At 54.3% G+C, this 70,754-nt stretch overlaps 1 long non-coding RNA gene across 1 annotated transcript; it reads right to left on the bottom strand.

Annotated features, from left to right (window-relative positions):
• Positions 1 to 39,523: 39,523 nt before the first annotated feature.
• On the bottom strand, positions 39,524 to 58,826 carry LOC129503616 (uncharacterized). Its single transcript, XR_008663216.1, has 3 exons — positions 58,629 to 58,826; positions 53,606 to 54,224; positions 39,524 to 39,778 (listed from the first exon to the last, which is right to left on the bottom strand). It is a non-coding gene; the product is annotated as an uncharacterized LOC129503616 (long non-coding RNA).
• Positions 58,827 to 70,754: the final 11,928 nt, after the last annotated feature.

Consider the following 70,754-nt stretch of genomic DNA (forward strand, 5'->3'; position numbering starts at 1 on the left):
ATCCTGCCCTGGGCTGATGGCGGCGCTAAACCACTGAGCCACCCAGGCTTCCCAGGTTTTAAATAAATCAGTGGGGAACTTGGTGGGTCTGAGGCCAGGCAGAGGGGCTGGGGAACCCAGGGATGGCCAGGGACTGAGCCCCTCAGCAGGCCTGGGGCCACTAGGAGGCACTGGGATGGCTTTCCTGGGGGAGGGGGCAGGGGGAACTCATGGCTTCACTCTCCCCAGCTGGTGGCTGGAGCAGATCCCTAGGGAGCCCCTCAGATCTGAGGGCAGTGGGCAGCCCTGGTGCCTGGAGGCTGAGCTACTGGGAGACTGCCCAGCACAGCCCCCTCTGGATATAGGCTGGAGAGGGAATGAGCATCCTCCTCCCCTTCCTGCACATAGGCTCCTGGGTCAGATCCCTGGGAAATGAGAGGGGGTAAGGCCGCTCCCTGAGGGTGAGTTAGGCAGTCAGGGTGAGGGGGTGAGGCCCCCCCATCAGTACTTTGAGGTATGAAATCATGAGAACACTCCAACGCAGAGGGATGGCAACAGTTCCGACTAGGTGTCATCGGTGGGTTGGTTTTTGGTTGACTCCATCATCCACCCCCTCACTTGCTCATTTAACACATGAAGGGCACCTACCCTGTGGTTTGGGGTATAAAGCTGAGCACACAGATGCAGGGCCTACCCTCAGGGGACCAACAGGCCAGGGGACACACTGGACACGCTCACTATCCCCGCCAATAGGCCACAAAGGAGAGGTGCAGGCTGCTGCAGAACTGGCCCCCCACCCCCAGTTCCCTGGAGGTCACAGCTGCTTTCTCTGGGGGCTGGCCCGCCCATGAGGGGTGAGTAGGGGACTTCTGAGAGGCTGAGGCCAAACACAGCCTCAGCTTCCACATTTGTAAAGTGGGGTACCGCAGGCTCGGGGAACCTCCGTGATGCCATCAAACCAAAGAAAAGCTACTTGGGGGACACCTGTGTGGCTCAGTTGGTTGTGTCTGCCTTCAGCTCAGGTCATGATCCCGGGGTCCTGGGATCAAGCCCCACATCAGGCTCCCTGTTCAGCGGGGAGCCTGCTTCTCCCTCTGCCTGTCGCTCTGCCTACTTCTGCTTGTGCTCTCTCTCTGTCAAATAAATAAAATCTTAAAAAAAAAAAGAAAAAAAGAAAAGAAAAGGAACTTTGTCCTTTAAGAAATCCCTACTGAGGGCAGCCCGGGTGGCTCAGCGGTTTAGCGCTGCCTTCAGCCCAGGGCCTGATCCTGGAGACCCAGGATCAAGTCCCATGTCGGGTTTCCTGCATGGAGCCTGCTTCTCTCTCTCTCTCTCTCTCTCTCTCATGAATAAATAAATTAAAAAAGAAATCCCTGCTGATTCCTCTGTCAATTCCTCAAATGGGGAGGAGACCTGTGAAGGCCGGGAGGTGCAATCCTACCTGGGGATCAGTGATCTATTCCCAGGACCCCAATAGACCAAGGTCAAAGGCAGAATTCGAGGCTGTCAGACCCCTGACAAGCATGTAGTCAGGCCACCTGGCCTTCTGTGGGTCCCCTGGTCCAGAGTCCTCTCCTCCCATCATCTCCTGACTTAACCCCAGGCCAGGGCCCCCTCACCTGCGGGGTCTCATCCATTCCTCTCAATCCCCCAAGGGAGGACTGCAGCCAGAAAGGTCAGAGTTCTACAGCGCCCAAAGTCTCCTCTTGGGCTGTGGGGATCATTCTTGCTTGAGCACTAAATCCCTCCAAGACACACACACCACCCACCCCAAATGCGGAGCCTCCATAAAGCCCCTTATTAAGAAATTGGTCAATTTCCTGCTAATTAAAATAAATACTATGCCACATTAAAGGCCAATTAATTTTCGGAGCTGCCAAGGAACTAGGGCCTGGAAAATATGTACACCCCCCCTCAGAAAAGGGCAGGGCCTATGGGGTTGGGGGGGGTAGGAAGCCAGGACCAGTGGTGACCCGTGACCAGGCTGGCAGCAGGGGCTGCTGGGCGGGGCTTCCCAGTCCAAGGAACCCCCCACAGCTCTAGATTGTATTTCTCCCAGGAAGCACTGGACCAGAGACCAAGTCTCCTGAGCCAAACCTGCAATCAAAAAGCAAGCACTTTCTCCATAACAGGCACCCTTAGTTTCTGAAAAAGATGGAGTTCTGGGATTGTGGTCACCAGGTCCTGCACCCCTAAGTTATCTCACTGGCCCCCACAGAAGCCCTTGGAGGGAGGTGCCCTTGTTCTTCCTTTTCCGCAGAGGATTTTACCACAGCCTAAACTGGCAGAGTAGTTGCTATGTCCACATGAGAACACATCTCATCACTTGTGTTTGTTCAAGGCGAGGCTGACCTGCTCCTGCATCATAAGAAATCTCCCGTTCACTGAGAGTTCTGCACATGCCAAGAGGCCTACTAGGCACCATACAGTTGTCATCTCACTGAATCCTCACCAGGGTACGAGGCTGAGAGGTTAGGTAACATGCCCAAGGTCACACAGCCTGCCCATAGCTTAGCCATGGCAATCTGCTGTCTTTAAGGTCCAAGTTTTTCCATTTCCTCAAGGTCAAATCCAAGGTCGATGGGTCTTCTCCTCTCCTGGCAGGGCAGCAAGCTAAAGAAAAGAACACTGGGTTCACCACATGACCTTGAACACAGCCCTTTCTCTCCTGGGGTCTCAGCTTTCTCATCTGCCAAATGAAAGGGCTGAACGCAACAACCCCCTGCACCCTATTCAACTGGAGCATCCTGCAGGGACCCTTGGTCTGGGGCAGATGGCTGGGAGCAGAGCATCCAGCCGGACTGTAGTAATAGCCGCCCCTCTGCCCGGACAGGGAGACCTGGTTGCCTCCCAGCGAGCATCCAGAAGAAGCCCAGTGAGAGCAGTGGGGACAGGGGCCCAGGCAGGGCTGATCCCAGAGCACCCCATCCCTGGCTGTCTCCATGCTGCAGACTGCTCACCAGGCCGAGACAGCGACATCCTCTCTGACCCCAGCAGCTCCTGTAGGATCCGGGAACCTGCTGCCCACCTACACCCTCCTCTCTGCTCCTCACCCAATCCCTGAGATCAACACTCTGCCCAGGCCAGGAGTAGAAGGCAGGGGAGGCCTGCCAGGGAAGGGCAAGGAGAAGTCAGGGGCTGGGGAGAGCAGATGGCGGGGGGGGGGGGGGGCAGAGCCCCCATGTCTCCCCCTCCTGCTGAGCTCTAACTTAGAAACCCCAGCATTTCACAGAAGCTTCTCCCTTGGGAATCATCAGAGAAGCACTGAGGCATCCTGTTTCTCCTTGATAAGGAAGGAGAGTGGGAGTGGTCTGCTGTTTGCTGTGAAGCTCACTGCTTGGGGGAGGAGGCTCCAATCATCCAGTCCCCTCTGAGGAGCACCTACTGTATGACAGGCACAGTGCTGGGCACCCAGGACTGGAGAAGGGATCGGCCATGGCTTTCGTGCCTGAGAAGTCACCCTGAAGTAGGAGGATCAGACAAGGAGGGAAACACGGACTCTACCCCAGGAACTGCCACTTGGCTTTGTGTGCACAGAACTCCGGACAGCTGTCAGAGGTGTCAAGCAACTTGTCCATGAGGTCCTATGGGTGGGGCTGACAGGCCGACTGGGGTTCAAGTGCTCAAGGTCTTTTGCAACGTGCTGTCAAGTTTAGAGGCAATAGTAGTAACCGTAACAGTAGCTGCCCCACTGCTGAACGGTTACCGTGTGTCCAGCACCCACCGTGCTTAGCCTGCCTCAGGCCCTGAGGCTCCCCGAACCTGCCAACAATCCCAGGAGGTGGGTGCTGCTAACCATCCCCATCGATGGATGAGGAACAGAGGCCCAGAGAAGCTGCTGGCGGTCACACAGCTGACAGGGCCAGGCTGGTGCTCGGACTCTGGCTCCTAACTCTCACCCAGCAGCGTGCGCTACCTCTAAGGAGTGTGAATTTCTGAGAGCCATGAGGAATTTTTAAGGGGGGTGGGTAGCATGGTCTCAGTGCCCTGAACCCCTAAGTCAGGCTCGTGGAGACTTGGCACGTCTGCTTCCTGGGTCCACTTCCCAGCCTCGATCTGTTCTCCTTTCTCCTTCTGCTCTTCGCTCAACACCAAGGTTTGGCCTGAGTCTTCTGCCCCAGCCCGCTGTCCTAGGGCTGTGGGGGGCCCTCAATTCCAGGGCTTTGGTCAGGGCATCCACCGGTTCCACTGGTCAGGGGTCTCAGCCCCTCCGGCCCTTCCTGGGGACCCCGTGTTGTCCACTCTCTTCCCTCTTGCCTGCCGTGCTCCAGGACAGCATCAAGGGGGTGTGCCTGGGATGCGACCTCCCGCTGGAGCTGAGCAGCCCTCCGGCGCCAGCAGAGGTGGCCTTTCCTTGGGGTGCTGCCCCTTTATACTTCCTCTCCCAGCCTCCAGCTGCCTCAGCATTGTAGGCATCACAAGACAGCAGATGTGGGAGACCCTGCAGCATGTCCATTCTCCAACCACCCCATTGTGCAGATGGAGCAGCTGAGGCCCAAACATGGACAGTCTGCAGAGCAGCTGGGCACCAGGCTTTCCTGCACTCTTGCCACAGCTCCAAGATCCTGGTCTTTCATCCTGTTCCCCCACCCCGGCCCTGCCCCTGCCCCTGCCCCCAGGGCCACATGTTTACCGAGCACTGTGTGTTTTTTTGCACAGGGCGTATCACACTTGGTCCTCACGTAAGGTCAGAGGATGGTGGGTTAAAATAGGAAGTCTGGGGGATCCTTGGGTGGCACAGCGGTTTAGCGCCTGCCTTTGGCCCAGGGCATGATCCTGGAGACCTGGGATCGAATCCCACGTTGGGATCCCGGTGCATGGAGCCTGCTTCTCCCTCTGCCTGTGTCTCTGCCTCTCTCTCTCTCTCTCTCTGTGACTATCATAAATAAATAAAAATTAAAAAAAATAGGAAGTCTGGACTCTCCTGCTGTAGCTCCTTCTACCCCTAAAAATACAGAGTCCCACGATGTCAGCATCTGAGCCTCACAAAGTGGTAAAAAGAGGCAGGCAGTAGGGGATCGATGACCTGCCCAAGTTCATGTAACAGGCCAGCCACAGTCACCAAGGGTCTCCTGTCTGTGGTCCTTCCTGTTATTCAGTGTTAAGACCAGAAAAAGCATTCTCCAGTGCTCCCCTTCCTGTGTTCGTGGCAGACATTACTAATTGATCTCAGGCTCTCTCAGCCCAGATGCAGCCTCGGAATCCTTCTCAACACAGGTTTCTCACTAGAGCCTTAACCCATGGAGAGTTGGTGATCAAGGTGACACACCTGTTCATCATCCTTCCCAGACTTCAGGATCTAATCTGATTTCGTTCCTGGCTGGGGGCCCAGCACATGGCATAGATCACAGTAATCAACATTTGTTGACGGGGGAGGGAACAAATGGTGACCACTGAATGGATGGCATGGCCCAAAGCCAGTCACTCTAGACCTGTTTCCTCTGTAGTAACAACATGACGACGACAACAACAACAGTAATGTCCCAATCGCTGAGGCTTCCCAGGTCCTCCAAGGCACTTCAGCCGAGGTGAAGGATCACTCTGGGAGGTCGTGTCCCCAGGGCCACATCTGAGGCCACCACCATGTGACACAGTCAGGACCAGACCCTGCCTGCTGGCCCAGTTCTCTGTGCCTGACCCTGTCTCAGCTCATTGTTTATCATCTGACCAGTTGGAGTGGATCTAGTCCTGAACTGGAGACACCGCGGGTGTTGAGGGCAGATCCTATGGACTAGGGCAGCAGTGGGTTGATTAGGAGCTTCCTCACCCTACTTGAAATTTTAGAATCGCAGAAGAGGGGAGACCACAATGCACCCCTTTCTGTGTCCACTGGCCCAGAGGAGGTCGCCGAGAGAGCTCAGCTGAGGTGGGTCTGCACAGCCCAGTCTCAGAGCCCCCAAGATGTCCTCTCTCCGGGCATCCTGTGAATGCAGAGTTGGTTGTTTATTTAATGCCTTCTTTAGAATGAGAAGCCCTTGGAGTGAGGGACCCTGAGCACCTAAGTTAAGATTTGGGTCAAAATGGGTACTCAATAAATACTGGATGATGGGATGGAAGGGAAGGAGGATTAAGTCATGAATACATGGATGGATGGATGGATGGATGGATGGATGGATGGATGGATGGATGAGTGATGGGTGACTGTCCCCTGCACTGGGAGGCATCCAGTGACCCACGCAGGGAGGAACAGAGGATTGACTCTGAGGTGTGAGCAGGCAGGTCACCCCAAGGCTCCTTCCCCCCTCCCTAGCATTTTTTTTTTCCTCCCTAGCATTTTCATTAGGACCCATCTGCTGCACCTGGCCCCCTGGCCCCCGCCCCTGAAAGATACAGACGCCTCTGCTGACTTTATTAAGGACCTATTAACCCAGTGTCTTTCAGACCTGGGTTATGGAAGCCAGCCCTGGGCAGGGCTAATGATGCTATCACTGCAGACCTTGGTTTAGAGCCCCAGAGGGGCTCCAGTGGGGAGGGCTAGGAACCTAGGGTTACAGCGAGGGCTTTAGAGCCACACAGGTCTGCCTGCTTTAATCCTAGCTCCTCTGCTAATTGGCTGTGTGGCCTTGGGCCACTCGCCTGCCTTCTCGGAGTTGCCGCTTCCTCACGTGTAAAGTGGGCCAGTGATGTGCTTGTTTGAGAATTCAGTGAGCTAATGCATTGTATCCCTCGGCACAAACACTTGCTATCACCAGTAACATCCTGAGAACCCTCTGGAGCCAGGCAGGGCGGAGGACTCACCCACATCAGCCACCTGACCCCTTTGGGATAGGCAGGTGCTGTAACCCTCCCTAATTTATGGATGAGCAAACTGAGAATAACAGGGAGATTAAGTCACGCAGCCACACAGCCGGGAGGTGACAGGGCCAGGATTCAAATGTACGCAGTGGACATCACAACTGGGCAATTTCCTCCCTGGCTACTGAGCAGGAACAAAGCCTGGGCTGGGTGGGTGGGGCTGGAGGGGCACCTCTTCCACCTCCAGTGGCCCCTCTAGCGCCTTGAGGTGACAGCACAGCAGAGCAGAGGGAGAGCTGGGATAATAACAGAGATTTACAGTTTCCAGCGCAATTAACTGCACCATCTGGATGCCACACGTCCACCTGGGTGTGTTAGGAACCCCAACCCTTCGGCAGAAGTGGCAGGAAGGGATGGGAGGGGGTGGGGGAGCTCTCACACACTGCCAGGTTGCCAGCAGAGTCCGTGTGGGGCCCACCTGGCTCCCCTCAAGCCCCCCACATACCCCTGAGGGGATCTCGTGCTAAGGGAGCTGGGTCCCTGCCAGTTTCAGAAGAGTCCAGAATGGCTGAACCCAAGGATACGAATGCAGAGGGGGCTGTGGCCTGAGCCAGGAAGAGGTCAGAGGAGGAGCAGTAAGAGTGACAGTAACACAAACACGATGCTTGCTTTCAGGAGTGCATGACGGTCCAGGACTCAACCACCTTGTGTTCTGTGCCACGTTCCAGCCTTGTGATCCCCAGCAAGTGGCTTTGCCTGTCTGAGGACCTGTCCTCTCATCTGTGAAATCAGGAGCATCGTGGTACAGATCATGGCTGTCCTCACGAGGGCTGTTTTGAAGGCTAAATTGGATAAGGAAATGTACAGACCCCAGTGAGGTGCCTGGTGCAGAGTAATTCGGGGGTTACTGTGATTATCATCCCAAAGATGGACCTGCCCTAGGACAGAGCCAAGCCCAGAGTCTCAGGGCTCCAAGGTGGCAGTCCTGGGTCACACCAGGGAGACTGGACAGCCCCTTCCAGCTCCAACAGTAGTGCCATGTTCTGAGTACGGACTCTGCGCCAGTTGCTGCTAAGAACATTTATGCATCACCTTGAGGGATGATCACAATGTGGGAGGCGGGCATTGCACTGTCCCTACTATCCAGATGCTCAGGCTTCAGTGGGGCCTGAGCTGGGATTCGTCCCCAGGATAGTCTGGTCCTGAAGCCCTGGTTCTCAGCACCAGCTACTGCCTGCCCTTGGACAGAGGTGGGGTCTTCTCTTTACTGTCGCAACTGCTCCCAGCTCCCTTTTAACTACGTCTTCGTTTCCTTCTAGAAGGAGAGGGTTAATAACGATCCCAAGTAGGCATGGTGGACCTGACATCGTCTGGATGTTAGAAGCTTCTCCTTCAGGGGATCCTCTGGCACATGTGGAAAGGGGGCCAGAGGAGGGAAGAAGGAACATCATCCCATGACCACCCCCCACGTTCTTTCCTTGGTTCTGTGGAGGCCAAGTGGCCAGAATCCCATGGCCAGCACAAGGCCACCACACAGGGGACCAGGCTGGCTGGGGATGCGGGAGGGGTGCAGAGAGAAGAGCTGGAGGAGGTTTGAAGCAGTGGTTCCCCCTTCCTCACACACTGGCTCCCTACATTCTCATCTGGTCAGCCTGGACAACGCAAGTCTGAGTCCATCCCATACAAAAACAAAAGTGTTATCATTTCCATTAGAGAAAACCCCAGAGACATGAGCTGCTCTGCTTGCCTTCCCTCTTGGCCAGTGTGGCCAGGGCAGGGGCCAGGAAAATGAAAGCTGTCCTGCCCAGCCCAGGGGAGAGAGGTCCCAAAGTCCTTGGCCGGGGCCCTCTCCCGGGCCATACCCTGGGGAGCAGCCCAGAGGGCCTGACGCCCACTTACACCCCCCTGCCTGCAAGGAGCAGTGCCAGATGGGGAGGCTCCGGCTCCTGGCCTCTGCCCCAGCTCCGCAGGCCCCGTGACCTGTCCTCCTGGGACCCCCTGGCCTGTCCATCTGAGGTGACCCTTCCCCCTTCCCCGCAGAAACCCAGACCTCTGACCCTTATTAAAAACAAACCAAACAAAATCTGGAAAGAAAAAAACCCTCCACAAACAGCCTCGGAGATGATCGTGTGTCTGCCCAACACACACACATACACACACGCACGCCCCAGCTTCAGACGTGCGCGGCTGCAGCCAGGCTTTCACGTAAACAAGTTGCTGGAAAGTGCTTTTGTTTATGAAACATTTAGGTTTCCCTCAACTTCCTTGGGGGGAGGGGGTGGGCTGGTTCCTCGTTTTCTGGCCACCGGGGAGCGGAGAGGGAGCCCGGGGTTTGGCGGGGTTTCATCTCTGCCGGTTGGGATCTGGGGGAGGGCAGGCGAAGGGAAGGCGCAGGAAACCCGGGAGGGGGGCCCCGTCCCCGCAGGAGGTCAGGCTCCGCGGGGTCGCGGTGGGCCGGGGCTCCCCTCGGCGGCCCCCGCACGCGGCCCGGCGCTCGGAAAACACGGGGGACGCCGGCCGGTGCGTCCCTGCCCCCTGGGCTCCCGCCTCCAGCGCCGCGAAACCGACGACTAGGCCGGGAACAAAGGCGGGCAACACAGTTTTGCTTTTTTTCCTTTTTCTCCGCCCCCCCCACCCCGCACCCTAGCGTGCGGCGGGGCAGCTCCCGGGGCCGGGCGGCGCCTGGGCCGCGGCGGGTGCCTCCGAGACGCCCGCGCGGGGCAGGGCCCGGGGCGCATGCGCGGGCCCGGGCGCAGGAGGCCGCGGCCGCCCGCGCAGCCTCGCTCGCGCCGGTCTCCGTGGCAACGGGCTCGCGGGGGGAGGGGCCGGGCGGCGTGGGCTGCGGCGGCTGCTATTTCTGCCGCTTCCTGTTCCTCGCGGCCACGTCGCCATGGCAACGGTGTTACTCACCGCGGCCGCTTCCCGGCTCGGCGGGCGCGCGTGACCCCGGCCGCCCGCGCCCCCTCGTCTCTCACTTGCGCTGCCGCCGCTCCCCCCGCTCCCCCCAGCCCCAGCCCCGCCCGGCGGCGTTCTCTTCCGGCACCGCGGTCCACCCGGCGCGCCCCGGCGCCCCGTCCTTCCCCCTGCTCCCCGCCCCTCTCCGCCGGTGCCCGCGGCCCGGGAGGGAGGGCGGAGGGAGGCGGCAGATTGATGGGGGACGCTTATTAAAAAACATTGTAACCGTTTCCGTTTTTATTACGTTGACAAGGGAGCGTTATTTACTGTTATTGTTTGCCGAGCGGGCCGCGCCGGAGCGCGGGCGGCCTCCCGGGAGCTCACCCTTCGGGCGGGCCGGGGGAAGGCGCGGGGGGGCGGGGCGGCGGGCCGGCGAGGGGGCGCCCCGAGCAGACGCGGCCCCGGGGGTCCCGCCCCCCGCCCCTTCCCCGGTCAGCCCGGCCGACCCCCGCGGCGGGGCGCGTGTGCGCGGGCAGGGACCGCAGAGGCCGGGTGACTCGTGCTGGAGAAAGGCAACAAAAAATAAAAAAAGGAACGGATGACTTCATTCTCGGGAAGGCTCGGTCCTACGTGGACCAATTTCCTGGGGACTGTGGTGGAACAGCTCCGCTGCCGTTGGAAGCACTTAACACCGAACCAGATAAAGACCAGAAAATTCTCAGCCTTGCCCGAGCCGAGCAAGGGCAGGGTTGGTGGTGCGGAAGCCCTGGGCGTGCAGGGAGGAGGTTCGCATTCCTGCACCCCCGCTGGGGCTTGGCTTCCCCACACCGCCCCGCCTCCCCCACTTATGCAGAGGCCGGTACCCTGAGAGGGTGAGCAACTGTCCCAAGGTCACACAGCCCCTGTTGGTTTTGCCTGAGATACCTGCAGGGACAGAACCCGTTAGAGGCTGGGCAACGAAAGCCAGTAGCTGGACTGGGAGCCTTGGAATCGGGTGAGGCTCAGCTGGAGGCCTAGCAAGGGAAGATTAACTCGGCAGGTCTAAGCTCTGGCTGGCCTGGCTCCTGCTTACCCCACTGGAGCCTTCAGCTGGGGGGGGTTGCAGGGAGGTGTGTCCACAGGGATCCGATGGGCCTGAAGGATGCCCCCACCCCCCAAGCCCCTGCTGGGATGCTAATCTCATCCTGCTAATTAAAGTTTGCAATTCTGTCCCTAACTCAACTCCCCACTCTTGAACATTATTAGCTGAAAGGCAAACAATTGCTGCTCCAGACCAGAGCCAGAGGAAAAAGGGCCTCTGGAGTTCACATTATAAAAAGGATTTTTAAAAAGATGTTTATACTTCTAAACAAATGACTGCTAATGAACAGGCCGGGTTTTGGAAACTGAATTTTCAGAGGCCCTCCCCCTAATCCGTTTTGTGTTTTTATCCCCCTTCCAAGGACGGGAGGCTTGGGATTTGGTCACCACAGCCTCTCCTGGTCTCTTGGCCTTAGATGATCAACCAGGGCTTTTCCAGAGCCGGTTTCGCCTCTCCAGACTCTCTGGAGTCTAAAGCGACAAGCGGCTAAGGCCTCTGGGTCTGGGGCGCCACGGCAAGATAAAGTTATCTTCAGCTCTGTTCCCAGCATCCACCAGCTCTGGGCTGCGGAGCCCTCCCTGAATGCATGAAGCAAAAGTCTTGGGCTCCGAGAAGAGTACCCCACACCCCCACCCCTGTCCTGCCCCAGTACTTTGCTGCCAGCTCCCTGATACGGGAAGGCAGCACCACCCTCCACTCCTCCCCCTGGGCTGGCCTTCTAATCACAGCTTATCTCTGGTCACTGGTTTAGAGTTTAGCTGATGTGAGATTCCCGCCCCCGCCGCTCCCCCTTCCCCCCCCACCAGGCAGTGTTTGAATAGGACTGAGATGACAGATGACACCCCAGTATCATCCAGAGCTAGGAAGACCTTGGAGATTATGCAGACCAAACACTCCTGCTTCCCTATTTTACAGTTGGGCAAACTGAGGCCAGAGAGGGCAAGAGACCTGAACAGATCTGCCAGTGGGTAGAGGCGTGACCTGGACCTAGACCCTGGCACCTTGCCTTCCATTAGGGTGCTCACTGCACCACTCTGATCCTTCTGTGGAATTATCTGTAGGATCAGAAGTTCAGGAGCTGAGGGGGCAGGAGGCTCTGAAGTCAGACTCCCTGAGTTCAAATACCTCTTTTTTTTTTTTTTTAAGATTTATTTATTTATTTGAGAGAGAGTGCAAAAGCAAGTGGGGGGAGAGGCAGAGGGAGAGGGAGAGAGAGAGAATCTCAAGCAGACTCCCCACTGAGCACAGAGCCCCATGCAGGGCTCCATCTCACGACCCTGAGATCATTACCTGAGATGAGATCAAGAATCGGATGTTTAACCGACTGAGTCACCCAGGCACCTCCAAATACCTTACTTCTAAGTGATACCTGGAACAAATGAATTCTCTTTAAGTCCCCATTGTCTTATGTGTTAAGTGAGGATAATAGTACCAGCCCTGGGTTGTCTTAAGGAATAAAGGTGATGCAAGAGAAGTCCTGGGACTAACACCAGTGCATACTAGTACTTAACTAATATTGGTGATGATGTTGATGGCTGATGGGGGGGGAGGGAGAGATACTGGCTATTGTAGTGGGTTGAATGGTTGGCCCCCCAAACAATATATCCACATCCTCATCCCCGGAACCCGTGAATGTGACCTGATTTGGAAAAAGCATCTCTCTAGATGTCATGAAGTTAAGGATTTCGACATGCAATCACCCTAGATTACCCAAGTGGGGCCTCGATGCCATCACAACCGTCTTTATATGAGACGGAAGAGAAGACCGGGACACCGAAGGGGAGAAAGCCAGGTGCAGAATGAAGCAGAGAGGGGAGTGATGAGCCACAAGCCCAGGAAATCCTGGAGCCACCAGAAAGAGGAGGAAACAAGGAAAGATTCTTCCCAGAATCTTGGGAAGGGATGCAGCCCTGCTGACACCTAGATTTTGGCCTTCTGGCCTCCTGAATTCTGAAAATAATCTTGGTTTAAGCCACCAAACTTGTGGTCATTTGTTACACAGCCAGGGAACTAATACAGTGGGGATGCTGGCCGTGAGGCTGAGGGGGTGGCCGTGGTGGCCGCAGTGATAGTGGTAGTGATGATGGTGGTGCTGGTGATGCTGGTAATGGCTGTATTCATTTCCTGGGGCTGCCTAACAAAGTGCCAGCCACAAACCGTGTGGCTTAAAACACCTGAAATGTATTGTCTAAGAGTTCTGGAGACCAGAAATCCAAAATGAGATACCAGCAGGGCTGTGCTCCCTGGAAGGTGCCAGGGAAGGGACTGTTCCAGACCTCTCTCCGGGATCCTGGGACCCCAAGTGTCCCTTGGCTTCTGTATGCATCGTTCTCACCCTCCAATCCGGGGTTCTCACGTGGCATTCCCTTTGTGTATCTTTGAGTTGTCTTCCCTCCACATGTATCGTCTGTCTACACTGCTCCTTTTTATAAGGACACCATCATATGGGATCAGGGCCTGCCCTAACAGTCTCAGCATGCTTGATCGCCTCCGGAAAGACCCTATCTCCAAATACAGTCACATTCTCAGGTGGGGGGTGGGGGCAGCAGTGGTGGTTAGGACTTACACATATATTTTTGGGAGACACAATTTACTCCATTGGTGATGGTGGTGGTGGTAGAGGTGATGGGCTGATGGTGGTGGTGACAGAGTCGAGAGAGAGGGACAGATGGTGATGGTACTAGGCCTCAGCCCTGGACCCCCAAACTCTGCAGGAGCTACGTAAGAGCAGTGGTCAGTTCACGGGACGCTCTGGAGCCCAGGAATCTGTTCCCGCAATGAACTGCTGGCCGGGCACATCCATCTGAAGGAGCAGGGAAATGTGGAAGATGATCCCAGCACCTGTTGGCCTTGGGGTGGACCCAATACCTGGGACGGGCCTGGTTGCTGAGAGTTGTATTCTGGGGCCACTTCAGGCCAAGGGGATGCCAAGGGGATGTCAGGGTGAGAAAGGAGGGGCTCCCTCTGACTCTGCCTCCTCCCTCTCACCGAGGAACGTGCTATTTTTGTGTAGAGCCAAGTCGTGGCTGGCCCAGCTGCCAGAAACCTCCCTGAGGGCAGGGACAGGGTTTGCTTGCAAGCCCTTCCCTCCTCTTTCCCCCTGGGGTCCCTGATAGAGATAAGACAGGGGGCATGGCCACCTGTTTGAAGCGCTATCTCTACCTGCCCCTGTGTCCCTCCAGGGAGCAGAAGAGCCTTTCTTCGGGAGCCCATGGCATAGGCAGACTCAGCCCTGACCCCGGAAAGCCAACGTCTCCAGCAGAAGACAGGCAGGGCCAGGCTGCTGGTGTTTTCTTACAGGATACAATTATATTACCTCCCTTCTCAGCCTATCTTTCTCTAGGTTTCAAAGAGATAGCCTGATAAGGCCCGTAGCCCTCATTCATTCATGTGTCCAATTGTGACAGTCACCAACCCCACGCTCTTGCCAGGGACCCTCCCATGCACCAGGAGACCGTGGGCGACAGGACTGGCTTTCCACGTTTGCGCCACTCATGTTCTAGGGAAGGGAGAGACAAAGAACAAACAAGCAGGCCCATACCAGCATCCAGGGAGTAAGACAAGTTAGAGAGGGAAGGAAAAGAAGGGTGAGAGGCTGGGCTGGGGTTTAGAAACAGGCATCACTGAGGTGAGGAGGTGACCATGGTGACCATGGACTCGGTGCAGTGAGGGAGTGAGCCCCAGGAGAGGTCCGCAGCAGGGAAAGCGGCAAGTGCAAAGGCCCTGAGGTGGCTTGTCCTGCTGCCCTGAGCCCTAAGGCAGGGGAGCAGAGTGCGCAAGTCACCTTGAAATCTCAGATTTTTTTTTTCTAGATATGCCTAGAAGCCAATGCAGGGTAGAGGGCAAGAGTGAGTCAAGGGTTGATTAGCGTTTTTAAAGAATTTCTGGTTTCCAAGCAGAGCACAGACTGCAGGGGCTGGAGGGAAGCTGGGAGGACAGTTTGGGGGCTGACGGTGTCCAAGCAAGAGATGCTGGTGGCCTGGTCCAGGACAGCAGTGGCGGGGAGATAAAAATGGCTGAATGTAGGGTGTATTTTAAGAAAAGCCATCAGGATTTGCCAAAGGATGGGCCGTGGGTGTGGAAGGAAGAGAGTCAAGGATGACTGCGTCATCGTGAACAGTGGGAGGTACCATCTCCGGAGATGAAGAGCAGTGGGGGTGTGGGGGAATGGAGAGTTGGCATTTCTGAAAAGCTTGTCTGATACTCACATAGGGCATACTTAGAGCTGTCACATGCTGCCACTTAATCCACATAACCCCCCAAGGGGCAGACCCTACTAGTGTCCCCCTTTCTCAGATGAAGAAACTGATGCCCAGACAGGCTAAGTAATTGACCCAAGCATGGGAGCTGGTAAGGATACAACCCAGCTAGTCTAATTCCAGAGCTCATTTTCTCATTTGTTCAATTGTTAGTCCATCTGCTCATTCATTCATTCACTATCGTGTGTACTATATGCTAAGCCTTGCTCCATGCTCTGGTAACGCAGCAGTTCTTTCAAGCTCTGGGCTATGGATGAGCCTGGGAGGGAGGCAACAGTGAGCAAGCCAGATGCAGGCCCAACCTGCATGGAGCTGCCTTTCTTTTTTTTTTTTTTTAAGATTATTTATTTATTTATTCATAGAGACACAGAGAGAGAGAGGGAGAGAGAGAGAGAGAGAGGCAGAGACACAGGCAGAGGGAGAAGCAGGCATCATACAGGGAGCCTGACGTGGGACTCATCCAGGGTCTCCAGCATCATGCCCTAGGCTGCAGGCGGCGCTAAACCGCTGCGCCACCGGGGCTGCCCTGGAGCTGCCTTTCTATGGAGGAGACAGGCAGGTGCCAGGCAGAGAGGAGCACAGAGATGAGATGCTCACAGATTGCTTTAAGTGCCATTGCAGAGGGTGGAGGTGCACTGATTCAAGGCCGTTTGAGGGGCGCATGTTGCAGGGTGGTTGGGGTGCTGGGGAGGAGGGAGACAGGTCAGAAGCAGCCAAGCCAAGAGCAAGAATATTGGCATTCCCAGCAGAGGGAAAGGCAAATGCAAAGGATCTCTTGGCAGGAGAGTCAAGAGGGACGAGGGCCAGGGAGTAGTCAGGGGGCTGAGACACCAGCCACCAAAGGAGGCCAGCTGGTCCAGAGGCAAATGAATGGGGAAGAAAATCAAAGCAGGAGGTGAGGGGTGCTGGCCCCACAAAGCAAGTAGCCCTGGGACTCCCAGAAGGACATCAAGGGAGCAAAGACACCAAACCTGAAACGTGTGTGTAGGCCACCACCCCAGTGGAGCCCGGGAGAGGGGTGGTCCAGACCCAGAAAGAGTGAGAACACCACCCCCTAGGACTTCCGCTGTCCTTGAACCCAGGGCTGACCCCACAGCTGTGCCAGAAAGTACCAGACGATTCCACCCCAGGGTTTGGGCTACTCACGGTCTTCAAGGAGACCCAGGCAGAGCAGCATCCACCCTCTGGCACCGCTGAGTCAGGAAAAGCCAGGCTGAGCCTGAGGTCAAGTCATTCACTTGCTCACTTACTCATCGGACAACTAGTGATACCTCAATGCATCCTACCCATCCTGGGATGCAGCAGGAAATAAGACCAAGTCCCTTCCATCAATGGGGGTGCAGATTTATAGGTAAATATAAATAAAGTCATGTAGAGGTACAGGTGCCATGGGGAGCAGGGAAGTACAGCCAGACAGAGGAAGATGGCTTTCCCTGTGGGAGCTAGAAAGGTAACTCAGCTTTTGGGACTGAGCCCTGCTGAATGCTCCCTTAGTCTGGGGGTCCTCCTTGCTCCCACAGCCACGGGCAGGCCCCTAGTGAAGAGGGTTCTCAGAACCTCCTACCCTCTCCTTCCCACACTCAATCCTTCCTCTCGGCTCTTGCCCATCCTTTCCTTGGGGAGCTGCCCATCTGGGGGTAAAGCCAGATTGGCAAGCAGAGCAACTTCCCCATGATGCCCGGAGCCTGTGTCAGAGCCAGAAGGGGTTTAAGGCACCTGCTCCCCAGCCATAGTTGGGGGAAGGCTTAGCTCCCACAGGCCCTATCCCTCTCCTCCCCACCACCTGGGCACACAAAGGGTGTGTGGGGGGGAACAGGGCCCCTGAACTCCAGGCTCAGGAGGCTGAATACTTCTTGGGGGGGCCAAGGGTAGAGCCAAGTATTTAAAAACACACACCCAATAGATAAAACAAAACAGCTAAGGACAGCCACTCCCATTTAAACCCTCAGCCCTAGTTGAGCTAGTATTCCTGGATGATCTCAGCGCAGCCGCACCCCCACGGGGGGTTACTCTCATTAGCCCCCTTTTACAGAGGAGGAAACAGAGCCTCCGTGGAGCCGATGACTTGCTCGTGTGGTAAAGCCAGGACTCTAACTCAGGGCGATGACACCCAGCCAGTGTTGGTGGGATGGTGGAGAGACGGGGACTCGTCAGGTGGATGGCAGCAGTGCCAGCAGCTCCCACAGATTCCATACACGGAGGGCTGGCAGCTGGTTAGCCTCATGCTACAGGCCAAGAAACTGAGAGCCCCTGGGGAAGGAGTCAGTTACCCCCGGCATTGCACATCTAGTGAGAGGGGGTAAGACTCAAACCCAGAACTGTCAGATTCCAGGGCCCAGGCTCCGGTGAACCTAGAAGAATTCAGGAGGGGTGAGTTAGGTGAGCGGCAGGCCTCGCCATGTCCACATGGTGCCTAGGTGGCTGCAGGGTGTGGAGGACTGGGCACCTTCTGGGCCCCCCTGGGAGACACCCATGCGGGCCTGAGGGAGGGCCAGTCTGGCTACTCTCTCCTCTCATCATTTCATTGTTACAACCTATGCTGCCCCAGCCTGGATCCAACTTCCCTGCCTGCAGAGCCATGCTCAATGGCAGGTCCCTGCAGTATGATGACAACCAGGAGGGCACTCTGGGGGATATCGGCCTTCCAGAAGCTTTGGCCTGCTCAGGGATGCCCCTTGCCTCAAGGCTTCAGAAAAGGCAGCCGCCAAACCCTGGAGCCCACCAGGCCTAGGATCCCATGCGAGCCCAGACTTAGCTTAGACTGAGTCAGGAGGTGCCTCCAAGGGTGGGACCCTGGGCAAGAGGTGTGGGGTCCCCTTGCTCCTCCTGGGGCCATCCCTCACCTCCATCACTGCTGTGGTAAGGATGGGTGGCAGAGCCCTGAGGAGCAGAATGGGGAGAGAAGAGGAGGGGAGGAGGGAAGGGGAAGAGGTGCCCAGGGGACAGCTGGGGGCCTGAGAGGAGGGCTGGGGGGCCTTCACGGGCCCAGATGGACAAGGCCAGCACTTTTTCCATGTACCATCCTGAGTCCACACCCCACCCTGGGGCTGCGGAGAGGCAATGGCCAGAGGTGGCTCCTCAGCAGCCCCCTCCCCAACTAACCCCAGGAGAGGACTGGCACTAGGAGGACAGCCAAGAAGGACACAGTGGGGGCTCCCAGGGCCTCAAGCTCCCCGCACTTGAGTCCCCGGACCCCCAAAACTGCTCTCCCTACAGCACCAACCTGTGTTGGGGACTTTGCCTCTGTGGGTCTCCGAGGGCTTGGAAAGGTGCAGAGCTCAGTATGGAAGTAAGTGCTCAGACAGGCCCACGTGCTATGCAGAGCCGGCAGGGTGTCTGAGCCCAAGGTGCCTGGCCTCCCTCAGGCCCTCGTGCCTCCTCCACAGTGCCCAGCTGCAGTAACATTGAACAGAGCTGTGCAAACTGTGAAGTGTGGAGAGCAATGGTTTGCTTATCTTAAATGGTCATCCACAAAGGTGAGTTTAGGTTTGTGCCAAATTGAAGGGAAAGGGAGGTGCATGGAGAAGCCCCTGAGGGACCCAGACCACCTGAGTCAGGAGGACTCTGCAGCCTGGACCCATGGAAGGGCGTCCAGGAAGGGGGTACAGAGGGTCCCACTGGGGCCAGGAGTCTTGGAAATGCATGAGCATCCAGGTGGGCATGCTGCAGGTTCACCCTGGAGACAGAGGCTCGGGACACCCCCCCAAGCCCCAGGATCCCCACACATTCCCCCACTCCTGTTGTCCAAGGGCAGGAGGACATAGGAACAGGGAGGAGGCCAGGGTCCCGGTCCATGGGGGATTTTCCCCTTTTTTGCTAAAGACAAGGAGGGGTGAGGAGAGTGGAGAGCAAGTGGGAGGCAGGGAAGGAGAAAAACAAGGGGAGAGAGATTGGAACCTTGAGGGAAGCAGCTCAAGGAAAGGAGTAATGAGAAGAGGAGGGAGCAGAAGCAAGAGGCAGCTCTTCCCGGCTTCTGGAGACAAAGGCCTGGAGGCCTAGGAGGGGAGAAGAGGGGAGAGGAGGGGGAAGAGAAGGGAAGGAGAGGGACGGCACAATGTGCCTGGGCTCCAAACCAGGCCAAGACCCTGCCCCTCATCCAGCTGAGGCTCTGACCCAGGGGAGAGGGAGAGCGCTCCAAACTTAAGAGGGAAAAAGTCTGCCAGCTGCCCTTGGGGCTGTCACAACAGATAAAACCTCATCCAGGCTTCACCAGGAGCAGCCCTGCACACTAATGCACAGCAGCGAGCTAAAAATACTGGCTTGAGTGGGGAGGAGGGTGACAGAGGGAGGAGGGGGCAGGAGGATGGAGGAAGGAGGGAGGAAGACAGAGAGGAGGTAGGAAGGTGGGGAGGAGGGAGGACGATGGGGAGGATGGGGAGGAGAAGGGAGGAAGAGAGTGGGGAGGAGGGAGAGGGGAGAGATGAGAAGGACAGAGACGGATGGGGAGGAGGGAGGAGGATGGGGAAGAGAAAAGGGAGGAAGGAGAGAGGAGGAGAGATAAGGATGGGGATGAGGGAAGGGGAAGGGAGGAGGGAGGAGGTAGGGGAGGAGGAAGGATGGAGAGGATAGGGAGGAGGGAGGAAAGCTGGGCTGCCGGTCTGGGCTGGGGCAGCCCCGGTTTTCCAGTGTCCTAATGACCCAGATGTGCGGCTGTAGGAGATGGCTGCTTCGGGAGCTGCAAATCACCGCCCCCAGCTGCCCTGCCTGGGACAGGGTGAGGCGGAGAGGAGAGAACTGGGTAGAGGCAGGAGCAGAGAAACCTAGGAGACCAGCTCTGAAGGGCAGGGGTGAGGATGGAAAGGGAGGTGGGAGGAGGGGGGCAGAGAAGGAGGGAAAGAGGAGGGAGGGAAGAAGAGGGATGGAATGTCCCTGGGGCTCTGGGGCACGTACCTGCAAGGGACCATATGCTCCACATCTCCCGCCTGTCCTTTGCCTTGGATACTGGGGAGCTTGGCGCTGGGTATCTGGGTTGATCAGGTGGGCCTGTCCCCAGGCCTGCCTCCAGTAGCAGCCCCTCTTTGGTCGCCTGAAGAATGGGCCTGGTCTGGCTCCTTGAAGAAGACCTGCTGGTGATGTAAGTGGGGCCCGGAGCCCAGCCCCAGCAAAGCCTTGACATCTGGTGCCCAGAACATTCTAGAGAGGGAGGGACCCGTGTCATCTGCATTAGACAGATTCACTCATCCATTCAACAGCATCCATCGAGCACCTTCTCTGGGCTGGCATGTGCAGGATGCTGGGGGTACGGGGGAAGTGCCTGCCCCATGTGGAAAAGAAGCCCTTAGACCCATAACCACGCAAATAAGGGAGAGAGAATATTAGCAGGGCAATGATGGGAGGGTGGTCACGAAGCCCTCCCAGGAGATAACATGGACCTAGACCTGAGTTTTAGGATACAACCTAGGTCAGAGGATACAGCCTAGCAAATATCCAGAAAGAGGGGCGCCTGGGTGGCTCAGTTGGTTGAGTGTCTGACTCTTGGTTTCAGCTCAGGTCATGATTGTCATGGTTGTGATCTCGGGGTCATGGGATCGAGCCCTGCATCAGGCTCTGGACTGGGTGTGGAGTCTGCTTGAGATTCTCTCTCTCCCTCTCCCTCTACCCCTCCCCCTGCTCCTTATAAGCTCTCTCTCGATCTCTCTCTCTCTCTCTCTCTCTCTCTCTCAAATAAAGAAATAAAATCTTTTTTAAAAATCCAGAAGGAAACCAAGGCTGAGAGACACAGTGAGGTGGCTAGTCCAAGTGGTCAACAGCAAGGCAGGAATCAAACCCAGGCCTAGCTGAACCCCAGCCAGACAGGTGACCCCATCTCTCCTGCCACTCCTGAGCCAGTGTCACGAAGGGCCAGGTGGGTTGGGAGGCCAAGGGCCCCAGGGCCCTAGAGTCGTGTGAAGCAAGGCCTACTACCTCTCCTTGGTTCCTGAGCAACCTGGAGGTCTCATCCCTGTGCATGAAGCACAGTCCCAGTATGCCACCATCTATGGAGCTGTCCCCGTGGCGGTGGGCAGATGTCCCTGTGCATAGGGACAGCCACCACAGGACTTGAAGGGTTGGGTTACACTGGGAAACCTTAACTCTCTGCAAAGCAAAGCCTCTGCTTTAATTCACTAATCTTTTTTTTCATTCTGAGCTGCCACCCTCGTGTCAGGAACTGTCCCATGGCCTTGTGCGGGCGGGCGACATGGTGGCCTCGGGGAGTAGGAGGAAATTTGGTCTGAGCCTCAAGCTACTCTCCCTGGCCACAGGAATTCAGGCCTGGCCCCCACCATCCATGTGCCTCAGTCTCCTGTTCTCAAAACTGGGCTGTCATGAGGTGTCAATGAGATGCCTGCATGTAAAGCTGGGCACCAGCCCAGAGCACACACAGTTGGGGTTGGGGGGTGCAGCTCAGCTCAGACACCCCCTCCCTAGAAATGACCATCTTGACCACCCTCACCCTGCTGCTTTGCTCAGTTCCTCAGCAAACCCTCTGGCTGCTATGTTTGCACTCAGGGAGCCTTGGGCTGTTAGTTGACCTAACAGCCTGGGCCTCAGTTTCCCCATATGCAAACAGAGAGGGCAGTGACTGTCCCAGGGACCTTGGTAAGAGAGCTGGAAGTGACTAGCCATCAGTCCCATGCCCTCAGGCCCCGGAGCATCCTCAGTCTCCCCAACATCGCCTTCCTCTTCTCTCCCACTGGACCCGAGCCTCCTCTGGGGGTGCCTGCCTCCCCTGCACCCCTGCATCTGGTGCCAGGCCCACATTCAGCTCCTGCTGAGCTGGCTGGAGCTTCTCCCTCCCATGCCCCCTCTGGTTTCTCTGAATTCACTCCCTGTGCTTGGGACAGAGCACAGGGTCCCAACCCTGCCCTGGGACAGGATAGAAGGGCACCAGGCCTCCTGCCCTCTCCTGCTTGCCCAGCGGCACCACCAGAGCTCTTCCTGTCCCCTCGTTTATCTCTGTATCTTCCAGATCCCCTCCTCTGCCACTGTCCTGTGCTCTGCCTCCCTCCCCCTCAGAACCCCCCTGGGTCCCCAGCATGGGGGTTGGGGATGGTGACAGCGGCCACCTGCTGCTGGGGTCTCCTCACACCAAACACAGAGCAGGAGTGGGCTCTGAAGAGGAGCAGAAAGAAGGAGGAGGAGACAGAGGGTCTGAGAGAGACCCAAAAATGATCACCGGGGAGACTTGGCAGCTGGACTGAAGTTATATTTAAGTTCCATGTCTCTGGCCTTTCCTTATATTTTTATCCTGCTGTCTTGCTAACCATTTAATGCAGCCCCTGATTCTTAGAGTTTTCCCACCCTCCCGGTCCCCCCAGGCTGCCATGCTCCTTCCTGCAGCTCCAGCTGTGTGCATGTGCATGCATGTGTGTGCACACGCATATTGTGTATATGTGTGCACACGAGTGCACGTGTGTGCATGTGTATTGTTGCACTGTGTGCATGTGTTTGTTGTTGCATGTGAGTGCATGTGTATGTGTCTATCTGTGTGTGAGACTGAGGCTGGGGAGTCTTCCTCTGGGGGCCAGAGGGAAGGAAGTGTTTTTGCCACAGCTGAGAAGACCGGACAAGCGCCCAGGTCCCTGGCACCCGGGGCCCAGCGGGGCTTCGCCGAGGTGCAGAGGCTGGCGAAGCCGTGGCAGCCGTGGCGGCTGTTCCATCTCTCCCTACTGCCAAACTCGTTGGAATTACACACCGAGCATCCATTTAATTAAGTTTTCTGGTGTGTGGCATAATGAGTCAGCCACATGACTGGTACAGGGTGGGCGGTCCCTTCCCTGCTCTCGCCTGTTAGAATCCTCAGCCCTCGGGCCACAAAATATGGCAAGTTTGTGATATGGGGGCTGGAGGCGGCAGGTGAGCCCGCGGAGCTGTCACCTCACTCCCTGTGCGGCCTTCTGCCTCCGTGTGAGGGCAGTGGGGCAGGTGGCCCTGTTATCAGGGAACCCCCCTTCCCTGGTGCCGGAAGCTGAGTGCAGACGAAGCCCTGGGAGACTTGCTCCTTCACGGGGACCTCACAATGGGGCAGGGTGGGGCCGCACGGAGCGAGGGATGGGCTGTGCCCTTGCTGTAGAGTCAGTGGCTTAGCCACAGCGGCCCATTTCCAGGACAGTCACCCAGGGCCTGTTAGCCACAGGGCTGCTCAGCCTCTCGGCCCCAGCGGAATCACAGATGTGCAGGGCGGTGGGGTGCTCCCCTCCCGTCCAGCCTGACGCCTTCATCTCTCCCACATGTGCGGGCTGGACCTCGGGAGGACAGGCCAGAGGCCCGGCGGCTGCTTCTCCAGCCCTGCCGGGACAGGCCCCCTGTCCAAGGAGAAGAAAGCTCTGCGCTCCTGGTGGCCCACTGAGCAGGCGGGACGCTGTCAGTGCAGCTCCCCTGCTTAAAAGCACCTCGCATGGCCACCTTGTCTGGGCCCCCACTCCCTCAGGCATGGACCTCAGCTGTGCCCCTCACCCCTGCTCCTAGCTTTGCCCCCCACTTCCAGCATTGCACCCCTCAGGGCCGAGTGAGCCTGAGTGGCTGCCAACGCCCTAGCCCTGTCCTGCGTGCCCTGTGACATAGGTCCCAAGCCTGACTCACCACCACGCTCCCTGTTTTCCCCCTTCTCCCTCTCAACTCAGGCCACCCACAGGCCCTGCTCTGTCCTCCCAAGTGGCCCTGGGGCAAGATCGATCACCTTGCTCAGGTCACTGAGCCCCTGAGGGCAGCCCGGTGTTTAACCGATCACCGTGTAAGGCTGGGTTCAGGACACAGGATGAAATCATAGAGCAAACATTTATTAAGCTCTTACTGTGTGCCAGGCTCCATCCTGCCCACCAGGCTTTGCTTTACATGCGAGTGTCCAGGTTCCGGCTCCCTCCATCCTCACCCCTCCCCAGCCTCCTGTCCAGGGAGGATTGGAAAGCCGGGGTCTGTCATCAACGCACACGGGCTTGGCCACCCTCTAACAGCCTCCCACCATCCTGCCAGCCAGCCTCCTGTTCCCTCTGTGATCCAGCTTGTTGATCTTCCTGACCATCTCCCATCCAGCTTCCTCTAACCTCCCATCACCTTCATGTCCGTCCTCCCTGCTGTTCCCCTAGCCAACCACCCACCTGTATCCCATCCATCCTCCCAACCTCCCAAGCCCCAAGCCTTCCCTCAGGCTTTGTCATGTCCCCAAGCCTGCATCTGGGCTGTCCCCTCAGCCAGGCATGCCCCCCTGCCCTGGAAGGCCTGGCCATAAGCTCTCCTTGATCTGCTGGGCACCCCCATCCCTGAGCCCCACCCCTGCAGCTCCAGCTACTCTGCCCCTGATCAGGAACCCGCGGGCATCGCTGGGCTGCCATCTCGTTGGGCCCCTCTCTCTGCAGTGGCAGGAGCAGTGCTACCTCAGGGGTACTCATGGGGGGATGCGCCTTGGGGGATGCAACTAATTTTAACAACAGCCTCAGGAAAAGACAAATCTGTCCTTTTTTTCTTCCTTGGGGAGAAGAAATGTATGTGTGTGCACACGTGTGTTTATGCACACATGATGCGGAAGCCTCCAACACCAGAAGGCAGTGACTCAGGCACCACCCAGCCACATTGGCTGACTCATGGCACCCAGGGATCTGCGGGTGCTCAGACACCCCAACTCCTGGCAGTGCTTGGGCAGGCCTGCCCTGGTGCCCAGCAGTGTTGTGGTGACCTTTGACCTGCCAGGGAGGCAGCTGGGCAGAGAGGGGTGTGGGAGAGCCGGGCCACTGGCAAGCCAGGTGCCCTCGAGCCAGCTAGTGACCCCCGTGGACCTCAGCCGCCTCCTGCAGTCAACTGAGGAGGAGGCCAGATGAGGCAGGGAGTGTGCTGGGCACATTGCAGTTTCCCCGACCCCCATGTCCCTCCTCTCCAGACGCGGGCTGACTCCCCAGGCCAGGCCAGCTGACGGACAGACAAATGAGGGCATGTGGCCCTCTTCACTCTGCACGGACCCACCTTGGAGCTTGGGGTCCTTGCGGGGCTATGAAGCATTTGGAACCTCTCCCCCGCATACCTCCCCCCACCCCGCCCCATCCTTTTCCCTTCCAAAGCAGGATCCGGCCTCTTGAAATTCTGCACACTAATAAAATTGTAACTAATTTACATCCGAGATGGGGAGTGAGTGGCAGTGGTTGTCATGGAGACCATCTCCAGGGCCCTGGCTGCCTCCACCTCCTGGTGCAGCCGAGAGATCAAGAGATCCTCGCTCCAGCTCTGCAGCTGGGGCCAGTCCTCCTGCCCCCGGGGCACCCTGCCCTCCTTCCCCCGCCCTGGGCAGGCCCCTAGGGACCGGGACCGGGGTAGGCACCCTCACACACACACCAGAACTGCACACAGTTCTCCTGAGCTAGGGCCGTGCATCTGGCCCACCCTCGCTTCTTGTCACCCGTGGGCCCCACTGGTTTTTCTCATTTCGGCTGGAGACCCCCAGAGGGACAGAAGGTCCTTTCCCTCAGCATAGTAAACAATGTGGGAACAGTTTCCAGTGATAGGACAGAGCAGCAGGGTCCTGAGCTACCCACACACCCGTCCTCCTGGGGTCCACTCCAGGAGAGGTCCCACCCTGGATCTCCAGGGGTCCAAAGATGCAGAGTTGCACTGCCTGCCAAAGGGAAGATGGAAAAATAATGAAGCACTAACTCTACACCTTGCACTGGGCTAAGCCCCTCATGCATGGGATCTCATTTAAGCTTCAAGGTAACCCAGTGCAGAGGACAGTGTTTTAACCCTCATCCTATCAATAATGAAAAGTTCTCAGAGAAGTCGGTGGACAACACACAAGTCCAGGCCCCGGTAAGCATGGGAGCCAGAGGCAAAGCCCCATTTTCTGATTTTAAAACCATCGTAGTGGGGATCCCTGAGTGGTTCAGTGGTTGAACATCTGCCTTTGGCTCAGGGTGTGATCCTGGGTCCAGGATCAAGTCCCACATCAGGCTCCTTGCCTGGAGCCTGCTTCTCCCTCTGCCTGTGTCTCTGCCTCTCTCTCTGTGTCTCTCATTTTTTTTTTTTTTAAATTTTTTTTTTGTTTTATTTATTTATGATAGGCACACAGTGAGAGAGAGAGAGGCAGAGACATAGGCAGAGGGAGAAGCAGGATCCATACACCGGGAGCCCGACGTGGGATTCGATCCCGGGTCTCCAGGATCGTGCCCTGGGCCAAAGGCAGGCGCCAAACCGCTGCGCCACCCAGGGATCCCTCTGTGTCTCTCATGAATAAATAAAATCTTAAAACAAAATAAAACAAAACATCGTAGTGAAGATCATAAACTGCCTCTAAGGAAGCAATCGAACAAAATTATTATGACAAAGCAGGGTGCATGCAACCGGAGAAGGGGTGAAGGCACAGAGGGGCCCTCAGCAATCATGGACTCTAAATAGGTTTTGAGGGATGAATAGGAGTCCCCAAGGGGATATGAGGAAGAAGAGCATTCTAGGCAGAGGGAACATGTACGAAGGCATAGAAGCAAGAAGTTGCCTGGTACATTCAGAGACTGTAGGCTGGATTCTGGAGGGGCCCAAGAGGGACTTTGGGGGTCCTGAGGGGCTTTGTTCACCCAGCTAGGCCCCCTGGAGTTTATCCTACAGTTGAGAAAATAAAGCGCTGAGGTCAGAGCAGGTCCCCCCCCCCCCCCGGGGGTGTGGGACCCGGGTCAAGAGTACATATGGAGGCATGACTGGCTGGCTCAGTCGGTTAAGGGTCTGACTTTGGCTCAAGTAATGATCTCAGGGTCCTGGGATGAAGCCCTGTGTTGGGCTCTGTGCTCAGTGGGGAGTCTGCTTCTCCCTCTCTTTCTGCCCCTCCCTCTGCTGTGCTCTGTCTCTCTATCTCAAATAAATAAATAAAATCTTAAAAAAAAATAAAAGACTACAAGTGGAGGTGCACATACCAAATGTCTAGAATTTGACAGATTTAGTGATCTGGCTAAGAAAAGTGCTAACTGGAAACTGTCCTGGCTACCCTCCTTGACAACACACCTTAGCGCTGCTCTGGAAGGCCTCGTGTCCTGGGAAATGCAGGTTCCTGGGCCCTACTCCAGACCTAGGAAACCATACTCTTTTTTTTAAATTAATTAATTAATTTATTTATGATAGTCACAGAGAGAGAGAGAGAGAGGCAGAGACACAGGCAGAGGGAGAAGCAGGCTCCATGCACCGGGAGCCCGACGTGGGGTTTGATCCCGGGTCCCCAGGATGGCGCCCTGGGCCAAAGGCAGGCGCCAAACCTCTGCGCCACCCAGGGATCCCCATACTCTTTTTTTAAAAAATATTTTATTTATTTATTCATGAGACACACACTCACACACACACACACACACAGAGAGAGAGAGAGAGAGAGAGGCAGAGACACAGGCAGAGGGAGAAGCAGGCTCCATGCAGGGAGCCTGACGTGGGACTCGATCCCAGGACTCCAGAACCAAGCCCTGGGCTAAAGGCAGGCGCCCAACTGCTGAGCCACCCAGGGATCCCCGGAAACCATACTCTTGAGGAATGGGTCCCAATATGGTGACATTTTAATAGGTTCCAGGGTGATAATTATATATAAAAAGCTGGAGGGACACCGGGTGGCTCAGAGGTTGAGCATCTACCTTTGGCTCAGGTCATAATCCTGGCATCCTGGGATCAAGTCCTACATTGGGCTCCCTGCAGGGAGCCTGCCTCTCCCTCTCCCTCTGCCTGTGTCTCTGCCTCTCTCTCTCTCTCTCTCTCTCTCTCTCTCTCTGACTCTCATGAATAAATAAATTTAAAAATCTTAAAAAAAAAAAAAAAAGGACTGGAGAAGCCCAAGTTGAAGGTAGTAGGAGTCTCTAGGAGGGGGCGGATTACATGATCAGATTTATGTTCTAGAAAGATAGCCCAGCTGTCGGGCATTAGAGGAGAGGCAAGAGGAGCAGGAATGGGGGTGTGAGACCATCATCCAGGTGAGAGAGGTCAGAGCTAGGGCCAGGGTAGGGACAGTGACAGGTTGCCAGAAGAGGTTGTTTGAGATTCAGGGCCCAGTGCTCATAAGGTTTAGGGGTGAGCAAAGATCCAGGGTGGCTCCTTTGGGATCATAAAATCTAATCAGGCTGCAGGAGGTCTGGGCAGACTTCATTAGGCGAGAGGCTGCTCCCCTCTGCCTGACCCCAGCCTCTCTGGGGCCCTTCAGTGTCACACTGAGGATCAACTCAAGGCTATGATGGGGGATCAGAATTAAAAGCCACCCCCCTTCCCCAAAGCCTGTGGCCCTGTGTGGAGGCTCTAGTGAGCTGCGCAGCCTCAGCCTCAGGCCACCAGCAGGGCATGGAGCACGTGTTCCAGGAGGGGGTTCAGAGGGGGGATGGAAAGGATGGGAGGCTTACTGCTGGGGGAGGACTGGCTTCTCTGCCGAGAACAGCAGACCCTCTCACCTCCCGTACCCAGTTACGCTGCTCCAGAAAGCATCTTGGGAATAAAAATAATAGCCATGAAAACAACAGTAGCAATTCTGCCCACTGCTCGAGCATTTATGGCATGCCAGGCACTGAGTCCCACAGCAAGGAAGTGGCGGAGGGGGGTCTGTTGGCCCCTGAACCATGGGCTGTGAGCTAGTCTTCACCATGCCAGGCAGAGGGGGAGTTTAAATTCAGCCCCTGCCCTCAGAGTACTCACAACCTATTTGGGGTGGAGATTGCTCTAGATGCAACCCTGGGTGCATCTAGAAGGTTCTAGAGAGTCCATGGATCTCTTGAAGGCTGCCAAACGCCAGCTTTTCAGACCATATGGGACTAGGCTGTATTTATCAGCAGCAGGAAGAGGAAGAGCTTGTAGGAGCTGCTGGGGAAGGCCTGACTTGAGTTGGATGCTGGCACAGTAGTCACATTTGAATAAGTGAGAAGAAGCAGAGATGGTCTCCTGGGCAAAAGTGTGGGGTGGAAATGCACTAGGAACACGGAAAAGGTCAACGGGCTGCCATGACCAGTCACAAGAGGCAGAGACTCCAAGTGCAGAGCCAAAGATGGACACATATCAGCACAGGCTGGGCATGTACCCTCATGCGTGTGTACCATCAGGAGGGTGTGATAATGCGACATGGAGCATCCATCATCGTCAGGCCCAGACGACCCCCCACTGTTGGGGATACATTTGGTGAGTTCCCAAGAACAAGAGCTATCCAGGAGGAGGCATCATTATAAGGGGCACTGAGCAGAGGCTCTGGGGAGAATGGAGGCCTCTGAGCTCTCCAGAATCCGAGACAAAAGCTCATATGCCCCACCCCCACCCCAACCAAGGTCTCATAAGCAGGTGGCAGAGCAATAATGTAGAGCCAGCCATTACTTTGGGCCAACTGTCCCCTGCCTGTCTCTAGCAGAGGTGGACAACATGAGTTCAAATCTCGCTCCCTCATTTACTGTGTGAATTTTGGCAAGTCTCTTAACCACTCTGAGCTCAATTTCCTTACCCATAGGGTGGGCATAAAAACATCAATTTCTAGGGACACCTGGGTGGCTCAGTGGTTGAGCATCTGCCTTTGGCTCAGGGCTTGATCCCGGAGTCCCAGGATTGAGTCCCGCATCAGGCTCTCTGCATGGAGCCTGCTCCTCCTCCCTCTTCCTATGTCTCTGCCTCTCTGTGTGTCTCTCATGAATAAGTAAATAAAATCTTTTTAAAAAAGTCAATTTCTAAAAGTCTGTTGATTGGCTCTAGGAATAAATGAGTTGGTGCAAAGAAAGCATTTAGTGGAATACTCTGTGCAGAGTTCACATGTGATGAGGGCTGGTTCCCTCGCTCCAATCCTCAAACCCCAGACAGGCCAGGTGTGGCCACAGAAGGTTCCCACTTGACTTACCGTTCATGCTTGCATATCTCACCACTTACGTGTTATCCAACAGTGGGGTCAGATCATATGACATAGATGCGGTGCTGGTGGCCTTTCCAATTCGATTTAAATTTATGATCCATTGTGAGTTAATTTTTGTATTAAGTAGGAGGATGAGTTCATTTTTTATCAAACAAATGTCCAACTGTTCTAACATCATTTGTTGAAAAGAGTATCTTTCCTCCTTTGAATTATATACAATCTTGGCCTCCTCTACTTTGCTAGCCATACTACCTGCTCTTTTGTACCTTTCATACTTTCATTTAATAAATACTGAGGGACAATTGGACATCCATATAAAAGAAGAAGGAGGGGAGGAGGAGGAGAATGGGAAGGGGGAAGAGAAGAGGAAGAGGAAGGAGAAGGAAAAGGAGAAGATTGACCCTTACCTCATACTACATTAAAAGAAATTAACTCACAGAGGATCATAGCTCCAGATATAAGATCTATAACTCTGTAACTTTTAGAAAACAGGGGAGAAAACTTCCAGGACTCCGGATTAGGCAAGGAGTTCTTTATAATAATAAAGCACAATCTGTCAAAGAAAGATGGATAAATTTAACTTCACCAAAAACTGGAAAACTTTTGCTCGGCAAAGGACACTCTCAAAAAATGGAGAGACCGGGGTCCCTGCTTGGCTCAGCGGTTTAGCGCCTGCCTCCAGCCCAGGGCATGATCCTGGAGTCCTGGGATCGAGTCCTGCATCGGGGTCCTTGCATGGAGCCTGCTTCTCCCTTTGCCTGTGTCCCTGCCTCTGTGTGTGTGTGTGTGTGTCTCATGAATAAATAAATAAAATCTTAAAAAAAAAAAAAAAAAGGAAAGACCAGCTGTAGGGTGCAAGGAAATATTTGCAAATCACACCTCCGACAAAGGACTTGTATCCGGAATACCTAAAGAAGTATGGAAACTCAATAGTGAAAAAGCAATCCAACTTAAAAATGGGCAAAGACTTGAACAGGCACTTGGTCAGAGAGGATACACAGGTGACAAGTAAACACACGAAAAGACACTCAATGCCATTTGCCATCAGAGATGTGAAAGTCAAGACCTCAATGAGATACCAGTCCACACTCCCTTGGATGGCTAAATAAGAAATAGCGACAGTACCAAGTGCCGAGGAGCACACAGAGCAACTGCAATGCTGTGGGTGAGAATGCAGATTAGTATAGCCACTCTGGAAAACAGTGTGGCAGGTTCTTTAAAAGTTAATCTATCCTTGCCATATGGTGCAGCTGTTGAACTCCTGGGCAAGTAGCCCAGAGAAATAAGTGCTTAGGTCCACGCAAAGTCATGTGTGTTCACAGACACAGAGGCATGCACGTTCACAGAAGCTTTATTTGTGACAGCCCCAAACAAGAAAGCCCCAATGTCCTTGGGTGGGTGAGTGGATAAACAAACTTAGTGTATCTACACCATGAAGCGTTACTCAGTGATACAAAGGAACAGACTATTGATACACACAATGGCCTGGATGGATTTCAAGGCCACAGTGGGCAATGGAAAAGGCCAATCTTAAAAGAGCATCTACTACATGATTCTGTTAAAAGACAAAACTAGAATGATGGAGAACAGACCAGTGGTTGTTAGGGGTTTGGAGCAAGAGGAGGACGTGACTACAAAAGCATGGCACATGGGAGTTTTTTTGGGTGACAGAACTGTTTTGTATCCTGCCTGTGGTGGGACTTATACAAATTAATGTGTATGATAGAACCCCTAAATTGGACCCCAAAAGGAAGTCAATAAAAATGCAGTTAAAAAAAAAGACTATGAAGATGCCTGGGTGGCTCAGCCGGTTAGGCTTCTGCCTTTGGTTCAGTTTGTGGTCTTAGGGTCCTGGGATCGAGCCCCATGTCAGGCTCCCTGCTCAGCAGGGAGTCTGCTTCTCCCTCTGCCTCTGCCCTTCCCCCCTTCCCTATGGTGTAGTCTCTTTTTCTCAAATAAATAAATAAAATCTTTTTTTTTTAAAGGCTATGGGGGGCACCTGGGGGGGGCTCAGTTGGTTAAGCATCTGACTCTTGATCTCAGCTCAGGTCTGGACCTCAGGGTCGTGAGTTCAAGCCACGCATTGCCCTCCATGGTGGATATGGAGCCTACTTAAAAAAAAAAAAAAAAAGAAAGAAAAAGAAAAAGACTATGGATGTCCTCAAGTTCTCAGAAAGCTTTTTCTGCAACCCACACAGGCCACAGCCCTTCTTTATAGCTCCTTTGAATGGGTTAGAAGAGGCACCATCCTGTGTGGAATGCAGCCCAAGCCAAGCCCTCAGTTTTGCAAGCTGGGGCCTGGCTGAATTGCAGCTCTGCTTGTCCCCTGAGCAGCACCATTGTACAGTGAACAACCTATACAAATGTCCATGTGGGCCCAGCACCTCCATGTTTCTGTCTCAGCTTCTGTTCTCCCCCTAAGGACAGAGCTTTGACAAGCAGCCCCCAGGGAGTGGGAGTAAGGGGTGGGCTGTGCATTAGCCCTGACTAGCCAGGCTGGGGCCTCTTGCTAATGGTTGCGAACGCACTTAGTGCTGAGCCTGCAGGCTGCTGCTTTCGGGCCTGGCGCTTAATGGCTTGCCTGCCAGGGGGAAAGAAGGATGGCCAGTTAGCCAGACACATAGCCAGGTTCAGATGGATGGAGGGGGTGGGAGACTGGCCCCAGCCTGGAAACCCCCCTCCCTCAGACATGTGGGTGGGTTGTGAGCAGGTGCAGGAAGAAGGAGCTTGCTGGAGGGGCCAGCATTACCTGAGCCGGGGTCCCGGCAGGGCCTGTCCCATGGCCTGCCTTGCCTGCTCATCGACAGTGGAGGTATCACTCCTTTGGGCAAGTGGACTCCATGCCTGCTCTGCCCCCAGGGAGCTGGGGATGATTGATTGGGATCCCAACTATTATTTCTGAGCACCTGCTGGGTGCCTGGCAAGGTGCTAAGGGCTCTGGCAAAGTGGCCATAATAACAAAGTCACCATAGCAAGAATATGAGTAACAAGTCATGTTTACTAAGTGCATTGGAGGGCTGGGCCCTGATGCTCCCAATCACCCCATAGGCTGGTTACTGCCTTTATCTTCCAGGGAGTAAGCTCAGGCTCAGGGAGGGGAAGCCAGCTTGCCTGGGGCCACGGAGTCTGCGGCTCTAGTCAGGTGTCTGCAAAGTGGGACTGGACTCCTTGGCCCATTTTTCGCCCCATGGGCTATTTCAGCATCTTCCATCCCATGACTGACCTGTTCTGAGCCTCAGATTCAGTAGAGGTAAGAGGGCACTTTGCTTTCTCAACTCTCCCTACAGGTGGTTAAGATCAGTTCAGGCCCCACCTCCTCCAGGAAATCTTCTTTGATCTCCTCCAGGCTGGGTCAGAAGGATTCTGAGAAATAAGATTCCTCACTCTTCCTTGAGAACCAAGAACAAGCTGGTCTCCCTCCTTTGATGGGGTGCAGTATGAAGATTGCATCTGGGACCTCACCAGCCCTTGCTGCTGACTAACTCAACCAGCTGACACAGCAAGAAGGGTCGAGAGAAAAGAATTGCAGAGAAGCCAACCCACAACCTCGCGAACATGAACCTCTGGATCAAATCATGCCTGAAACCCACAATGACCCCTGAGCTGTTCTATTACATGAGTGCCTAATTCCTGTTTTGATCGGATTTTCTATCTGTTGTAACAGATACAGGAATTCACCAAATGCGGATAGGAGCTGGTTGGCGGGGGGGGGGGGGTGTGTGCAAATAGTAAGGGGATTTTTATTCTCCACTGTCCATGTTTTATATTGTCTGCTGTTTCACAATAAGCTTGCAGCAAAATCAATGCTAGTATTTCCAGCTTGAGCAAACGAGTGGGCTCTGAGCTTGTGGCTTGAAGAATCGGGTGGGAGACAGTGTCAGTAACAAGGGAGTGAGATGGGGGGGCGGAGAGATGGTGGTTTTGACATGGGGCATGGGAGGCCCCATGGAGCCCCCATAGTAGGACTTTCAGGGGCTGGTGCACAGGAGGGAGAAACCACGATGAAGGAAAGTCAAGGTGGGGGCCAGGTGACCCGGCTGAGGAAGGTCACACACACAGCCCATGGCCAAGGCCTTACCCATCAGCGGAGATGATGATGCTTTTTCCCCCAAAATTCCCCCTTTGGGGGCTGTCACAGTGTTCTAGTCCCCCCACTGTTAGAAGTGATGAGTAAGGCCAGCTGTGAGTGGCAGGAGCCATCAAGCTGTACATTTGTTGGAAGTGGCCTTCCAGCCACCTCCTATTAGCACAGGTGGCAGGGACCACTCAGATCCAGCTGACAAGTTGATTCCTCAAGCCTGAGTCAAGGCTCTGAGGATGGGTATAAATCACCGCAGCAACATGCTTTCATCTGTGGCTTTCACTGCTCCGAATGACATCTCTCCCACAATCTGCTTTGTCCTCCAAGAGCCCTGAGATGTAAGCCAGGTGGCCTTCTGCCTCAGTTTCACAGAGAAAGAAGCTTAGGCACAGGGAAGCCAAGCCACTTGTTTACAATCAACACAGGGAGGCAGAATCTGCTGGAATTTGAACCAGTCCTCCTGGCTCCAGACCTAGTCCCCTTTCCATTGCTTCCTGCAGGTTCTCACAGCAGGGGTGGGACAGGGAATTGTTTGGGATGAGGGTTAGCCAGTGAGGCCTTGAAGAGACCTTGGTAGGGACTGAGGAGATGAGAGTGAAGAGGCCCCTTGAAGGAGGGAGGGGAGAGACCCTAGGCAGGAGAACCTTCTGTCCAATCTTCACATCGGCCCCAGGCCCACCACATATGCCCAGTTTCATGCACTACATTCATCATCACCTTGAACCCTCAAATATCCTATTATGAGCCCATTGTACATGCAAGAAAATGGAGGTTCAGAAAAGGTAAGCAATTTGCCTGAGGTCACTAACTTATTGAGGAATGGCAGTCTCGGGCCCACTGGAGGAGTCCAAAGCCTGTGCAAAGGCCCTGAGCTGGGGCCTAGGAACAGGGTGCACTGTAAGGAGGCCAGAGGGGAAGTGGAAGAGGTCCTTGTCAGCCCCAGCCAAGTCTTACTTTCCCAAGCGAAAGGCTGGGGCCTCCACAGCTTGTGGCTTCCAGCTCAGTGGAGCAAGGGTCCATCCATCCCCGCCTCAGCTTCCTATTTGGGAAGTGAGCTGAGGGGGTGCAGAAGAGAGGCCTCTGGAGTCAGGAGAAGCAGCAGCAGCGGCTTCAGGGGCCAAGTGTTGTTTTTTTAATGACCCAAAAAAGCAAAGAGGTAGGCGGGGACTGAGGGGCAATGCCTGCTCCCGGGCCTTGTCTCCTGTCTGCTCCGCCCAGGACCCACACCTCCGGGAGCCCGGAGGCCTGGGGTGCCAGCCAGGGTGTCCTGAGCGAAGGCTCAGGCGGGGCGGGGCGGGGCGGGGCGGGGGGCCAGAGCCCCCACCTCACGCTGCTTCCCGGGGTGGGAGGCCGGGCTGGGCAGTGTCGCGCCTGGCGTCAGGGTTCAGGACCCGAGCGCCCTTCCCGCGGCCCCGGCGCGATGGCTGGGAGCGGGGCGGACACACGCGAACGCCACACGCACACACACGGGCACACACTCACGCGCACGCGCGCTCCCGGGGCCGGCGGAGAAGCCGAAAGGAACCAAGAAGTGAAAGTGAGCAACCTCTAGTGAAAGAAACAGACATGCACAGACAGCCGGGAATTGCGGCGGGTGCGGCGAGCTGGGCACGCCCGGGCGGGCACACGCGGGCGGGCACACGCGGGCGGGCACACGCGGCGCGCTCCCGGCAGCCGGGCGCGTGCTGGGCGGGCCCCGCGGGCTTCCCTGGGCTCCGGGGCGTCCCCGAGGCCCCGCGGGCGACCAGGCTCCCGCTGCCCTGGGTTGGGCGTTCACCGTGCGCCCTAAGGGCCCTTCGGGTTAGGGTCCCCCGGCCTCTCCTCTCCCCGCCCGTCTGCACCACTGTCCCCCCCGGCGGATCCGGGAGCGCCGAGCCCCTGCAGTGGTCGTTGCTCAGGTGGCCTTGGCCGGAGGCGGACTCCCAGAGAAGGAAGCTCCGAGGGCAGGGCCACCTGCCAAGGGGGAGAGCTCCGCGCAGCGGCCCTGGGGCCTCGGAAGGTCCCCCTCCCCCATCCTTTCGTGCGTAGAACCGGCTTTTCCAGCTCGGCAGCTCCGTCAGGGTTCCGGGCGGTGGGGATTGTTTTCTGCCCCTGGGGCCTGGGTGGGAAGAGTGAAGACGGAGAAGTGGGTTGCCCACGGAGTGTTTTGCCATTCTCTCCCTCACCCCCTCCTCCAGAGGCGCCCCAGGGCCCCTCCCGGCTGAAAGACAGAAACCAGCCCCTTCTTAACCAAAAAAAAAAAAAAAAAAAAAGCGCAGATGCCAGGACTCATCAAGCAGTGCCTTTTGGACAAAGCTCAAGTGGAGGCCGTGAAGTGCATGGCAATGGTTGCTGGAGTTTGATGCCCTTGCTGGGCAGTGAGCAGCACCAGAGGTTCCCAAGACACAGGGAAAGGCGGGGCCTCTTCCCCCTGGTGAGCTGATGGGTGGGAGAGTTGGAAGACCCGACCTTGTCTCAGCTGGGTGAGGCCCCAGACTCTGACCTGCAGGGTGTCCCCCACCAAACTAGGATGCCCAGAGAAAATGTCTGGCCCCGTCTCTCTCAGATCTCTTAGCCTAATGGGAGACAGGTAAACAATCAAAACACGGGATGGTGAGAGCTCTTGAGCTCCAGAAGAGGCCTGAGCCAGGGAGGCATCTCAGAGGAGGTGCCATCAGTACTGCTCTGGCAGGGATGTGGGGGGCAGGGCGGTCCCAGGAGGCTGCAGACCCCAGAGACTGCCAAGGTGCCCAAAGCCTGGGCTATCATCCCAACAAAATAAAGGTGAGAATCCCTCAGAGACTTGGACTGCCTTTCACGCTAAAGATGGAGAAACTGGGGTCCAGAGAGACAGAGCCAGCTGCCCAAGGCGGCCCAGCTAGCCAGAATTTGGGCTGGACCCTTGCACACAGTAAGCACCAAATAAATGGAACTGTGAGGCTTGGAATCCAGGCAGCCAGACCAATGTGCACTGCCCCTCCCTCCCTGCCTTCCTACCTTCCACCTGGTGATTAAGACTCAGAGCCCTGTAAACAAAAGCATTAAGATAATTTTAGCTATTGCTAAGTGGTGTGATAGTGAGTGACGGGGAGTTCTTGAGAGAGCGGAATCAGCAAGGGCCTCTCAGATGCGGGTGCCTCTGAGCTGAAGGACAAGACGGAGCCAGCCATAAGATGGTTTGGGGACAGAATACTGCCAGGCACAGGGAATGGCAAATGCAAAGGCCTGGGGGCAGGAATAGGCCACATGTGTAAGAACAGAGTGGGTGTGGCTGCAGCAGAGGGTGGGAGGTACATGCAGGCCACAGGGAGGAGTTTGGGTTTGATTTCCAATGCATACCTCACACTCAACCAGCATGGAGAGGTCAGAGACAGCTGCAGTGAAAGAATGAACGCCCTGACCACGGCGGGCCAGAGAAACAGCTCCAGGATAAGCACTTGGGCTGAATATCTGCTCTTCACGGCCCTGACTCCTTCAGCTGCAGCGTTTTCTGGGAGCCCCGTGACCAGAAGGGAGGGTTGCAGTCACCCACCAGGGGCAGAGCGCAGCTTTGGCTTGCCTTTCTGGTGACTGGGAATGCTGTGTCCCCTGGGTCCCGCCCCCGGTTTGCTGCCCCCAGGGGACAGTCATCACCATATTGCGTCAGGGAGCATCACCGTGGCACACTCACCATGTGCCAGCCCTGTATGTGGGTGTGTGAACTCGGTGCCCACTTTACAGATGAGAAAACAGAGAGAGGCAAAGACATCCGGCCAAGATGGCATGCTTGGTGTGCTCTGGGGTCGGCTTCATGCTGCACGGTGTGTGGGCTCCAAGTGCAGCTGGCTGGAATGTCAGGACTGAAGCCTCGCTGGAGTCAGAGTCTTTGGGGGGGGGCCTTGTAGGGGCTGGAGGGGTGTGGACGGGGATTGGAGGATCCAGAAAGCAAAAATCTGGAAGGCAGGCTGCAGGTCCAGGAGAGAGAGTAGACATGAGAGAAAGGTATGTGGTCTCCTCCAACCTTGAGCAAGAAGTGGCATGCACAATTGGCACGGGTGAGCACACACATGCACACGTGGTGAGCACACTCGAGCACATGCCAGCATGTAAGGAAGTATGCACTCACACAGCACCTTGGTCCATGCACAGGCACACATGGCACACACTGTGCGCACACGCACACACCGTGCACACATGCATACAACCGTGCATATGTGCTCACGAATGCACCACACCCACGTGAGGTGTGCACATGTAAGCATACCTCGGTACACATGCACATGGGCACGAACACAGCACACGCTCACAGAACCTCACAACAGACCATCTGCACATTTCTCTTCTTAGCAATTATAGTGGTTCATCCATTCATGCGACAAACATATGTTGAGCCACTTTGGGTACCTGGCCAGGGGGTTGGGTGCTGCAGACCCAGCCAAGGGGACCCAGGGTCCCACCCCAACTGTCCCAGAGCTTGCAGTCTCAGCCAGGAGAAGATAGTCGGTAAGCAGTGAACTCAAATCTTTCAGGACATTTGTCACTGGTGCCCTGGAGAAGTACAGGGAGCTGGGGTCCACACAGGTCCGGGGCACTGGTTCCTTGCGGGAGGGGACCGGGGTTTGGTGACAGGACAAGTCAGAAAGGAGTTTGGCTGGGAAGGAAGAGGCTAGTGTGTGGGTGGGAGAGGCCCGGGCAGGCTGGGGATGTGGGCCTGCTGAACCAGATAGGCCAGCCTTGGGTCCAGGGGGCACCCACACTGACTCCCTTCCCACCTGGGAGCTCCCAAGGGTGGGGCTGCGGCACGCCCCTGTCCCTTCAATACGGGGTCAGCAGCTAGGGGAAGGAGGGAGCTAAGGGGAGTGGCCACAAGCAATGCCCTGTCTCTCTCCCCTCCCCCTTGCTTCTCCCCCTCTTCCCTAAGCCTCTCACTCCTTCCTTCCCTCTTTGTCACACACACAGCCCTCAGTTTCCTTATCTGGGCAATGGGCGGGTGCCAGCACCTTCCTCACAGAGCTGTGAGGAAAATCAATGGGAGATTGCTTCATAGAGGGGGCTTGGGCCACTGCCTTTCCTCTAGGCAGGGATCAGCCTGTGCTTCATGTGTGCCAGCAACACCCCCACACCCTACCCTGCACCCTCTTGTGCCCCATGTCATACCACACACACACAGCTCCCCACACCCCCTACACCACCACGCCATGGGCCACCTCCCAACCCCCCCACCAACCCACACACTTGGCCACCTTGGGCAGCCCGGCCAGTCACACCGTCTCCACCCACTGACCTCCCCCTTAGGTCCTGGGCAGTGACAAGTGTGCGACCCGCCTGCGGACCCCCCCCCCCCCACCCCGGCTGCAGGGCTCTGCTCATTGATCCAAAGATGCTCTTTCCTTTCCCTCAGGCGCTTCTCTGAAGGATGGAAAAATCGATGCCCACAGAAGAGAGGGTGCAGGGCAGGTATAGACACACGCTGGGGAGAAGACCAAGGGCAGGGGGGATATTAGGCGCCTCTGGGGGTTCCACCAGCTGGGGCGCTGCTCCCCATCTCCCAGAACAGACTCAGAGTCGGGTGTGGTCAGCGCAGGCACAAGCGGTGTGGTTTTGTTTGGTAGTATTTTGTTCTGATTACAAAAGCTACCTATATTCAGCGTAGGAAATAAAAATCACCCAATCCCTCCCCAGAGGTAACCTCCCTGTTAACGCACATAGTAAATCCTTCCAGCCTTTTTTCTCTGCACATCGAACACACTTTTTATTTTTGCAAAACTAGAATGTGCTCAACTGCTTTTTTTCACCAGTGTGCTCCTGTGCCGTGATGGGGCGCAGTTTCACCGTATCTGATGGCTGCGCCAGGGGTCATCTCGTCCGATGGTCGAGGCCCTGCACGGGGCCTGGGGTCAGAATCTTGGCACACTGGCTCTGTGACCGCAGGTAGGTGGCCTGACCCTCTGACCTCACCTTGGTCCTCCTCTGTGTGGCCGGGCTGCTGATGCCTGCCAAGAGTCACATGAGACAAGAGTCGGAATAGACTCATTCTCTCCGAGCACATCAAGAGTGTTTCATCAACTGTGGGTAAACCGGTATTTTTTACATTTACCGTTACACACCCAACCCATCATTGTTTAGCCAATCCTCTGTTATAGAACATTTGGGTTGTTGATGTCCCTTAAAGAAGAGGCCTCGATGAATATCCTTGCCAAGAAATCTTTGACAAATCCACAATTATTAATTCTGAGTAATTTTAAGGAGGAAAGTTGTACACGTTTTAGGACTGGTGTGTCCTACATGTGCCCAACTGCCCTCCGGAAACCTTCTGGTGACACTCTTGTATGAGTTTCTCAAGGTAACAAATTACCATAACCTTAGTACCTTAAAATAACAGAAGTGTATTGTGTCACAATTCTGGAGGCTAGAAGTTCAAAGTCAGGTGTCATAGGCAGGGCTACGCTCCTGCTGAGGACTCCAGGGGAGGGTCCTTCCTGCCCCTTCCAGCTAGTGACAGCCGCCTGTGCCCCTTGACCTCTTCACTCCAGCCTCTGCTTCTGGTCTCCTCCTCTGTCTGTTTCTCCCCTGTGTGTCTCTTACAAGGACACTCTCCTGTAATCCAGCATGATCTCCTCATCTCAAGATCTTTAATTTAATTACATTGGCAAGACCCTTTTTCCAAAAAAAAAAAAAAAACAACAACAAACAAAAAAAACAAACAAACCATTCCCAGTTCTAGGGATTAGGACATAGTCATATCTTTTGGGGGGCTACCATTCAACCAACTACACACTCCTACAGAGGAACGAGGGCCATGTAGAATTCTTTTTCCCCTCACCACACAGGACATTTCCATTTTAAAAAAATGTTTGGCCAATTTAATAGGATAAAACAAAAAACAAAACATCTTATTTTCAACTGACTTCTTTTGCTAGCAAGGAAGAGGAATCTGTTTTCAGATGCTTCAGTTGGTCACTTGTATTTCTTATTTTCTTACTGATTCAGGTCCATTGTCCAATTCCCTTTTGGGTATTAGTGATGAAAGAAAACATTTGCCAACTTAAGCAGTCTTTCAGCTAAACTATCTTTCAAGCCTAAAATCAAGACAGTTCAAAGACTGAGAAACTACCACTCACAGAACTTTGCTGAAAGAACCAATGAAAGATTGCCTAAAGAAGAAGGAAACCAAGCCCTATATCAGGTATGTAATGAGCCATAAGCAAAGATATTAAAATGTAGGTAAAATCTAAGTAAGAATTGGCTATTAAAATCAATAATAATGACAAACGTGGACTCGAAACAAGATCAAACCAAAATATAGGCAATCATACATGGTGATTGGAAGGTATGACTAGAGTTAAATCATGCTGAGACCTTCACTGTCTAGGAAGAGGGTGGGGAGTATTGATTTAGATCATGGTAAGTCGATTATGCATGCTAGAAATTTAAAGATAACCTCTAACAGGCAGAAATGGAACATAAAACTTTCAAACCAACACAGGTAAAAGGGAAATAAAGAAAACACGATGGGTTTAATAGAAAGCAAAAAAGAAGAGGGAGGGAAGAATGCTATTGATTTTTGTGTTTTTGTAGGATTACATGTTATTATTTAATAGTTTTTTCTGCTCCCCTTGAGTTGTTAAGCAGACAATTATATGATCCACAAATAAGGATAATTTTGTCTCCTTTGTAGTTGCTGTTCTTTAATTGATGTTTCTTGTCTTATTGCATTGTCTAAAAGCTTCAGAGCCATGTAAAGTTATAGAGGCATTATTAAGCATCCTTGCCTTATTCTGGACATTACTGAGAATGCTCCCAGTACTTTACCACTAAATGTGATGTTGGCTATTGGTTTGAGACAGATATTCTTTGTCATGGAATCAGTCAGGATAAGTTAGATTTGGCTGCGGTAACAAATAATGTCACAATCTCATGGCTTGAGAATGGTTTATTTCCTGTTCATATTAAGTCAGCTGTGGATTCAGGCAACTGTCTCTCAGCTACAGCTGTGATTGGCTCAGGATTGTACCTCCACATCATCAAATGTTCACATGCTTGCTGTCTCAAGAGAAAGAGAATTGGAGAGTCTTGTGCCAGCAATTAAGTGCTTCTACCTGGAAATGACACACATTACCTCAGCACAGGGCCCTGCCTAAGCCCACTGAAAAGTGCAATCACAGCCTGGAAGGAGGACTGGAAAGATTGACAAGCATCATAGATGTCACCATAAACACATTAAGGAAGCTTTCTTTCTTTCTTTCTTTCTTTCTTTCTTTCTTTCTTTCTTTCTTTCTTTTATTTCTTTCTTTTTCTCTTTCTTCTTTCTTTCTTTCAGATTTTATTTATTTATTCATGAGAGACACAGAGAAAGAAGCAGAGACATAGGCCGAGGGAGAAGCAGGCTTCCTGCAGGGGAGCCCGATGTGGGACTCCATCCTAGGACCCAGGGATAATGCCCTGAGCCAAAAGCAGACCCTCAATCACTGAGCCACCCAGGCACCCCAGGAAGCACCTTTCATTGCTGATTTTATCATTGGGACCCCGAAAGTCGACCTGAAAAGTCATTAGGCCTTGGCTGTGTGATGAGTAGCTCAAGATGCTGGTCTAAAGAGGAAGGTGAAGTCCTGCATTCACAGGCTATGATGACTTGTGTCTCCATTCAAGCCTGGCTGCACATGTTACCCTCCAATTCTGTGAAGTCTCTCAATTCTCATACCCAATCTCCTCTTTTTCCTGAGTTCGTTTGAGCAGATTTCTCTTTCTTATGACTTGCACAATGTCACCCGGGATTATTTGCTCCTGTTTTGTTTGGAATTTCTATCCTCTTCCTAAGCAAGACCTGTCGTTTTCCGCCAACTCATCATTCTAGGGTTATTCCACATTCTTAAGATAACTGGGGAAGCTTTCCATCTTTCCTGTGTCCTGAAACAGAATGTCTGAAATATGTGAAGAGTTGCCATTAGAAGTGTCGGGACCCCACACTTCTCTAGGAAGTAGCTCTTTCTCTACCTTTTCAATTTACTCTGTAGTAATACATTTTTTGGCTCTCCTCTACTTGTTGTTTTGGGTTATACATATTTTCTGATAAAAATATCTGCTTATTCATTTTTTTCAAATGTATTATCATAAGGCTTTACTTAATATAATTTGATTTTTAAAATATTTTTGCTTCTATTGTGCATTCATTTCTCTCTGCTTATTATCTTTGGATCTGCCAAAAGTTTACCTAACTTATTAGACTTTCAAAAAGAACAAGTCATGGATTTATCTTTTATTTCTGGTGTTTTTCTCTTCTGTAATTTATGAAACTCTGCTTCTTATTTTTATTGACTTCCACCCTTTCTTATTTAAGAAATTCACAACACCGAGCTATGAATTTTCCTCCTTATAACATTTTAACCACCTTCCCATACGTTTAGATATGTGGTATTTGCAGTGTTTCTTCTTTTTTTTAAAAAATAGTTTGCTAAAAAAAAATAGTTTGCTATGTAGGTTCTATTTAGAGTTATTTACAAAAGTGGTTTTTAATTTTCAAATGGTTGGCTTTTTAATTCAAACTTTTGTTAATAATTTCTAGCTTAATTGCATGGTGGTCAAACGATGAGGGTTTTGCTATATCTGCTTGGGGGATTATATTGAGTTTTTCTTTATGGCCTAATATATGATCAATTTTCATAAATGTTTGATGGGCCCTGGCACATAAATGAGCATCTTTTATTTGTAAGGTACAAAGTTCAGTTATTAAATCAACCTTATTAATTCTATTCTTCCAATTCCACACAAGTGTGTTGGGGGGGATAGGATTTAAAGATACCAAAGACAGAAGTGTGTTAAGGCTCGTCTGGAGGTTTTTTCTTTGTCATTCTATGTGTGTCTAAGTTATTGCTCCCTGGGTTGGGTCTAATGCTGTAGAGGACGTAAAAGATCATGACAAGCAGATCTTGATTCTGACTTGTACTCTTCATCAATACAAATGACCTTCTGGCTCATGTCCTGATTTTTGCCTAAGATCCTTTATCTGATATAAATACTACCGTTCATCTCATTTGACTTGAACTTGCCTCATATAACTTCCCTCTGATCTTCCATTTTTCACCTTTCCATGTCCCTTGGGTTTTAAGCTTCTTTCTGGTAAGCACTGTCTAGTTGGCTTTCCATCTTAGTTTTTGTTTTATCCAATCTGAGAGTCTTTGGTGTTTTACTAGGAAAACGTCACGCATTTATATTCCTAATTCACATCGACCTGCGGGGGGGCTTGCTCCGGGAAGGGGACGCTGTTCTCACTTTGATCCCTTCACCCCCAGCAGTTCTTCCTTTTGTTTCCTGCAAGTTGTTTGACCATCCTGAATGTTGCTTTGGTCTTCTCCAGACTTTGGTCAGTAGATATTTTGTTTTTTATTATACTAAGTAGATATTTTGTTTCTCATTGCACTAGAAAGTTACCAGGTACCTTGAAAAGCCTCATTTGTAGCTGCTGGGCCCTCTGAACACAACTGGAAAGGGCGCCTGGTGAACCCCTCTTATGCAGAGCATTCTTGAAGGGCCCCGCCCGCCTCAGATCCATGTTGATGTGACTTAAAGCTTCAGATCCAGATGGTTCGATTATTATTTTTCTAGTCTATGATTTGTCATTTAACAATAATTTTTGACATTTGTATTCAGTCTGGAAACGATATTTACAATAATTCTTCCTACTCGCTGCTTTTTAACTAGTTTCGGTGCTAATGCCCAGACTTTTTAAGCCACGGGGTTATCATTCTTAGACTCCCAGCTGATGGGAGCATCTTTCTGTAATAAATACTTCAGCATTTCCCCCAAACCTCATAACATGGCTCCCTTATCACTTAGCATCCAGTATAACACAATCTAAACCGGCCTGGGTTTATTCTTGCCTTCCTGGAGGCATGTAGGATGTTGTCCTTATTTGCATAAGTCACACAGTTTTCCAGAACATGTCTCCATAGAAGTCTCTATTTATTTTCCCCAGAATGCAGTGAACCTTTCTGATCTGCACAGTCAGATCTTTTTGTTTCATTTTAAAGCACAGGTGAGTTTCCATTCATTATATCTCTAAGTCATCTCTTATTCTGGCCTTTTCTTCAAGAACCCCAGGTGTGTGGGGGCTACCTCCTCAATCCCATGAACTTCTCATGCTTTGTTTTCAGCTCTTGTCTGCTGTCACACTTTTTAGAATTGTTTCCAGGTTGGCCTCTCCATCCCCGATTGCATTTTCTGCACTACAATCTCTGCTTTTTACTGCCTCCAGCGTGGATTTGAATTCTGTTTCTGTGCTTTGTCCCTTCCTGGAGTCCTTCCTTACCCCATCAGCCAATTCCTAAGGTTGCTGTACCAATCACAACTGAGGGTGGCTTACAACAACAGAAATGAATGTGCTTCTTGCTTTCTCTCTCTGTCTTCTCTTCTTAGACGAACACTTATCATTGGATTCAGGGCCCATCCAGTTCACCCACGGTGACCTCATCTTGAGATTGTTAATTAAATATGCAAAGACCCTTTCCCAGATAAGGTCATATTCAGAGTTACCAAGGGTTAGGACTTGGACGTATCTTTCCTGGACCACAAGTTCAGTGCAGTAGGCCATCCGCGTCCCTGCTCATATCCTGCTCTGCCTTTTCAGATTTGTCAGGGCTGCCCTATGGTTCCTGCTCCTGGTCTGGAGAGCCATGTCTTTCTATTAAAGTTGCCACAACGTTCGTTTCCCAACGTTTCCTTCTGGTTGCTTCAGGAAACCTCTTCCCAGTCTTCAGCGTTTCAGAGTGCTGATTCCTTCTCCAGGTTCTGTACATGTTTTGCCCACCATCCTTAATTGTTGATATCCTTCTTCTGGATTGTCCCTCACATACAGTTAACATCAATCCTCACGCCAAGATCACAGGTAGACAGGATAGGATCTGTACATGGCCTTTGCTCCTTACTGCTCTTGTCACCGCCAATTCCCCTCCTCAGTGTTTGGCTTGGGGAACAGAATCCAGTGGGCTTTGCTCAATCCATTTCCCCATTCCCTGCAGGTTCCTGCCAACCGCAGCTCTGCCATGTGAAGGTGGTATATGCTCCCGTCTGGCTATCTGGTTCTTGGACGTTCTGAACGGATGAAACATGCAGAAGTCCCAGCATGCACTGCTCCTGGGGGGTTTCCTGCTATCCCCTGGCCCCCTACATTCATGTTTGCTTCCCAGGATCCGCACACCATGAGGGCAATTTTGCCCTGCCCACCTACTCTGAAAGACCAGGGCACATTACTCCAAGATCATCTCTGGGAGGACAACTCAGACTGGCACAGATTCCAGGGTACTGAGTGGGGGCAAGTGATGGAGGAGGTCTGAGCACCTTCTTACATTTGTCCCCGGTTTCTATGTCCTGAAGCTTCTCCCCAGCACTGTCCCCGCCATTATCATCAGTGCGATAGCTCCTCCCAGATTCTGGCACAAAGTTGGCAGTTATTCCCCATGTTGAGTGAGGTTCTGTCTTTCTCTCTGCCTTCATGAGTATTTAATGGAAAAATAAGAACAGCTGTATCAGGGGGTTTCTAGTTAGATGCCATTTTATATGGGAGTCCACAGATTGTGTGTGTGTGTGTGTGTGTGTGTGTGTGTGTGTGTTTTCAAGCCCAGACTCACTCATTCATTTACATTTATTTATTCCAAAAAAAGTGCCTTCCCTGCTTGGCTTCATAGTGGATGTCAGGATAAATCAACCAATAACCCAGAAGAGAGTTTTGCAAAGATGCAGGAGTGGGGGAAAGGCCCCAGGCCCCTATCCCTTCCTCCCTCTGCTTGGCAAAGCTGACCTCCCCAGCAACCCTTCCAACTCGGAGACCTCATTCCTATGCCCTCAAATCAGCAGGTTGTGAAATCAAACAGACTTCTGGAGCACCTAATTTGCTCTAGGCACCAAGTGGCTCTAAGGGAGAGAATCATTGGGTCCCTGCCCTCTGAGCACCTGCTTACATTTGTCCCTGGTTTTTCTGTATCCTGAGGCTCTCTCAGGCACTTCTTGCTTTAGAGCATGGTGTCCACCTCTTCTGATGGTTTGTGATGGTTATTTGATTGATGGCCTCACGAGACTCCTGCCAGACCGGCACCCTACGAGGGCTGGGACAGCATCTGTATCCTTGGGTGGTTAGCACAGCTAGGACAGGGCCAGGGCTGCCTGGAGGAGTGGCCATTGGAGCTAGGCTTTGAAGGGTAGACAGGAATTTGGTGAAGATAAAGTGGGGTGGGGGCAGGAAGGAGGGATGAAATCTCTTGGTCCAAAGCTGGCACTTCCTCTTGACCTTGTTCTTGCTGTGGTTTCTGCTGCTACATGGAGAAGATGCCTCTCTGGATCTTCTGAGAGGCTGAAGAGCCCTGGGGTCTGGGTGGTACTGGGGGAGCAGGGGAGGGGGTGTGGGACTGAGGTTGAGGTCGGTATTTGCCTCCTCTGGGTTCCCTTTCTTTGGCTTGCTTCCTCTTTATCTTTTTAAAGCAGATATAAGTGCTGCCCTTCCCACCATGGAAGCCTCAGGGTTGTCATTACGTTTCCAACAGGCACGTTCATGGCTGGGTCTCCTGGATGTGAACCAAAAGCCATTTGGTTCAGAGGGAAGATTTGAGTCAGGCCCAGCTGGGTTTTCCCATCCTTTATTTGCCTGATCCTATTAATAATTAATGGTACAGTAATGAGAATTGCTTTTAATAGAATCTGCTGCCATCACTGCATTCTGTTCCCTGCCAAGGGTTTCCCCCAAAAGGATTCATGCTCACAAGGCTGAGTTTCCTGCCATGGGCACCACTGGGAAGCGGAAGGTCCCCTGCTGTTGTCCTTTCCAGCTCCTCCTGTCTTCTGGGCCCAAGCCCTCTGCCCACCCCACCCCCAATCTGGAAGCCCCTCTTGCTCCTCTACCATTTCCTATTTCCTCCCTGAAGCCCCACCCACCATCCCCTGGAGGTTCCCACAGTGAAGCGAGACTGCCCCATCCAGCCCAGCCAAGCGGGGCATTGTCAGCCTCATCTGTCACCAGGGCAAACTGGTCCCATTGGGCAGGGACGGGGCAGGCTAGAAGCTGCTGCATGCCCAGCTTGGCATGGGCGTGAGACCCACACCGTGCACGCAGGAGCCCACATTCTGGATGAAAAAGCCCACCTCTACAAAGGCCAGTAGGATGGGCATGGAGGAAAGGTTGGGTCCTGGCTTGGCCTCTGTGACACCAGGGGATAGTGTTATCAACCTTGCCCCACATCTCCACTTACTCATCTGCAGAACAAGGATGTAGATGGTCCCTACACCCCCCCCCCTAGAATGTTCTGGGTGAGAAAGGGAGTGAATGTGGGGGAAGCTAAGTTCAGGGAAGCTCCTTAATATTCACTCCAGGAAAATATCTGTGATGTGCTCAGGGTTTTAGCTATTCACGATGCTATTCATTGTGGTGTTATTTACGACATCATAAGTTGGAAACCACCTCCTTGTTCAGTAATAGAGGACTGGCTTAGTGAGGGTGAGTGTAGCTCCACAATGGGGCATGGGGCTGCTCGTGGAAAGGGGGGCTTTGGGACTGCTCCCCCAAATGGTACTGTGCTGAGAAGCCCCCTGGGAATGCTGGGGAAATGCATGTTCTAGGGATTGGGGCTGAGATTCCACACTGCTAACAGCTGCTGGTCTCCGAGCACCCTCAGTACTGGTGGGGCAGAGGCTCTGGGTGGTGTAGATGTCTGGGTCCTGCTGGTGGATGGAAAAACTGGGTTGCAAAACAGAGTGTGTTCTGTGATCCCCATGCTGAGCTCAAAGCAGGGCCCACGCTCCACATTCATTATCAAGTCTGGAGGCTAGGAGCTCAAGTGCTCAAAGTGCTTCTAGATGGGTGATGAATTATAGATAATTTAAAATTTTCTCTTTGGTTTATCTTAATTTCAAAATTATCCACAATTAACATGTATTACTTTTGTAAATGGAGAAAAATGTTATTTTTTTAAAAAAGAACAAATGTTCTCTTCCCTTCCCTACAACACAATCAGGGTAATATTCAGCCTGGAACGATGGGAATCCTGAGAAGACAAGGATTCTGGCCTCACTCCAGAGTCGTAGTGCAGGGCTGTGGGCTAGACCGAGTGGGCCATGGGGCTTGGGTGGCCCCTCCTCAAGTGCCCAGCACATGCCTGACACACCCAGTGTCTCCCTGCCCCCCACAGCTCCCAGGAACAGGACCATCACCATGGGGGCTGGTATAATGAGTGCCACTTTGCAGCCAAGGGAACTAGTGGCTCTTGGAGGTGAGTGACCCACCTTGTCACCCAGCTCCCTGTGGGGGGACATATGGGGAGCAGTGAGTGAGGGGTCAGCTGGAAGGAAACCTAGTCCTCCTTGAAGGCCTTTTTGGGCCACTAGTCAAGGCAGCCTCTCCAGAAAATCCAGACAGACAGGTGAAGAGCTTTGAAAATTAGCTGGAGTTTTTATGTCCCGGGAGTGGCGATGGGGAGCCAGTGAATGTTCTGCTCGATGACGAAGTGATTCAGGCTGTGAGCAGCTGGTTGCAGTGAGGAGACCCAGCTGCAGATTCGGGGTGATCACAACAGGCCAGGCTGGGTGACACACAGCAGCTGTGGCAATGTCAATAGTGGACACTCCGTGAACTCCCATCCCATCCAAGGACCTGAAATCACTCCTCACTTAATCTTTATAAGGCCCTAGGATGGCCCTGCTGCCCTTCTCCCTATTTCGCAGATGGGAGAACTGAGGCTCAGCACCATGAGACAGCATAGCTGGGGTGGGCACTGGTTAGGCGTGACTTCAAATTGGGTATTTTAAATACAGTGCTCCACTGCAGAGAGAACAGAGAGCAGGAAAGGAGGATGAGCCCCAGGGAAGGAGTGGGGAGTGGGCAGGAAGGGATGGACTGAGCCATACTTTGCTAGCAGCCTCAGTCCCTGATTGGGACTTGGGGGCCTGCAGGGCCAGGTAGGATGGGTGGTCCGAGACTGGAGCCAGTACCGTAGGTGGGAAGTGAAGGAGGAGCAGACCAGGGTACGGGGGTGCGGGCTGATGTGCCCAGGGAGTAAGAGTGGCTGCGGGCTGGGGGAGGTGAGAGAAGGAGAGGAGGCAAGGAGGCTGGGAGCATGCGGTGGGGGATGGCTTCCAGGATGGACTGTGAAGTATGGGGACTTACCATCTGTGGGCAGCACCAAGGGGCTGGTATAGAAGACCCACCTGAGCACTCCTCTCTCTCCAGGATGCCCTGGTGTCCCATACCCCAGCTATTCCTGCAGCTCCTGCCCCCAGGCCCCACCCCTCAGGCTCCAGCTAGAATCCCTGATGGGGGAGCAGGCACCCACTTGCACTGTGCTGGAGCTGCCTTCAGCTGAGGCCAGGGCAGCATCTCATACAATCCTTCCCCCCAGCCACTCAAGGCAGCAAAATCTCTGGGGTCATACAGAGGGAGAAACTGAGGGCTGGTATCCCAGGCCCAAGCTGGAGGGTGATGGGGTCCATCTGAGAGGCTCAGAGACTGTTCCTAGGGTGGTTTTGTTGGCCTGGGCCAGGGAGGGAGGGCTGAACAGGGGCTGCACTTGGTGACTTCTGCTCCCCAGGAGCCAGCCCTCCCCCTTCTGCCTCTGCCAGGCCTCCTGGAGCAGCGGTGGCAGCTGGGCCTGGCCCAGGACCAGGGGAGGAAGGGGAAGCAGCCAGTGGAGTGGGGGAGGGGGACGAACCAAACCTCGGAGCTCACTGGCAGGGCTCCCCTGCTCCCTGGGGATGCACTGTGGGAAGCCCACCAGGTGCCAGTCATGCAGGCACTGCACCCAGCAGAGCGGCCCAAACTGTAGCCCCACCCACTGGGCCCACTCTGCCAGCAGCCAGGACCAGGGTACATGTAGGCTTTTGTGGTCGAGACCTTTGGACTGGATCTCCATCTCTTAATTCCATGCCTCTTACCCAGCCACTCCTCACTGAACCTCATGCAGTGGGTACCATTGTCATCCCCATTTTATAGACGCTGAGGCCCAGAGAGAATGACATGAGCTAGAGCCTGAAACTTCCTGGGTACAGGGTCTGCCTCCCACCCCCCCACCCCCACCCCTACTGTAAAGACTGGCTCCTTGAGAAGTGTCCTCACGCACTACTGGTGAGAGGAGCCTTCATCACCCTACACTAGTGAACTGGAAACAGAGGCTCAGCCTGGGTGGAGACTGCGGCAAGTTCGCACAGTCAGGAAGCGAGGACCCTTCAGCTGCCCCCAACTAGGCCCCCAGAGATGGGAGTGCCAGGAGGCCCAAGGGAGGAAGCCCCTTCCTCAGGGTCAGGAAGGCAGAAGAGAAGGGGGAGGGCGGTGATGCAAGGTTGTAGTCTCCGCACCTGAGCTGGTGCGACCAGGCCCAGCCTGCTAGGGAAGATAACCCTGGCTGGCAGGTGTCCCTGGAGGGTGGCAGCAGCCACAGACAGACCCAGCTTCATCTCATCATATCTGTGCCTGGTACTCTGGAGGCTAGATCTGGAAGTTCAGGTGCAGAGATCCGGTGCTCACCAGGAGCCTCAGACTCCCGAGCCTCCTAGGTCGAGTATCTCCCACCCAAGATGTGACTCCCTTGGCCATCAAACCAAAATTAGCTGAGAACTTCTACAAGCTCCTTCCCTATATTAGAGCCAGGCAACCACATCAGCATGTGAGGGCTCTGAGAAGTCCTGCAGGACAGAACCCTATTCGATTTTGCTTAATCCAGCCTTTCCTAAAGCATATTTAGCTACAGACTCTACTTTTTCTATGAAGTATATATTAGCATCTAGGGCAGATTGAACAGGGCCACAGAGGCTTTGCACTGCCATCATGGGGTGGGGGGTAGGGGAGGGGACTCCCTTCTTTTTGGCTGGGCCACATGGCCAGTAGGGCCTGGAGGAAGTGATGCAGGAGCAGTTCCTTAACCAGTCTGGCAGCTTCACCTCCGGCTTCTCGGAACCTTGAGCTTTGATATAAGGAATCAGCCTTGGCTGCTGGAAAGGGCAGAGGAAACCCCAAGATGAGGCTGCCTTGGGTACCCAGCCCAGTGGAGCCTTCAGATGACCCCATCTGACTGCAGCCACAGAACAGACCCCAAGTCAGGACCTCCCAGCTGAGCCCTGTCAACCCCAGCATTACACGAGAGACTAACTATTGTGACACAAGCCACTGCGTTGGAGGCGGATTGTCACACAGCAGCAGCAAACTGGAACAGCGTCCTGCAGGACCCCCCGGGGGACAGGAGGTGCCCACCCCATCCTCACTGCCCACCACCCCACGCTAGCCCTTCAGGCCCAACAGCATTGTGGTACTCCCCTGCTTCACCATCCCCCCATACAGGGCATGCCCTCCACCTGGAGTGTCCTCAACCACCTTTTCCACTCAGGAAGATCCTTCTAGACTCAGCTTCTAAGAGGCCTCCACTACGAGGACTTTTCTAATAGCCCCAAGGTGGCTGCATTGTCCAAGCCTGGGATCTGCCTGGGCTCACACTTGCCAGCTGGATGAACTTGGATGGATACCTGCCTCTATGGGCCCCAGCTTCTCACATGCGAAATGGGGACAGTATTGCTAACAAGTGCATGAGCCTGTTGCACAGACAAACAGGAACGGGGTAGAGCAGACAGTGCAGGCTGAATAAACTGGCTGTCATTATTATCTGCCCATGCCTCCAGCAGAGTGGGTCCCCCTTTGCCCTGCAGCTCACTGCCTGCCTGCTGCACCCAAGCACAGCCTTGTGAAGTTACTGCTGCCCAAGAGAGGTTTGGTGGAGGATGAAAGACTCAGAATCCTCGACTAATTCTACTTGGAAGGATCCTCAGAAAATAGGGAACACAGCCCCCTTATTTTGACCAAAGGCCAGAGAGCTAGAGGGCCTTGCCCGAGGCCACACAACTCACTGTGGAACTAGATCCCAGATCCCAGGCTTCAGCTCCCTACCCTGTGCCTTGTCTGCAACCCCAGAAGGCCCAGAGGAAACCCCAAACCAACATTAGAGAAAAGACGGTGGGATGTATTTGAATGGCTCAGGCTGCAAGTGACCAGCATGGAGGGTCAGCACCACTGGCAGGTGCTGCTGAGCTCACCCATTGTACAGATGGGAGACCTGAGGTTGGTGAGGTACATGGGGCCTGGGCCCCAGAGACTGCTCAAAGCCCAGCCGTTCCTCCTGGTAGCTAGAGAATCTTGGGTGGTTTACGTCTCCCAGCCCCACTGCCTTCATCTGCAAAATAGGAGTGAGAACACTTCCAGCAGGGACAAGCTCAAGCATGGAGAACCCTGGACCACAATGTGCACGTAGACCCACTCCCCTCCTTCAACACCTGACAACCACTCACCAGCATACTTCCACCCGTCCTTTTGGTCAGTTCCTAGATGGGCCCAGGTTCTAAATACACTTGGGGGGTCCTGGGGTTCTGAGGCTGTGTGGCAAAGAGTCTAGAACCTTCAAAGAGGGCCACAGGGTTCTGGAAAAATTCTTCCTGCAGAATAGCTGGTGTGGGCAGGTCAGGCCTTGGACTAGGGGTTTGCAGGCCTCAGATGCACAATGTGGTCCATGTGGGAATGTTGGGGGAGACAGGATGAATTTCTGTGTTTGTAGCACAGAATGGTGTGTGTGTGGGGGGAGTGCACTTGCTCAGGATGGGGGGCTGGGTACAGGGAGGGGTGGCCCTGCAGCTGTACTCAGCACCGTGAGAGCTCTGCAGGCCAGGCCTGTCCTTGCCACTGGAGCAACCCCAGGACCCTGATTTGGAAGGATTAGAGCTGCCAGCTTCAAACAGAGCTGCAGCCCCAGCCATGGGGCTTAAAGGGTCCGCTGCAATGATAAAGAACCACCTTCGTGGTGACTTACCTGACCTTCCTGGGGGAATGTTCCACCAGCCCTTTCACCATCTTCCAGTACAACCACCAGCCAGCTTCAGGAGGGAGGCACTGGAGGAGGAGGAGCTGATGCCTGTAAGAGGGCTGTGCTCCAACAAACCAACCAGAGTTCGCATATTAAATAACACACTTGGTTTTAAGTTGCAGGGAGTGGGAGTGTGTGTCAAGAGACCCTTCCAGCTGGTGACCCTGAGGACGCTGCCTGAGGATTCCTCCATTATTAACAAAAAAGCTTCCCTCTCCCCAGCTCTCTGGAGCTTACACGTCAGGCTCAGAAATAGCTTAAGGGGAGGGCCTGGCATCCAACTTTGGGTCTCGGCAACTGTGCCATCCAGCTGGCTTCTCTGGGACTCAGTTTCCCCACACCTGGAGGAGAGGAGAGACAAAGGGAGCAGGTGATACAACACAAACCCAGGACTGTTTCTGGGGGTCAGGTGCTGTCAAGGGCGGGGTCATCTCTAGTCCAGGTTCCGGCTCACAGAAAGCATGCCCAGTAGGAAATTCTGTTGAGCTTGTTAAATGGCCAGTGACCCTCCCAGGTCCCTCGGTGACCTCCAGGGGCTTCCAGTCTCAGGGCCTCCATTTTCCATCTGTGAATTAAAGGGGCGGAGGGCGAGTGATGCAGGCAGGGGCTGCCGTAACCCCAGGGCGCACCCGGGAGACCCCAGCCTGGGAGGTGTGCAGGGACCTACTCCCTTAGGGACCCAGGGTTAGGAAGGTGGGGGCGGGGGGAGGAGAACTCCATCTCATTCCACACCCCCAGCTCCTAACTCCTGCTCTGGGGACCTGACTGCTCCACCAATTGATTAATCGATTGGTTAGCGATTGACCGAGTCCCCGCCGCGGAACCGCCTCCAGGCGGGCCTCCCAGGAAGCCCCCTTCTGCCCCCGTAGCCCCGCCAGCAGTCTCCAAAACCCCCTCTCAGGTGCGCTTAGCATCCGGGCAGGGGGCGCGTCCGGGGCGCGCCTGGGGGGCGTGGCTCCCTCCGTGCCCCGCCCCCGGGGTCGGCTCGTTAATCCGCCGCGGCTCAGCCAATCAGCCGCCGGTTGCCGGGGAAACGACCTCTCCCATCGGAGCCTTCAAAGTGTTCCCCCTCCCTCCGCGAGGGCTCCACCCGAGCCGGCGGCCTCCGACCCCGGGAGGGGCGGGCGGGGGCTGGGCTCCCTCGGCGGGAGAGACCCCCCACGGGCGGAGACCCGGAGAGAGACACCGAGACTGGCAGGGTTAGAGACGCGCGCAAGCCAGGGGAGACTTGGGTCGCGGACCCAGGTGGAGAACATAGAGACGCGGCCGCGAAGGCACGCCCCCGCCCCCACCCCAGTCTCCGGGGCCGTGAGGGCGAGCCCGGGAGAGACAGTCCAAGCCGGGGACAGAGACAGCTGGAGAGATCGTGGGAGAGACCGAGACAGCGCAGGCAGGGGGAGGTGGAGGCCGCCCCCCCGCAAAGAAGAGACCAGGGCCAGCAAGGGGGAGAGCGTCGGGAGGGGGCGAACTTGTGAAAATAAATATTTATAAATTGAGAGTTTCTAAATTCTTTTTGCATTTCTGTAGTAAATTATTCATCTGTGTATCTCCCTCCCTCCTCCTATCTGCTTGGGGAGCTGCCAAGGGGGGTGTTCCTTCCTATGCTCTCCCTCCGCCGCCCCCTCCCTCCCTGTTCGTTCTCCTCCCCCCTCCCCGTCCTCTCCCTCCTGCCCCTTTCTGCCCTCCTACTCCCTCTTCGTCCCACTCCTTATCCTATATCACCTCCCTCTCCTACCCCCTCCTCCCCTCTCCGTGTCCAGCCCCTTCTGCATTCTCCTCCTCCTCGGTCCCTCTCCTCCCCCCCCTTCCTCCCCCCTGCTTCCCGTCTCCCCCCTCCCTTTCCTGCTCCGGCTGGAGCTGGGCCCCGGAGGCTGGCGAGGAGGGGCCGCCGCCCGGAGGTGACTGGCTGCCACGCTCTGGCGTTTCGTCCCTGCCTTAAATAAGAATAATCGTCTAAGTCAGCGGGGCTGGGATTAAAAAAACACTCGTCACTGGCAGTCTGGCACCCCCAACCGGGATCTCGGAAATCTTCCTCCAGAGGACTGGGGACACTGGAGTTGGGGTGGGGGAATGTGGGAGCTGGGCTGAGAGGGTCCGCAGTCCCAGGAGGGCCCCAGGCTGGAGCCAGAGGCCACAGGCTGCCCCGAGAACCTCGAGAACCTCGGCTGGCTGGCCTCGCTTTACTCCTCTGTAATATGGGCCTGGGGACTGACTTCCTATTCTCAAGAGCCAAAACCACTCTCAAGTCTGTTGGGGAGTCTGAAAGCTTTCAAGGCCCTTCTGAGAATCTCCACAGCTTATGAGGCACACAGGATGAGTAAAGGTATAAGGCCAGTTCCTAAAAATCAGGCAAAAGGGCAGGGGAGGGAGGGAGGGTCAGGGCCCAAGTCCTAGTGTGCTGCACCCAGCTCCTGGTCTGTGAACTGGGCCAGTGATGCCCCCTCCCCTCAACCAAGGAGAAGAGGAGCCTGGGCTCCACAGGGGTACTAACTGCTGCATGCTGTGCATAGGTCGGTGTCTGCTCCACATCTCCCATCCCCACTACCCCTGCCTCCACCCCAGGCAGCCTCCAGGTTGCCCAGAATAAAGTGCAGCAGAGAGAGGAGGCAGGAACTTCTCCCGGGTCAGGGAGTGGTCAGCACCAAAGAGCTCCCCTGCCCCTGTCACCAGCCCAGAAGCCTCAGGCAAGCCTTTGCCAAGGATCTGCATCCTTTCTCCCGTGACTGTAGGTAGAAGGCAGCCTCCCCTCAAATGGCCTTCCCCTTCTGGGCACATAGGCCTGGGCATTGGGGCCTGAGTTCTGCCCCTGCTATCTGACCTCAGCCCAGCCCAGTCCTCTGGGGTGAGGGTTCCAGATTCCTTTCAGCTCTCATTTGGGTCTGGCTTTGGCAGAGCAGAGGGGTGTCCTCACCCAGCTGCCTGTGCTTCCCACAGGAACATTCTGTCACCATGTTGGTGCTGCCTGGAGGGAAGGGGTGCCCAGCCTGACCCAGCCCAGTGACCTCAGGCCCTCTAGGATCCTCTGAAACACCCATCTCTCATCCGAAGACTTCCCTGCCTTCTGTGGTCTTTTTGCAGAAGCACAGTGAGAAATGCTTCGGGAAGAAGACCCTCTGCTGGGTACCTGTCTGCCACTCTACTTCTGTGGCCAGTCACACCTCTGTTGGCCTAAAGCAGTGATTTTCAAGCCATTCATACGCTCTAGGGTGTTACTGGGAATGGGGGTGATGAGGGCCTCCCTGATTCATTTAGGAGTGATCACCTGGGTGAGATTTATTTTGAGAAGGAATAAAGAACAAGATCGAGACTGGAAAGTGGGTATAAAAAACCAGTTTGAAATCCACTGTTTTAAAATAATTAGGAGCCAGGAACTCCTAATTAAATTAAAATAATTGGGACTGGGAGTTGGGGCTTCTTGAAGTCCCCCCACTTATGTAACTCAGTGCTCCCCCATCCACCACCCCAGGAAAAAGCAGACAAAACCCGAACTACAGCTTCAATGTCGGGAGGCCTATCTGAGGACTTGCAGGGCCCAGAAAGTTGTCAAAGTCCTTGTGTTCAGTCCCGACTATGGGCCCACCTAAGTGGATGAGAAACTGGAGCTCAAAATTGTGCAGCCAGTACGGGTTCATCTGTCTGACTCCAAGACCCGTGCTCCTGACGCTGACCACCCTCCCCTAAAGAGGTAGCAGAGTCACCCCTGTGTGCCATTGGCTCTTGCCCTTGTCCTGCTCATGGTCATTGTCAAGCTGTGCCCAAGGGTTTCTTTGGTCCCCAGGAAGGACTCACAGGTGCTAATGAGGCAACCATGGCCCCAGGCAGAGTACCCCTGTGTAGGCACTGCTGTGTCCCCCACATACCCAGCCCTCAGCCCAGGGGCGCCTGCCATCTCCACTGGGGGTGACAGCCACATCTGCCACTCCCCGATAGACATTGTTCCCAAAATTCCAGAGCCCTCGTGCCTCTAAGAGGCCCCAGTGCATGGCTGGCTACTTAGGTCCCCATGCACCTGTTTTCCTTAATCTCTCTCCCTGTCACATCTGCATTGTACTGGGTTCTAGGAACACCACCACTGTGCTGCCCAAGTCATGGCTCCTCCCAGAGAAATAAGGCCAGGCCCTGATCCTGAGCTGTGGACCCTTCTTCCCTAGAGTGAAGGTCCTCCCAAGAGGGAGGCGTGGCCGAAACAGCCTGGGGGTGACCTCCCTCTACCTTGCCAGAGAGACCCTGACATGGCGGGCCACCCAGGAGGAGCCAAAGAATTGGACCCTGCCAGACCCTGAGGAAGTGAAGATGAATTTCAGAAACTTCCCGAAAGAGAGCTCTTGGGAGACATGAGTGTCTTTGAGAGGAGCCGATAAAGAAAGGATCCGGGAGGTCTCCAGCTAGGAGGTGAGATCTTGGATCCAAGAGAACTCAGCCCAGACTGGAACCTCGGCTCAAATGCTACTTTCTGGGCAGCTGCAGGCAAGTGCTCAACCTCTCTAGAACTCAGTGTTCACTATCTGTAAAATGGGCACAGCAGAACACTAGTGTTAGAACTGGGATGGGAGAGTCAAGATGGGAAGGGCATCCCCTCTTCCTGCTCCCTTTCCTCTGTGGCCCATCTGGAAACTGGCCCCACAACCCCACCCCAGGACAGAGAACTCACCCTGTCCCTGGAACTCACCAGGCTCCGTTAGCAACTATTCTTAAAAGCTCTTCCTGACCCTGGAAGCAGCACCTGCTGCCAGAGAGCTGTCAGATTGTTCAATGCACCTGCCCTTTGACCTAGCGATTCTATTTTTAGAATTTATACCACAGAAACACTCACACGGGTGACAAGGGAAAATGCACAGGAAATCCATTGCATCACTGTTGATAACAGCAGAACTTCAGAAACCATCTAGACACCCATCCCGGGAGCCTGATTATATAAATGTGAAGGCGCTGCCTGATGGAAGAGCAAGAGGCCATGACAAATACTCACCTGATTCCTCAAGGAGTGAAAAAAAACAATAAGCCTTCATTTGTATTTCAGAAGGGTCACCTGCACACACACCGGCTTGCAAGCTCACAGAATCCACAGGATAAGGGTGGCTCTGACCCAGGAAGGGGGTGGGGGGTCGGATGGGAGGAGGAATCTTCCCAGCTTTAAACCCTTTGCTCTTTGACTCCGTTTACTGTGAGCGTGCTCTCCACTGGCCTTCATCCCACGAGGATGCTGAGTAGCAACTTCTGATATTCACCCACAGCCAGTTCTCTCTTTCTTGGGACCTCCCACCCTTGCGTCGGGTGAGGCCACGAGACCCATGCTGATCAGTGAATTGAGGGAGGAAGTGATAGGATGTGGTTTTCCCTGCCTCAGTCACCGGTAGATGGAGGTACCACAAAACAGAGGCAGCCTTGATCCCTGGGCGCTTTCACCTGGAGGGCAATTACCCTGGAGAATGACTTGGACTCGGACCCCTACAGATTTGGGAGGCCATGTTCTGGTTCAAGGGATGCCAACAGACCTTAGGCGAGTCCCTTGACTCCTCCAGGCCTCAGTTTTTCCCTATGCAGAGTGGGGCAAGAGGTCGTTATCTCCACTTATCAGGGCCTATGCTGCTCTCACTCCCAAACTACAAAGGCCTGAGAAGTATATGCCCACACTGAGGGCTGCTGGATGCTGAGCGCTCAAGGAACACCGGCCACTCAGTGGACCATCTCAGGGACATCATGCCGTACCATGGGATCCTCTGTGGCCCCAGGAAGGAGGCAATGTCTTGATCCCCAAGGCCCCATGAGGAAAAATGAAGCTCAGAGAAGTGAAGTCACTTGCCCAGGCACACCAGCATCTGTGACTCTTAACTGCTCTAATGATAACTCCCATCTGGTATTTTAATTTATTTCTTATAAATGCAACTGAAAAGAAAGTCCACCAGTGGCAACTTGAAAGAACTTAGAATAAGTATTTTTTTTTTAAGATTCTATTTATTTGAGAGAGAGAAAGAGAGAGAGAGAGCACACCAGTGGGAGGGGCAGGGGGAGAGGAAGGGAGAGAATCTTGAGCAGACTCCATGCTAAGTTCAGAGCCAAATGCGGGGCTGGATCCCATGACTCTGAGATCATGACCTGAGCCAAAACCAAGAGTCAGATGCTTAACCAACTGAGCCACCCAAGCTGCCCCCAGAAATTTTTAAAAATTTATCATCTTAACCACTTAAAAAATATTTTATTTATTTATTCATTAGATACACACACACACAGAGAGGCAGAGACATAGGCAGAGGGAGAAGCAGGCTCCCTATGGGGAGCCCGATGTGGGACTCGATCCCAGGTCCCCGAGATCACGACCTGAGCCAAAGACAAATGCTCAACCAGTGAGCCACCCAGGTGCCCCCATCTTTTAAGCATGCAGTTCAGTAGCAGTAAGTACGCTCCCAAGCTTGTGCAGCCGTCACCCCATCAATCTCCAGAACTCTCGTTATCTTGCTCAAATCTTCCCTATGAAACACTTGCTCCCCATCCCTCCCCCAGGCCCTGGCCCCCACCATTCTATTTCTGCCCCTGTGACCTTGCCCCTTCTAGGGACCTAATACAGGTGGAATCATGCCGTATTTGTCCTGTGTCTGGCTTATTTCACTTAGCGCAACGTCCCCAAGGTTCATCCACACTGAAGCATGTGCCGGAACTGCCTTCCTTTTTAAGGCTGAGTGGTATTCCATCGCAGGTCCAGACCACATTCTGTTGATCCACATGCCTGTGGACAGACACTTCCGTCGTTCCTACCTTTTGGCTATGGTGAATAATGCCGCAGCAAACACGGGTGTACATATATCTGCTTGAGCCCCCTGCTTTCAGTTCTTTTGGGTATATGCCCAGAAGTGGAATTGCTGGATCATATGGTAATTCTATTTTTAATTTTTTTGAAGAAACGCCATACTGTTTTCCACATGGGCCGCCCCATTTCCCATTCCCACCATTGGGGCACGAGGTTCAATTTCTCCACATCCTCACCAACACTGGTGATCTTCTGTGAAGTATTATCTCATGTGCTTTTCATTTTCATTTCTCTGATGATCACTCGGGGAATAAGAATTTTTAAAATGAAAAAAAAAAAAGTTTTTAAAATGCCGCTGGTGAGTCTATAATGGTGCAATCATCAGGTCCTGCTTCCATGGGAGGGTGCCAGGGTCTGGGGTGCTGCCCCCTTCCTGGGGATGCTTCACCCACATCTCCAAGTCCTTAGCTCCCCACCAGGTGAGCGAGGCTCTGCTCCCGGGGATGCTGCGTGACCTGCACCCCCGTGAACGGCCTAGAGTGGAGGCCCTGCCCTCCTTGGGTCCTGACTTCTCCAGAACCACTGTCTCTAATGTTGCAATCTCTACTCCCTGCCTCCAACCTCCAGCCTGCCCCTGCCCCACTAGGCCTGACAGGAACTGAGCTGGGCCTTTCCAGTGCTGGCTGACTCTGTTACCTAGAGTCTCTGCCCTGGCCTGGGACACGGAGCAGAGCAGAGTCAACACTACACAGCGAGGCATGGCGCAGGGAGGGTGCAGGGCGGGTGTCATCGGCAGGTCTCTGGGCCTCTCATTTCCAGATGGGGGCAGCTTTAGGTGTGGGGAAGGAGTGGGGCCTCTGGAGCCAGATGGACTCAGGCTGAGTTCCATCTCTACCATTCCACCCCCCCCCCCGCCCCCGGCTGTGTGACCTTGGATAAATCACTTCCCTCTTCCCCTCCTGCCCTCATTTTTTCACCTGGAGAATGGCTGAGATGGTGCTTGGCACATTCAAGCACTCCCTCAAGACTTTCTAGAATTACCTAGAAATTACCTAGCATTAGCCTCATTATCACAATATCCACATGACTAGTCAGCTCACGTCTGTGTCAGACAGTCCATGGCTCCCTACTGCTGGCAGAAGAAAGTCTACCACGCTCATAGACTGGTGGGTGCTGCCTGACTGGCCCCTGCCAACATCTCCAACATCCTCTTCCTGTCACTCAGCACGTTCAAGTCACCAGGACCACCCTCCTTTCGCTCAGACACCCAGCACTCCTTTCTACCACAGGCCCTTTGCATATGCTCTTCTTCCTGCCTGAAATATGCTTTCCCCACCCCACTCTACTCCCATCCCTCCAACAATTAATGCTAAAAGGCCCTGTCTCACCTCAGATATTACTTCTTCAGAGAAGTCTTCCTGGACACTCCCACACCCATCCACTTGGGAACCTTGCCCCTCCCCCCATAGCACTTCCCATATACACTCACAGTACTGAATTGTGCGATTACTTGAGGAATGTCAGCCACCCCACATGAGCTCCACAAGGCCAGGATCATGCCTGTTTTGCTCCTCGCTATAGTGCAAGCGCTGAGGACAGGTTGACCCAGGTACTGCCAAAATATCCATCAAATTGAATTATCAACTTCCAGAATCTCCCTGATTTTGGAAACTCGGATTTGTTTCAACAAAGACGATCCATTACCCACATAGCTAAATGAGCTTTAACTTTCATACCTTTGATGAGACAAATCTGGGAAAACCCTCAGCTAGATCCTGTGTCCTCATTTCTCTGCTCAGAAAAATATGGTCACTGAACTCAGAGCAGCTGTTCACAATTCCTGCTGTGCCTTCTCACCATCCAGTCTGTGGTCCCCCTTGCTCAGAACGCACAGGAGGCTCCGGGTTGCTCCGTGCGGGTCACCCCTTGCTTGGGGATAAACGCCAACTATGAGTAATGGGGGGTTTGCAGAGGGAGATGCAGATGCATTTTTGGCCCCATCAGCAAGATCAGCAAGAGCCATGGTGGCCCCTTGCCTGGGGTTAGGGCCTGACTCAGCTGATGCCCACATGGTAGCCTCCCAACCAGCTGGGGAGTGAGGATGTGGCCCCCAAGGGGGCCACGGGGCAGGAGGCTTCGTGTTGCCAAAATCCATGTGTTTACCAACTGGTCCATCCTCATGCTCATCTATTTCAATAGCTCTGGTGCAGCTACTATCCTGTGCTGGGCGCTTTGTGGGAGGACCTCAGTGAAGACCCGGTCCTGCCCTCCTCTAGCAGAAGGACCTAGAAAAGTGATTACACAAACACAGGAATTATTTCTAAGGGCGGCCAGGGCTCCACCCCTTTCCCCAAGCTTGCTAACCCTGCTTCTCTGGGCTTAGGGCCTATGGGTGGTGGGGATCCTTTATAGGATGCTCCAGGAGGTCCCTGGGGGAGGCGGTATCCAGATGGGGAGAGTGGGGATATCCCTCCGAAATGTCCTCAATGGGGGCACTTGTGTGGCTCCGTGGTTGAGCATCTGCCTTTGGCTCAGGGGGTGATTCTGGGGCCCTGAGGTTGAGTTCCACATCGGTCTCCCACAGGGAGACTGCTTCTCCCTCTCCTAAGTCTCTGCCTCTCTCTGTGTGTCTATCATGAATAAATAAAATCTTTAATAAATAAAATAAAATAAAACAAAACAAAATAAAACAAAACATCCTCAATAAAAAACTTTCTTGATTCTGAGATGCGAACTAGTTATGGGTAACACCCACTGTGGGCACTAAGGGCTGATAGTGGTTGGAGCCAACTTGGGGAAGTGACACTCCACCCTGAGGAGGCCTGGAAGAAGGGTGGACTGTCCCAAGACACAGGTGAATTGAAGAACGACTTGGGATCTGGGGTCACTGCCCAGTTGGGCTCCATGGTGCGGCCTGGGGGTGTGGATTGTCCTGTGTGAATGGGACTGTCCCATTCACACCCACATGCACACTCCCACATGCGTATGCATGTGCACATAGCTATAGAAGGCTTCTCTGGAGAGCCTGTACCCCATTTCCTGCCCAGAATTGCCAGGCTTACCCATCAGGCAGCAGACTCCACTCATCCCCCAGTGGTCAACGTCCTCAGCTAAGCTGGGGTGCCCCAGCCTTTCTGGACCCTCTGCCTTCTGGCTTCTTACAGCTGCCTGGCTGCCATTCTGCAGCTGGGGCCACAGAGGCTTCTTCTGGAAAGGGTAGCCGATTGGGGTGGGGATGGAGAGGCAAGAAGCTGCATTTCCTGAGAAGGGAGGCCTGAACCGCAGGGAGATGGAGACCCTCAGGGAAATTCGCACCCCAGCTGCTTACAGCCCGAAGACAAGAGTTCTCAGCTGCTGTCACATGGACACACACACACATGCACACTGACACACATGGGCACGGACGCATACAGTCCTACCCTCCCACTAGCACACGCTGCCCTGCAGATACACACTGACACACTCATAATGACATGCCAACACAATGCTCCAATGCTCACACACACACACACACACACACACACACACACAAATGTAAAACTCTGTCTGCCGTCTGCTTCAGAACAGCCCTCTCCTGAGGCTACAGCCTCCTCTGCTCACTGTTCCCATGATCCTCTAGGCTGCCCCCCCAGCTGCCACATCGCCCCAAATCCTGAGAAATCAGGAAAGATTCTTTTAAAACTCACACCTCGGATTTTAGGCTTAAACAATATTTTGAAAACTTGGGGCTCAGCTCTCAGGCTCAATCAGAGGTGATCTTGTGTTCCCAGGCAGGTGGGGGCTGGTTGGAGGCTGGAGCCCCGGTTGAGCACCCCGGGCTACAGAGTGGGGGAGGGGCAGCGCCCATGGGTGGGGGAGCCCCACCAAACTCTGCTGGGCAAGAGACGGCTGAGGGCTGTGGGGTCAAGGACACGGGTCTGGGAGTCCCAATCTCCCCTTCTCACCGCATTCATGCTGCAATCCTTCCCAAGGGGCATCTCTCTGGAGAGACTCAGTTTCCCTATCTGCACAGTGGGTGCGACCTACCCCATGGGGCCAGTGTGAGGCTTAAATGACATCACACCTGTGAAGTGATAAGCCCTGGAAGCCCCAGAAAAGAAAGTGAGGGTGGGATGCGCAAACCTCGTGCCAGTGACACCCCCTCCTTTCTCCCGCCTCCGGTGGAAACCAGCCTGAAAATAACCAGCTTTTTGCTTTTCACTGCGGCTGAAGCAGCGCTTCCCGTAGGACTGTGCTTATCAGAAGCAGAGCCGCTCTCTCTGCCAGAAGGTGACTGTGGGGGCTCCGGCTCCCCCTCCAGCCTCCAGCCCGACTCCCACGGAGGAAACGCTGAATTTCCTCCCGCGTTCAGGCCTCTACCCACCGGCCCCCAGCCCCCCAAACAATTTTGCATATATTTAAATCTCCTCTGCTGTTGCCAGTCTGAGCCGCAACCCCCCCACCAACCCCCGAAAAAGAGAGAAAGAAATTACAAAGCCCATCATTTGTCTCCGTCCCCGCACCCCATCTATCAGGGCCCGAGCCGTCGCCTGCGAGGAGGCGCGCGCCCGGACGGCCGCTTTAATGGGGCGCCGCGTGTGACTGTGCGGCCGCGGCGGGCGCAGCCGGCCGGCATTTGCATACATATTAAACGGAGCAGTAAAAAATGCAGACATGCAAACCATTTGGACGGGCTCCTCGGCGCAGAGCCTGCCAGGAAATCAATCTTCTGGTTTCTTAAAGGAAACCTGCTCGGGAGGAGGTGGTGAAGCGGCGCAGCCTGCAGGCCCTGGGAGGGGGCGGCCGTCATCTGTCCATCTGTCCGCTGCAGCCCAGCCGGCTGTGGGGGTCCTTGCCGGCCGCGGCCTCGGTGGCCCTCGGAACAGGGAGCAGGGAGGGACGCCGAGCCACCATCCGTCCACCCTGGGTGTGGGACCTGGGGCCTGGCTGGGCTGGCTGTGTGCCCTAGAGCAAGAGGCTTGGCCCCTCTGAGCTCCCCTCGCCCGGTGGCAGTGATCCTTTCTCGGGCTGCGCTCCCCACCCCCAGGGGATGGTGAAGATTCTTTCCTCACTTTGTGACTCTGGGACTTAAACGATTCAGCGGAGGTGGCCCAGCCCCTCTCTGCAGAGCCAGGATCCCAAGCCAGGTGTCAAGGAGACTGGCCAAGAGCAGAGGCTCTGGAGGCAGGTGGCCTGAATTCAAAGTCAGGCTCCACTCTTCCCAAGCTGTTTGACCCTGGGCAAGTGTGCTAACCTCTCTGTTTCCTGGGGCGGGGGGTGGGGGGGATGAGGCTCAATCCACCTCCCTCTTAGGTGCGTTGTTGGATTAAAGTAGGTCAGCCATTGCCTGGCATGCAGTAAGGAAATCCATAAATGATGGTAGAGCAGAGTGGAGGAGGGTTCTTGGTGTTACTGGTATGGTTTTTCCAGGTTAAAATCCCTCTCTGTGTCTGCATGGCCTGGTGAGTCATTCCTCCCTCCAGTCTTCTTACCTATAAACACGGTGTTTGAGCCTCATACGAATGTCTCGCTAACATGGATCACCTACCCCACCCTGGGTCCCAGTACCTCCACTGCTGTTTCCACCAGATGCTGCCAAGGAAGCCCCTCAGAGGGGCTGCTGAGCCCATCATCCTCTGGCAGCTTAGCAAAGCCCAGGGCCTGAGTGCTGGGGGATACCCTGTGTAAGCCCCGAATGGATTGAACATCTGTGGGACCAAGAAAGGCAAATGGCCCAGAACCTTAGCACAAACAGCCTGCTGCTGCCTGTGCCACCTGCCCTCTCAACTTCATTCCACTTTACAGGTAAGGAAACTGAGGCTCAGCAAGAGGTGCCACGGCCGGGCTGTGGTGGTCTGACTGACTATAGGCTGCCTCCCCAGACGTCACTGGTAAATGCTGTCGGTGGACTGAGCTCATTCTGGGGTCCTAGGGATGCTGCGCCTGCCAAAAAGGTGTGTGCTGGTGAAGAAAGAAATCTGTCTTGTGCCTGGGCGGTACCCCTAACGGTCCTTCCTTGACGAAGTGGGAGTGAAGAAGGAAGGTTTGCCTTCCCTTGGTTCTCACGCCTGGAGGTGAGGAATGGAGGTGACCAGCATCCCCAGGACAGGCTAAGCTGTGGGCAATGCTAGGGAGCTGATGGGGGTGGGGGAGTGTGCCCAGGCTAGGGAAAGCCACCTTCCTCTCTGAGCCCTGAGGACTGGAGTGAAGAGCCAGGCCAGGGCTTGGGGGGGGGGGGGCATGGGTGTTTGCCTCCAGTGGAGAGCGCTTCCCATCTAAGCCCCTGGTGACCTCCATGCATGTGGAGCTGTAGCCTGGTGCCATGGGAACAGAAAAGACTGAATGCAGGGTGTGGTCCAGTTCAGGGGTGCCTCCCTGTGTGACCCTGGGCAAAGGCCCTGCTCTCTCTGGGCCAAGGTGGCTGAGCCATCTGTATTCCTTCTCTGTCTCCCCTGGGAAACCCCTCCCTCTTGCCCCCCCCCCCCAGGCTCCAAAGCTCTCTGGGCCTCCATCTCTCCATCCCTCCACCTCCCTCCGCCTGCTCTCAAGTACAACCCCCCCCCCCCCACTGCCGGGCAGGCGGGTAAAGGCGGGAGGGGCAAGAGTTACAGGAACCGGCTGGGCCCAGGCGATTGCTCAACTGGGGAGCCTGGCCCTGCCGGCCTCCACAGGCCTCCACTTCCACCAGCCCGCCCTCCCTCCCAGCTCAGCATTGCAAACATTCCTCGCCAACCTCGGTCGCTGCAGCCCCGGAAGAGGGAACTGCCGCAGACACAGCATGAGGCCGCCAGAAACGCTTAACCCCTTCTGTCCTTCCAGGGAGAGGCTTGGGGGGGGGGGCAGGTGGGTGGATCTGGGTGGCTGCTGGGGTGTCCAGGCTCTGAGTGACCTGGTCAGGTGAATGGCCGGCCACCCTGGCTTGCCCCGGTAACTAACCTTAATCAACAGGCTCTCTCCAGCCCTGGATTCACTCAGCAGCCATTTCCAGAGCTCTCCTTGGGTGCCAGACCTGGGGGATCAGGCATGGAGGTCCTCATGGTCTAGTGTGTGGGGGGTGGGGGATGGTGGTGGAGAGAGGTTGTCAGATAAAGAGGAGTTTTTTTAGATCATCACAATGATGAGTGCTACAAAAGAGAAGTACAGGGTGAGCCTGCATGTGAACTAAAGTAGCTCAACTAGGCAGGGAGGGCTTCCTGGAGGAAGTGACATTTCATGAACCATGAGAAGAAGAGAGGGAGGGTTCTAGGCAGAGAATGCAGCAAGCAGGAAGCTCTAGAGAGAAGGAGGGAGAGGTCAGTGTGTTCCAGTCCGTTTGTCTAAAGGAGAGCGGGCAGGGGGTAGAGAGCCCTCAGATGGGAGGCTTTGGCCTGTGCCAGGCTCCAGAAGGCCTTGGGGCCACTCCCAGGTGTAGACTGTCTTCTGTGGGTGGTGAGGAGCCACAGGTGGGTTCTACGTGGGGAATGACAGTCAAATCCAACTCTAGGCACCGTGATTCCTGTGAAAAACGGAACCTTAACAGAAAGAGGGAGCTAGCATGTTTTCAAGTACAGACCAAATACACTCTAAGGCCAGAACACCTGAACCACGCCAAAGTGCCACCAACAGGAGACATTTCAAATGGCAGCCTGGCAGCCGGGCCTGGCACTGGCTTCTCTTGGGGCCTGGGTGGCCACTCTGAGGCTTGCCGTCCCCAGCCCAGCTAGAGGCAGCAGGCTCGGGTTGGTTCCTCCTACCAGGATGGTACATGGGCCCTTCCACACTCCTGACAACCACTCTGCAGACAGCTGGAGCCCAATAAATGCAGCAGCTAGAGAGCTGAAGTTAACAGGCTGAGGGATCATCCAGGTCCTCAGCCTCCTCACTTCACAGGTGAAGGAACAGACCTAGAGGCAGGAGTGGCAGAGCTGGGCTGGGCTGGCCATTGTGGGTATGCCCCTGGCACAGGGGCGGAGGGGCATGCATGGCCACAGCACGCGTCCAGGGAGGAGACCTGCCTGCCTGTGACCTTGGCATCCACTGAAGCAACCCTCCAACCCAGAAAACCAAGAACCATTTGGAAATGGGCAGTAACTAAACCTGGCTCATGGAGGAGTCTACTCCTCTGTTCCCTTAGAGCTCGAGGGAATGAGCCAGAAGACAAAGTAAACTGGTAGGAAACTTCTAGGCCGTATTGATTTCACTGTGGACATGTTTTCTTTTCTTCTTCTTCTTCTTTTTTTAATGAAGTATTACAACATCGACATACCAAGAAGATAAAAATGGAGCTGCTCTGATTGGAGAGGAAGGGGGTATCCTTGGACTTACCCCATGCACACCCACACAGGCTGTGTCTTCCTGACGAGCCCCAGTCTCTTCAGAATGGACTGAGGACCAGCAGGGGAGTCCCTCCCAGGATTTTAGGGATGGGGAAACTGAGGCCCAGAGAGGCTGAGGCACTTGCCCAGAGTGCCCAGAGTCACACAGCCCCAAGGAACGGAGCCAGTGTGCCCCCAGGTCAGCCTGTCCCAAAGACCTGCCATTACTCCTTACCACTCAAACTCCCTCCATCAGCCCAGGCCTAAGCTGAGAGATCAGGAACCAGTGCCCACATTCCATTTTCTGAGAGTCCAGGACTGGTCTGTTTGTTGGGATAGCACAGTTAGCCAGAGCTCCCCAAGTGCTGCTCAGCAGGTTGAGACTTCTGGAAGGAGAACACACCCAGGATGCTCCCTCTGTTAAAATCATGCCCCAACAGGACAGGAAGGGGCTGGGCACACTCCATGCCTACACTTGCCTCAAACAGAAGGAGCGGCTGAGTTCCAGCCTTCTGGGGTCACCCCTGCAGGAGGCCCAAACAACAGCTAATGTCTGTGTTGTGGCTCCGGGTCCACTCTTGGTCACAGAGCAAGTCTCCTTCCAGGCAGTGATGGTTCTATAAGGGTTTTTGTTTTGTTTTTTAAGATGTTATTTATTTATTTGACAGAGAGAGAGCATAAGCAGAGGGAGCTGCAGAGAGAGAGAGGGAGAAGCAGACTCCCCACTGAGCAGGGAGCCCAACGTGGAGATCCATCCCAGGACCCCAGGATTATGACCTGAGCCAAAGGCAGTTCTTTGAACCCTACCACCAGCTTTGTCACAGTAAAGCATCCCAGAGTCCTTTTGCTGGGCCAGGGATCGTCTCTCTGAATCAACACAACCTGAGGGGCTCGCCAGCATCACCCCATTTTGTAGATGGGAAACTGAGGACCATGAGGTCACTTGCCTGGGGTTGCACGGCTCATAGCGGATGGGCAGGCCTAGGAAATCAATATTTTATTTTTTATTTTTTAAAATTTTATTTATTTATCCATGAGAGACACACACAGAGAGAGAGGCAGAGACACAGGCAGAGGGAGAAGCAGGCTCCATGCAGGGAGCCCGAAGTGGGACTCGATCCTAGAACTCCAGGATCACACCCTGGGCCGAAGGCAGGCGCTCAACCACTGAGCCACCCGGGGATCCCGGAAATCAATATTTTAAACTCATCTATTTATTATCAGTTTATCTTTGGCATTTCTCCAAAGCTTACTCTCTAATCTTCCCCACACACGGGTTCACCTGGGTCACTGATTTTGTCTCTGAACTTCCAGAAGGTAGAGATGCTTGGGTTGTCATAGCCCTCGTCCCGAAATAATCTCATTTTGTTCACTTTTCAGAAAGGAGTGGCCTCATGTGGAGGTACTGGTGGAACGTCAGGGACAAGGATTGCACAGTGCCCTGATGCCCGAGAGGTGCCCAGCACATGGGGGGTGGGTGGGGTGGGGAGGTGGGGGCAGGGAGAGCTCTTGGCAAACGGGGCAGGATGAATACGGTTGCTGTGGTGGCTGTGTTCTTTCTCCTCCCTTAGATCACAGGGCAGCAGGTTCACTTGTCAGAGTTACTAACTGGCACCAGATGTTAAGACCCAACTGCATGAATGAGACCCGCTTCCTGGCCTTCTTGTGCTGAAGTGATGGTGACTGGCCAGTCAGCCTTCGAGATGGTCTCCAGATGGTTCCTTCCTCCTGTTCACATCTCTGTAGGCCCCTCCCACTGTGAATAGGGCTCCCTGTGTGACCAACAGGATGCTGTAGGAATGACCCAAGGTTAGGTCATAAAAGGCACCATGGCTTCAGTCTTGCTCCCTGGAGTCACTCCCCCGGGGGAAGCCAGTCTCCATGTTGTAAGGACACTCAAGCAATCCTACAGAGAAGTCCCTGTGGTGAGGAACCAAGGTCTCTGCCTTGCCAGCCTTGTAAGTGCACCATCTAAGGAGCCCATGGTCCAGCCCCAGTCAAGCTGTCAGATGACGCAGCCCCCACAACACCTTGGCGGCAATCCCAAAAGAGACCACAAGCTGGAATCATCCAGCTA

The sequence above is a fragment of the Nyctereutes procyonoides genome, unplaced genomic scaffold (genome assembly GCF_905146905.1).
Source record: "Nyctereutes procyonoides isolate TBG_1078 unplaced genomic scaffold, NYPRO_anot_genome, whole genome shotgun sequence".
In the NCBI taxonomy this organism is placed as follows: Eukaryota; Metazoa; Chordata; class Mammalia; order Carnivora; family Canidae; genus Nyctereutes; species Nyctereutes procyonoides.